The following is a 60,625-nucleotide window of genomic DNA, read 5'->3' as shown; positions in this document are numbered from 1 at the left end:
GTCATCATATTTTTGTATTCTTTATATTTTCCACTACTTTGCATGATATGATTGTTTTGTTTTAACTTAGATCTGAATAATAAATATAAGTATTCACTTGGTTAATCAATTAAGTTAAACAATCTAGTTTTTACAAGGATCTAAAAATTTAACAGTTTCAGCAAAAAAAAAAAAAAAAACTTCAGCAAACTTTAACTTATATTTGTTGCTAAATTATTTCCTTAAGCTTGATTAAATGAAGTTGCTCCATTTTCAAATTTCTACTTCTGGACATCTTAACGTCTCAATCATTATCATCGTCACTATTATCAAATTATAAAACTGAACTATTATTCTCATATAGATGAAGAATAATTTTAGAGACATAATTTTATAATATGTTGACTTATACTAATGCGAATAGTAAATATTTTTTGCCTGTATAGACCTAATATTTTTCGTCGACGACTCATAATCGTGGGAATAAAAATGTCAGTAGCGTTGTTGACAATGAAAGAATTGTTTTAATAGAATCAATACGACCATCAGTCCACACGTGGAGGACTTCTAAACCTGTGGGCAGCTTAATAATACCAACTTGTACCGTTGAGCCATTATATCAAAGGTTTGTTGTCTTCTTATAGATCATATATATAATTTGCACTAGCCCATTTTCTTTTTGGGGGTCAATTATAGCCGACATTATTAGGTACACAAAATATTGAAGATCTAATCACAGAAAAAATAATGGTACAAAAACTTTAATAAGTCTATTATTAAGGATAATAAAATATGTGTGTGTATGCATGAGTGTACTGTATCCTATATTCCTATATACCTAGAGGTTATACGGTCAGTTGCCTATGATATCATTGTCGCTTATTCTTAGAACTCAACTATTGTCGGTGGCAACTCTAATTTCTCACATGAAATGAACATAGCTATTTATTCAAAGAAATATAAAAACAATTATCTCGTTTTATTCTACTTTTAATAATCTCATTGTTTAATTAAGATTGTTGTTTTTTTTTTTCGGGGTGGCTCAGAAACCTTTTATATTATGCATATAATAACCTAAGTTTATTATTTACAATTTTACACGATTGCTTTGAATAAACAATGATATTAGATGGTTGAATTGCCCTTTAGAAAAATTAACGTACATCAGGAAAATTTTAAATTAATGTTTATGGTAGGGCCGTAGGGAGTTGGATTTTGTAATTTGTACTATAGAAGACACTCTAGCGGACAAGAGAAATTGCCAGTCTTTTGAAGTAAACCTAGGAATGCCAAAGGATTCTCTCTCTTTTGTTTTTTTTGTTTTTTTTTTTTTTTTTTTGATAATACAATAACTCGGGAAGGGCATTTAAATCTGGAAAGTTTATGTTAAAACATCTAAAAATATCAGTTGAACTACAAGTCTCTTAACAAATAACTCATATTATAAGCAAAATTATGACAGAAGTTTAATCTACAGGTACTATGTAACTATCTTGGGTCTACCTATAAAAATGGGTAAACAATTAGACATTTTCCTTATTTAAATTGTCTCTCTGGCTTGCTAGCCTGGCTATAGAATATCCAGGTTCTACTTACTATGTTTTCACAACGGGGCATACGCAATTATAGATAGGTCCTTTTCCTTGACTTCAATATCAAAATTAAGAATTTGGCATTAATAAGACACCCAGTTGGTAGCTGTGTGTAATGAGCTCTTCTCAATATAAGCAATTATTATGGTTCATAATTTAAAACACACGCCTCCTAACGCTCAATAGGGAATTTAATTTAGCTAGCTAGGTTCCACACAATATTTTTGTTTAAAATGCTTTTAGGATTAATCACATGTTTCACCAAACTTCGATATTGTCTTACCTCATATAGTATTGACCAAAATTTTTCAATCAAATTTGATCGACGCATTTGAGATCAACTTGATGTTCTTTTTGCTCAAATTTTGCCAAGAGGATCATCATAGTGCAAAGTACAAGGGGGTACCAAAAGTTTACCACAAAAAAAAAAAAAATGAAGACATTTTATAAATATCAAGTTGGTATAAAAAATGAGAACTCATGATAAGAATGACAAATTAAAGTCACTTTGATCGTAGCGTGCCTCTTAATTTTATCCTCAAGCACAAATCATCTTACAGTAAAATGTATCATTGCCTAGAGTCTTGAAGTAAAATAGAGCCAAAAATATTTGTTTATGTTTCCTAATATAGTGGTAATCATGGCAAACTTATCCATTACTCATTTAAAGCGAAATGGAGAATCGGAGACAATAAATTTCACCATTGAGTTGTATTTTCTACATTAACAGTTTATCTTTCTAAAAAAAATATCAATCTATATTTATATATATAATTAAAGCAAAAACTAAGAGAAAATTCAATTAGATTCTAAATTAGACTACATGTCATATCTAAGTTTTTTTTTTGGTTCTTTTTTTTTAGAGATAATTTCAACATGCTGCTAACCCCGTAACTTGAACAATTTCCCTCTTAGACCCCCAAGCACTTTGTGCATGAGAATGTGTCAATCCAGCTACAATGCTTTTAGTTTTTAATTTTTATTCTAGGTAAGTTAATGATGTTTAAAAGACGAAAAATCTAATATAAATAAATCATAAAAAAACTTAATAACAAAAAAATAAATCATGTGTATAACCAAAAAAAATCTAAAACAAAAAGAGAGAGAGAGAGAGAGAGAGAGAGAGAGAGAGAGTAAAACTTATATATGACTTAAAAAATGTGTAACTCTTACACTAGGTATAATTTGAACTCATTTATATGTGTAATTGTAATTGTTTTTAATTTTACTGTGATATATATGAGTTATACATTAGTATGTAATTTGAACACGTGTGTGATTATAATTGTTTTTAATTTTACCGTGACATGCACGAGTTATACACTAGTATGTGTGTGTATAATTTTCTTTTAAAGTCAAAACTCAAAGAAAAACCAATTAGATTTCAATTGGATTTTCAATTTTGCACCACGAGTTCCATTTAATTTTTCTTTTTTAAATTTTTGTGCCAAGCTATTAGTGCAAAACCCTAAAAGTTTATATAAAAATAAATAAATAAACCTATAAAAATGCTATGCAAAATCCAAAGAGTAATAAACTATATATATATATATATATATATATATATATATATATATATATATATTTTGGAATGGACAAATTGGATTGTTACAAAAGCTAAACTCTTTGAATTCTCCTTCTTTAATGGAAACCATGAAATTTTTTATGAATCTTTAGAGCAAAAAATCAAAGAAAGTAATTTTTTTATTACTCGAAGGTTTTAGAGAAGCATGTTGTCTTTACTGCACTATCATTCTCTACCTTAAGTCTCTTCCCTCTCTCTCTCTAAGGAAATAGTTTTTTTTTTTTTTTTTTTCAATTAGTGTCTCTGGATTTTTCTTTTTTATACTCATTAAGGTTCATATTTCTCTCTCTGGAAATTTTCCATTTAGTTTTGATTCTCTTATTTGGAATACAAATGGATATGTGTCAATTTAGGAATTTTGCAACTTCAACAGTTTAATTTTTATGGACTTTCATTCATTTTTATCACCGCTATTTAATGTTCTTATGCATAAGTATGGGTTATAAGTTAATATATAATTAAAGTCAAAATTGATAAAAAATCCGATTAAATTCTAAATTGGATTCCAGTTGTTGTCTAATTTTGAGCCACGTATTCTGTTTAACTTTTTTTTTTTTAATCGTTCTAAGTGAGTTATTATTGGGCAAAAGACTAAAATTTTAATATAAATAAACCATAAAAATCCAATAAAAAAAAGTAAACTCGCGTATATATCCCAAAAAAACAATATATAAAAAAGGAGTAAAACTTATTTATGACTTAAAAAAAAAATTATAACTCTTACACTAAGTATAACTAGCATGTAACTCCACGCAAACACATGGATGCTTTTAAAATTAAACAAAATTTTTATTATAAAACATTAATAATTAGTCAAATTATTATTATTTTTTAAAAACATGTAACACGTGCATTTATGTATACACGTAGTAGATACATTTAAAATTAAACAAAAATTTTATAATAAAATATAGATAATTAGTCAAATTATTTTTTTAAAGTAAATACAATTAGTCACATATTAAAATTCTTACATAGATTTAGTACTACTTATGATCATTTTTTTTTTCTAATTTTTAATAAAATAGAACATGCGGTGATTTTTATTTTATTTGTTTATTGAGAAACATGTGGTAATTTTTATTGAGTATATGTAATTGTTTTTTTTTTTATAAAATTTTATAGTTCATTAGTATTAGATTCTTAGTATTTTGCACTCATTAACTCACTTAACACAAAGATTAAAAAACTTAAGTAGACACATGACACATGCTTAAATGGATAATTATGATGAAGTCCCCACACATAAATTTAGACATGTACAAAATTGGATTATAATTTCAAATTCTAGTTCAACTTTCTCTAAGTTTTACCTATTAATATATATATATATATATATATATAGATGACTTATAAATTTGAATTTTTTTGTAGTTATATGATTATTTTTTTTATGATTTATTATATTGGACTCCTCGCTTTCTACACTAAATTAATTAATTTGGCACAAAAATTTAAAAATATAGATTAGATGAGACACATGACGCAAAATCAAACTCTAACTGAAACTCAATTTTTACACTAAATTAACTCACTTGGCACAAAATTCTAAAATTTAGATTAGATGAGATACGTGGCGCAAAATTAGACTCTAATTGAATTTTAATTTGAAATTTAATTGAATTTTCTCTCTGCTTTACCTATTATATATATTTGAAACTATACTATATATGTGTCTAATTGTGATTATTTTTTATTGTATTGTGCATATGTAAGAATTATACATTAGTTAGTGTTACATATTTTAATTTTTGTTGACATAATATTAAATACAACTTGAAATTCCTATAAAATTAAAAAAAAAATACAACTTGAAATTTTTAATGTTTAATATAAACTACAAAATTCAACCATTTAAAATGGGAAGAATACTATTCCTATTTTGATGAAGGTAAATACAAATTAACATATAAAATGGCATCAAAAAGTCATTCGATCGCATTTATACTCTAGCTTATATCTTCTAAAAAAAAAAATTATTCTAGCATGTAAGTTGCATGCACATGTACATACATACAAATGCATTTAAGTGGTGGGGCAAGTTTGGTATCAAATCTCCCCAAAAGTAAACATTTTATATTATTTTTGATAATATTACGTTACTTAATAATTTTTATTGAATTAATATTTTAAGAATCTCACATTTCGATTACACATTCCTTTTATTCTTAATATGTAAGCACAACGTGGTATAAGAAAATTTGCAAGCATGTAACACATTTAAGTTTTTTTTTTTTTTTTTTGGAAAGATGCATTTAAGTTAATTAGATTCTTCTTCTTAATTTTTTTTTATTAGATTCAGATATTATATACTTTCCAATAATAAACTTATATTTTATATATATATATATTAAAATATAAAAATTCAAGAGTATATTTTCTTCCTACGTTGAATTATAAAGATGTACGGGCCCACGGGGGGTACTGGGAGGGAGATTTATTAAAATTTAAAGGTCCCACATTCACAACTTGATTATGACCCTTTGAAATATCGGGTGATTAAAATAATAATGAAAAATGAACCTTGCCTGCATTACGATATGTTTGTTTCAACAATGATATTTTTTAGAAAATGAGTTATTTTTTTAAAAGCATTTTTTATGAAACTATCTCATTTTCTAATGTTTGGTAGCAACTTTAAATGAGTTAAAAAACAACCTTCTAACTTCCCTTATTTAGCTTGCTGTGAGCTAGTGTTGTTTTCCAAAAAAATTTAATGGAAAACATTCTCTAAAAATAAGTCATACTTTTTATATTGACCAAAGATAGTTTTCCTTTGACTCATCTTTTTTTATGCTACCAAACACTGAAAAACAAGGAAAACTATCTTTACACCAGGTTTTCCATTGAAACAAACAGAATATATTAGAAGACACCAACTCATATGCTTAGCTCTTTTTCTTTCATGAAATAAAAACCAATTGAAAAATGTTATAAAAACGATATGATTGAAAGTAGACAAGTTGTAAATATATATATATATATATATATATATATATATATATATATATATATATATACACACAGTAGCCTTATTGCATGCCCTCTGTGCGTGTATGAGACTCTTTTTTTGGATATAGTCTTTTAATTTTCTATTCATCACTATTTGAAATTTAAGTATATATTTAATTATATTATGCATTTGATTAGGTGAAAAAAAAAAACCAAATTAAACATAGTGAGAATAGGGAGCAAGGAAAACCAAAAATTAAAAAGAAAAAGGTAAGTCTTGATAAAGCGCCAAAAAAAAAAAAAAAAAAAAAAAAAAGAAGAGAGAGAAAGAAGAGTGATTGAAGGAATATAGGAGTTGGAGCATTTCTGAATATTAAATTTGAAAACCAACGGTGAATTGTCCTATTTTGTAGTCTATGTTTTAGGTGGGAGCTAAAATATTGAAGTTTTTAAATTAGCAATTTTATATATATAACCCTATTATTTAAGTTTTACGAACGGTAAATTTGAGAATATTTTGGATATCAAAATTGAGGATCCCAAATAAACAAGAGAAACACCTTAAATAATAGTATAGATATTTATAATATATAAATAATGGAATAAAGTGATTATTTGAGGGTTCTTATTTTTGTCTTATTGACTTTAGAAAACATATTTTATCAATTGAGAGCATGATGCTATTGGTTCATACCTAAAAGGCAAACAAATCTGAAGTTAACATCATCATCATCATCATTCAAAAACAAGTTGCCTTCAATTTCAGAAGTGAATATTTAATGCACTTCAAATTCATTCTGACATCTAGAACCTCAACTATGCCCAAAAATAAGATTTAAAGAAAAGAAAAAGAGGAGTTAATCTATGGTCTCAAATACCTCCTAACCTAACCAATTTATTTTGAAGAGCAACAGAATTTCATAATTTAATTCTGAGATCACCTATTAAGCCCTCAACATCCTGCAATATGATGTTGCTTGAATTTGATGATAAAAATAAAAGGAATTTTCATTTTTCTTTATCTTTCAACCAAATGAAATAACCTTTTATGAATTAGAAAAAATTTAAGCAACCCAAAAGAAATTTTTTTTTTTATAATGGTGCAAGTGACTTATAAATTACAAGTAATTGTTCTCATCAATTTTTTTGTTATTTTCCGGGGACTTGGTTGGTGAGCAATGGTGGTGTCTAGGATCCTAATGACACTATTAATTAAAATGATGCGCCATCAGCCATGACTAGTCTTAAACTAAAATATTGAAAAAAAAAAAAGGAAGATGAGTTGAATGTGATGCTTGTGAGGCTTCTATCTGTCACTTTGTTGATGCCTCTGTTTCTTCTCTTTCCAACATTCTGTTACTCCCCTTCCTGGGTTTGAGCTAGACACTACAACCCACTTCATTCCCCATCTAACACCCTTTCTTATCTTTACTCCCACGTTTTGACCAAAGAGGAATTCCCTTATCATCCTATAAGCTTTTCCATAGACCCCACAATCATAATGCTATAAATCTCTCTCTCTCTCTCTCTCTCTCTCTCTCAAAATAAGGATAATTACACCATACTAAACAGTCAATATGGTCTAAAATTTAGGTTAACCAGTTTTGACAATGCCATTAGTGCCAGATATACTTGGTTCCTCCTGTTTATAAACTGTGAGTAACAATTATTAGCATAACTTTGGCAGTGATATACTTGGTTCATCCTTACCAAATCCAGACTCTACTTGATTCTTTACATAAAATTAACCTTAGTTTGGTTAGTATTAAGTCATTAAATACTGTGTGTAATTTATCAAATTAACTGTAATTTGACTAATTTCAAATAACTTATTTATTTATTTAATAACTTTATTTAATTGATATACCTCGTTTAAATTTGCCTAACGCCTCAAACTTCATAGCCTTGCCAATAGGCTTCGCTAGCTTTTCAAATGTCTGCATAGATGTTCACACAGTCTTGCATAATATTTTCTGTGTGCATGTGTGTTAGCTAAAGCCAATCATGGTTTTGAAGTTTTATTCTTATATGATTAACTTTTAAATTGTTATAAAAAAATAAATTGGTATTGGTACAACGAAAGTAGGCATTCGGCAATCTCCCACTTCAATGGTCATCATAAACAATTATTAACCCTTTTTTTCTCTCGTATCAATCATTTGGTTAATAGATGTCCTACCAACCTTTGGACCCCAAGTTCTCATGGTTCTTTTTGTCTATTTTTGTCACAAATCGAAGACTATAATCTGAAACTTGATTAATTTATGTGTCACCAATGTGTGAGTTCTCTTGCTCCTATTATTAATGGTGGAAGAACATGTGAATCATATGGGCTATGATTGTATGCCATTCTGATTCTGTACGCTTCCAATGAGAGTACTGAATGTGAATCATTTTGTCATGGGAAGGGTTCCTAATTTTGCAGGAACAGCGAATACTTGTCCTGTCCTCCTAACCCTTTTAATAGCTGCAGTTGGGTTGTCATTTTTGGGATTGGTCTATCATGTGAAGATAACATGTTGAGCAGTGGAAGTTACAAAATAATCAACTAAATTAACAGCATTAACGAAACCAAAGCTATCACACAAACAAAATGAGAATTGCACCCTCTCACATCCTTGTATGAATTTCTTCTTGAAACGGAGGGTGTAGCAACAACAACCCAAAAAAAAAAAAAGGAAGAAGAAGAAGAAGAAGAAGTTGATTTAAGAATTATAATTAGCAATTAAATTTAAAATAAATTTCTCTAAGAACCCCCTGATTTTTATGTTATTGCACTAAAATCCCCTTAACTTTTTTCCCTAATTTGGTATTTGAACTTTGATGATGCACTAAATAGACCATTCTATTAGTGTATCCTCCAATTGCTAATAGAGATCACGTGGCATAAAAAAGAAAACAAAAGAAAACATACTACCCTCCCCTCAAGCTCTCTTTCACCTCCACCCTCACTCATAGCTAGGACTCGTGACTTCTTTATCTCTTGACTCTTTGTTAGGATCAAACTTTGTATGTGTTGGCAAATCTGAGTTAAAATGCATTTTTAATGTAATTGAGTTCCTAGTTCCTATATCTCGAGTAGTGTTGAAAGATTACTTTGAAGACACAAGAAAACAACTTAAGAAACTACTCAAGAGCATAGAAGAACTGATGCCTTGACACCAGCCTTGATACCATGTGATTGATCAAGTTTCACTAAGGCTTGACTCCTCACAATCGATCGAGCTTCGGGCCTGCTGATTCTGCTTACCTTTTTAAGCCCATAATGACTTGTTGGCATGGAAATTTGCGCACTAGGTTTCCAATGTATCACAAATTGCAAAAGTGTTCACGCACTCATCGAATATTACACTCACCTACATGCATGAAGGAGAACATTTTTATGATTTGCTTGCTCACTCCTAAGTGCCAAAGATTGTAGCAATATAATTCTCAAAGTACCGAAGTCGGATTACAAGAAGCGGAGTAAATTCAAAGACAATGTAATTAAATAACACTTTTGGTGAAGATGAAAAATAATTTTTGCTTGGTGATTGTTAACAATTAAATAATGATTGGTTTAAATCTATATTTTAATTACCAATGCATCGGGGTTTTTTCCTATATCGATATGAAATTCTTTGTGATCTAAGAAAACATATATTTCATAATTTGTTGTTCTTAGACAATGAAATACATATAATTTAGTTGAACTGAGACAATTCAAAAATGCATGATAACTTAGATTAATAATGTGGTTAGAATTGTTTTCAGAAAAATCTATTTACTTTAAAACATGATTTCTATTTGAAACTATTAGAAATCATCTAAACAAAACATGATTGAACATATTGAAAGTATGGAAGAAAAAATACATCAAAAGAAATCTAATTGAACAATCAAATATGTTGTCAACTCAAAATTTAGAAAGAATCACAATGAATTTTCATACCGTATGGAAGAAACATAACCCTAAGCCCTAGCTAAGAGTTCAGGCTGCCATTAGGTAAAAGAAAATACATGTTTTTGTCTCTCTAAATTTGTTTTCTCCAACCCCCATTCAAAACCCTAGTGTCAAAGTGTTCAAAGTAAATAAAACTTTTGACTACTTAATTTTCATTCTGATTTATGCTTCTTTGATTTCTTCCCTTGATGTGAAGCTTCCAAACATGGTAAACGACCCAAGCATTCTAGTTACACCTCCTTAGACATTTAAGCATAGTCCTTTCACTCCTCTTTAATTCTAGTTTGATCTCCATTCTCCCTTACTTCTCCCACAAACTCTTGTAATATTATTTTTTTCACATGATTTCTTGAAAGTAGAAAATTACACACAAAAAATAACATCTTATTTTAAAAATTATGTAAAGATAAATAATGGGGACTAATGCAAATCATAGATTAATTATACAAATTAAGTATAATAATAAGGAAATAAAACCCAAATAAATATACATTTTAAGGCATTATCATGATCCTAAAATCTATAGATAACTAGTTGAAAGTCTAGTCTACCTCACAGTTACTCAACCATACGTCTCTCAAGCAGCCCACATTGTCAGTCATCTCATGGAAACACTACAATCATTTCATTATGCCATTCATGGAAACACCATAGTCATTTTAGTGACTCCCTCATTTCTTAGCTCAGTTAAAAGCAGATTGTAGTTGCTCATTTTAGTACAAAAGAAAAATATCATTCACTTACAAACACCACATCTAAATTTCTTTGGCTACGTTGGCTCCTACAAGATATAGAGGTTGATTACTCAACTTTAGGATGGGTATATTATGATAATCGAAGTGCCATGCAAATTGCCCACAATAATCTGTTCTATGAGTATACTAAGAATATTGGAATTAATTGTCATTTTGTTCATCATCATCTATTTTAGGGTTCATTATAGCTATGTTTTGTCTCCTCATAGAATTAGGGCTCGCTTGGTAACGTTTTTCTAGTAACGTTATTTAAGTATTATGGAAATACATGTGTGTGGAAAAGTATTATAGAAATACGTGTTATATTATTTAAACAACGAAAACTGTTGTTTAAATAACACTAACAAACTAGCCCTTTCTTAGCAAGCATCTTCACCAAACCTTCTCCACAAGACCACTTCTATGACATCGTCTCCAAACTCAAGTTGTTCTCTCACCACACTACATAAGTTAGAGAGGGCTCTTGAAATGCAAGCCCATTGTATTTTTCTTGTACTATACTCCTATTTACTTTTACATCATTCACATATATGTTAGGCTATATAAAGGCAGTCCTTTATACAATTTTATCGACAATTTAATACATAAACTTCTAGTATTTCTAGTTTAATTCTTAAATGACATATTTATAGATAGTAATTGTTTGCTAGCCACATGGCCACTAATTAACTCAAGTAGCTATCTAATTAATAAGCTACTAGCTGATATCCCATGCAATGCACGGGTACAATATAAATTTATTTTAAAATATTTTATAAAAAACTATATTTTTCCCAATTATCTTTATGCCATGGCTAATACTTATTCTTAATATTGTTGCCTCTACCATAACTTCCAGCCATGAATTATCTTCCTCCTTGGATCGAAGCCTGTCTATAACATATGCTAAGTTTCCCTCTATGATAATATCTCTTACACCTATCTTAATTGTGCGCAAAATCAATAGCCTAGACGGCCGCTGCTAGTTTTGCCTCATCTGAATCCAAATTACTCTGCTTTACAACTCAATACTGCAATGAGCGACCCATTATCATCTCAAAATAAAACTCCTACTCTTGCTTTGTTCTTTAAAAATCGCTCTATCAAAGTTTATCTTGAAAGAAAACTCTTAAAGTGGTTGCTATTTATGCTTGATTGGACAAATGTGTATAAAGTATAAACAAATAATCATATTATCCAATCCATTGAATCTGGCTCTTACAATTTCGCATTGAACTTAGTTCTTCAAAGATAACTATCAATGAGGTTGCTATTTATGCTTGATTGAACAAATGAGTAAAGACAAATAATCATATTACCCAATCCATTGAATTTGATTCTTGCAATTCTGCGTTGAACTTAGCTATTATACAATGTAGAGAAAATTGAAAAGTTATCCATTCAATTTGTCTAAAGCATTTAGAGTAATAAATGCATTATAGTTGTTTGGCTAACTTAAAACATCAGCTCATTGTTTGGAATACAATGGGAAGAAGTTAAGGCATGTTTGGTAAACTGTAATAGGCGCTGTAATGTAATAGTTATTTATATATTTTAGTTATTTTTTAGGGTACACTAAATGTAGATTACATGAGGAATAGTAATCTCTATTATTGGGAATAGAAGACATTGTAATGAAATAACTATTACTATCCATAAATTTGGTTATTACACATAGAAAGCTATTGATACCCATTTTTGTGACACATTTTATATAAGCCCGATTCAATTAAGCTCAACTTCCTTGTGAGCTCAATTCATGTATTATATTTTATTTATTTAAGTGTGGTTTGGAGGATATGGGTCGATTTCTTTCAGACCTTTTGCATGAGTCTAGTCCATGCGTGCTACCAAGTGGGCAAAGGACACTAGTAACACCTTAGGCTCATGAAGAAGGTCTTGTACCCAAAATTTTCACCCTAAAAGAGCTTCTATGCTCTAACTGATTGCGACCCAAAGTTTCTGCCCTAACCTAATTTTGCAACCATATTTTCTTTTCCACCCAAAAAAACACACCTGACCCTAAACTAATTAGCTAGCCTATTGTAGCCAAGCTGTCAAATGCCTACAATGACAAGGAAACAATAGCTAATGCAGTTAGGCACTTTATTTCCAAAATCATGCTAAAAGCATGCTAAACTCTTCCCTAAACAAAAGCAACCCAATCCAAAACACCAAATTAGTATCATGAGAGATAAAAGTCTCTTCCACTACTCAAAAACCAGTCATTAGCAACACCCTAAACTCTATATAAAACTCTCTCTTCAGCTCAAAAATAACCAATTACGTTCTACCCTAGAGCTAAAATTTTAAAGAAAAAGCTCATTCAACCAGCTAACATTCTCACAATTCCAAAGCTTGGGAGTGGAAATATAAGTACAAGGGAACCTTCCCTCTCTTCCGCACAACTTCTTTCAATTTCCTCTTCTCGCTGACTGTGGGTTAAAGTTTCAGACTTGTTATGTTTTTATGTTTTTTCTGCACTTTTGTTATTAGCATTTTGATTCCCACTTGTCAAAACACCATTAGCCTTTTATTCATTATACATTTAGAATTTTGGGCTTGATTCTTCACAATAAACACTTTTAAAAAACCCAAGGGGAGATTTGGGCCGTTCTCGCATTTTAGGCCCTTATTGCAGAAACGTCCCCGTCAAAAGCTTGTAAAAGATGATGTATAAGGAAAATTTATATTTTTGGAAAATATTAATTTAAAATCTATTATATGTTCAATAAGGAATAGTTATAACACCTCCATTTTAAACAGTAATTCATATGTAATGACTAATCCATGTAATAAATATGCTATTACACATAAATAACTATTCTATTACAGAAGTTATTACAACATCCCAAATATACCTTTAGGGTACATTTGGTACACCGAATGGGAATTATGACAGAAATTGTAATTTTTATTACTATGAATAAAATGTGTTGTAATGTAATAACTAAACATATTCATTAGTTTGGTTGTGAGTTATAACATTATAATAAAACTTAACATTTATTTTAGACTCATACAATTATATCTCCTTAAAAATTATTATTTTTAAATTTAAGAGAGATATGTGTTATTTTTTATGATTTTTTATTTTTATAATTTTTAGACGTATATAGAAAATTTGTTTATTTGAAAATATATTAAGTTTTGAAATTATTACATTTACTAAGAAATAGCTAATACAACCTTTTAAAGAGGAATAGTTATTCCTCATTTTGAAGAATAGCTATTCTCAAGGAATGATTATTCCTTATAATAAAAACATAACCAAACTAAAGAATAACTAAATCATAGAAATAACTATTACATTACAACGTCTATTAAAGTCTACCAAACATGCCCTTAGTTTGATTATGTTTTTATTACAGGGAATAATCATTCATTATGAATATCTATTCTTCAAAATGAGGAATAACTATTTCTCTTTAAAATTGATGTAATAGTTATTCCTTAGTATGTGTAATAATTTCTAAAATTAATATAATTTCAAATAAACAAACTTTCTATATACACGTAACAAGTAAAAATTTTTAAAAAAAACCATTAAAATCAACTCATCTCTCTATCAAATTTATAAAAAAAAAAAAAACATTATTTTTAAGGAAATATTTTATTTAGTTCATTATTTTTAAGGAAATATTATTGTATGAATAAGATATTTCCTAAAATAAATCTTAAGTTATATTTTAATGTTACAACTCACAACCAAACTTCTGGCATGTTTGGATGGAGGGGGGAAGGAGGGGGAGTGGAGGGGAGTAGAGTAGAATTGGCTAAAAATAAGCTAATTTTGTGATAAATCTACTCTATGCTACTCCCCCTCCTTCCTCCTCAATCCAAACGGAAAAAAATAAATAAATAAATAAAAACTCACAACCAAACTTATGAATAAGTTTAGTTATTTCATTACAACACATTTTATTCTCAATAATAAATATTACAATTCTTGTCATGATCCTCATCCAGTGTACCAAACGAGTCCTTCATGTAAAAGGTCAAATGTAAAACTACTCTAATAAAGTGTTACATGGTGAACCTCATACTCTCTCGCATAGAATCTTTGTTTATATATATATATATATATATATAGAGAGAGAGAGAGAGAGAGAGAGAGAGAGAGAGAGATTGATTAGGAAGTGATTACAAAAAGTCAACCATTTCGCCTTTATCCATAATTATGAATCTACATTAAAATTCATGACACATTTTATTAACTTTTTTTTCTTTTTTAAAAGTTTTAAAGGTTTAGACACAGGACATCGGCTACATCACTATTACAAAAGTTATTACTGCATCCTAAATATACATTTAGTTTGGTTATATTTTTATTATAAAAAATAGTCATTTCTTATGAATATCTACTCTTTAAAATGAGGAATAATTATTCCTCTTTAAAATGGATGTAATAGTTATTTCTTAATATGTGTAATAATTTCTAAAATTAATATACTTCTGAATAACAAACTTTCCATAAACACGTAACAAGTATTAAAAAAAAAAATCATTAAAATCAACTCATCTTTCTCTCAAATTTAAAAAAAAAAGAAAACATTATTTTTAAGGAAATATATATATATATTTTTTTGAGTTCATTATTTTAAAAAATATATATAATTGTATGAATAAAATATTTTCTAGAATAAATTTTAAGTTATATTTTAATGTTACAATTCATAACCAAACTTATAAACATATTTAATTATTCCATTACAACACATTTTATTCTTAATAATAAATATTACTTTGTTTGTCGTAATCCTCATTCAGTGTACTAAATATGCCCTTAATGTAAAAGGCTAAATGTAAAACTACTCTAATAAAGTGTCACATGGCAAATCTCATACTCTCTCACATTAGCTCTTTGTAATTATGAATCTACATTAAAATCCGTGACACTTTACATTTTATTAACTTTTTTTCTTTTAAAAAGTTTTAAAGGTTTAGACACATGACATCGGCTACATTGTACACGCTACACCATTTTTTCCATGACACACGACATTGTATCTCTCCATTGGAAATGATTTTAAAAATGGAGACATACAATGTACAAAGTCAACCATTGTTCTTTAAAAATTTACTCTCCATTGGAAATACAAAATATATATAAATATATCAATTAAGCTATAAGGTTTTTGAACTTAGAAGGGAAAAAAAAGTTAACGTAGAAGACTAAAAATATCAATTAAGTTAAATATCACTCTTTCTTCTTTTTTTTTTTTTTTTTTTTTTTTTTGAAGTATACCTACTAGCCTCACTCTCAATTTTTTCGTACTTACTAATACTAACAAATGAGAAAGACTAAAGATTTCTTTTTTAGGAAGAGAAAGACTATACGATCAATTGATGTAAGAACGCCGATTTTTTCAAAACCCACTCTCAAGGCAGTCAAAGACCATTGTAACTTAAGAAGATTAGTCATAAAACAATGGTTGAACCAGTAATCATTTCTCTTCCAAGAAGATTATTTTCCAAAATATAAAAGAATAAAAATATTTCCCTATACAATGACCCATAAACTTCCTCTCTTTTATCAATCTTAATTATGAAATTATTAATTATCTAAAACTTCTCATAATGTAGATGGAACAATAGAAAATGATTTGTAGAAATCTATTGCATCATTTTTATTTTTTTATTTTATTTTTTATTTTTCGTATATCAAAATTTAGGATAAACACCAACCTGAAAGGTTAGTTTGTTTTGGAGGTGCACAAAAATTCAACAACCTAATAGGCTTAAATTAAGCTAATGCCAGCTTTGCACCTCAGCAAGACTGAAAATGATAGCTAAACTAGTTCGTGCATAGTTGTTTAATTGTGTAAACCTCCCAACTATTCAATTATAAACATCCAAGTTTAAAAAATTCTGCGTGAATTTGACAGTCATTGCTTGGTTTCGGATCCAAAGTCTATCTTTTTTGACCAAGCGCTTTGCTTTGTAGTTTCTTCTATATATATTTTACAAACACAAACTTTGAGCTTCACCACTGACTCTTATCTCTCTCTAGAAATTGAATAGCAGGCGTAAAAGAGAGGCGCCCAGATACCAGAAGCTAGCTACAAGTTTAACCAAAGCCTGCTTCTCTCTCTTCTCTCTGCAGAAACAGAAAGAAGACAGAAGAGAAGAGAGTCTTCTTTGGTGTCACCTTCTTTTTCTGTGGTACGTAATACCTTGCTTTGAGTGTATTTTTAAATTGGATATAGCTAGCTTCTCTCTCTGCTCTGTTGTGATTATAGAGCCAGTGGGTCTGCTTCTTGAGTAGAAATGATATGATCGAGTCCACTCAGAATCCATCTCTTTACCACATTGCCTTGACGTAACTCAGAAGCAAAAATCACAGCAATTCACCCAAAATAAAGTAAAAGCTTGCTAGCTCATATAAAATAGTAAAACATTCGTGTTCTTTTCGCAAAGCTACACACACACTGACACACACACACAGCCCTTTATAACCCAAGCATACACTGATACACGCATATATATTCACATATATTGCAAGCTTTCATTGCCCATAACCTCATCACTCACAAAGAAGTAGGCTAATATGGAGAGGCTCTCAACCACGACCATGCTCCCCGACACGTTCCAAGGTACTCGTGATGACATTGCAGGACAAATTGGGTTGATTTGGCAACAAGCCAAAGCACCATTGATTGTGCCACTGTTGAAATTGCTGGTGGTTGTGTGCTTGGGCATGTCATTAATGCTTTTCATGGAGCGAGTGTACATGGGCATTGTCATAGTTTTTATCAAGTTGTTTGGGCGAAAGCCAGAGAAGAGTTACAAATGCGACTCCATGAGGGACGATTTGGAGCTTGGTCATTCAGCTTACCCCATGGTTCTAGTGCAAATCCCCATGTACAATGAGAAAGAGGTAAGAAAATTTAGATTTCAGTCATATCACCAACATTTAAACAAATTTTATTAACATGACTCTATGATAGGGTTATTATATTGATCATGTGACACAGTTTAAACCACTCAAATATAATATACACACACAACTTTTAATCATTAGCTCTTATAATTGATTTATTAATTTATAAGTTTTTCTCTCTGTCTTAAATTAAATTTTTTAAGGATGTGATATAAAACATAAGTTTTACGTCCTCTAATCCTAGCATGTCACTTCAGGTCTGTTTGAATATCGCTTATTTTGCTGAAACTGAAACTTATTACTGAAAATACCATAAATAAAAGCAAAAGTTAATTGAAATAGTACAGTGGGGCTCATGAATAGTGCCAAAAAATGCGGTGGGCTCATAAATAATAGCAAAAATAAGCTGAACAGTAAAATAATTTATAATTTTAATCCACATCCAAACGCACACTTCATCTTATCACACATTAAAAAATTTAAGCACAATCATACTCAATCAAATCTAATATATATCTGAAAATCCAACCAAATTGAAAGTTTATTGTGATCTTATTAAGTGTAACAAGATGTATTAAATTCTAAGTTAAAAACTGATGCGATAACCTCTTATTAGATAGTGTAAAAATTGAGTTTTACACTTCATCCTTACTAAATTCAAACTCTTTACTTTATAGTACAATGAAATTTGCTTAGAGCACGTCTAGTTATGTGTTATCAATCATAAAAGAATTTAAGAGCTTCAAAAACTCTTTTTGAAAAAATGGGGAAAAGTTATTTTAAAGGATCCTTAAAATTGTCAAAAGTTGAAGCTTTTCAATCATAAAAGAATTTAAAGCTTCAAAAACTCTTTTTGAAAAAATGGGGAAAAGTTATTTTAAGGGATCCTTAAAATTGTCAAAAGTTGAAGCTTTTATGAAAAAGTTCAATTATTATTCATACTTCATAAATTTAAAACTTTAAAGCATTGTTCATTGTAATCTACCAAAATATTCAAAATATTAAATAGTTTTCCACCTAAAATTCAATATCACCAAACTCTATGGTTACAAGCTTTGTTTTCTACTGCAATATAACATGGACGCTAAATCTTTCATGCGACTGTTCTATGCTACGCAGGTGTATCAGCTATCCATTGGAGCTGCATGTGGGCTTTCATGGCCGTCTGATCGGATAATAATTCAAGTTCTTGATGATTCAACTGACCCAGCTATCAAGGTTCTTGTTTCAATCCTATCTCATTTCAAACACGATTTAGATACATGTTTGAAATTGGTTATGTACCTACATCATGTCCGGTCCATTGCATTATGTATACATACATTTATTTATTTGAGCTTTCATTTACTTAAAAATAATATACTATTTTTTTATAAGCAAATAATAAACTATTTTAAAGCAGTTGTTCTTTTTGTCCCATATATAATTTGGGTTTCGAAGCAGGTTCCTAGGATTTACCAACTATGACCAAATCTTTTTGGTAACAAATATTAAAATTAATCCAACCAACAACCATAAATCACACCCAAAAAAAAAACTTTGTAAGAAAATAACACCCTACCTACTTTGAATTGATTGTTGGATGATAGAGTTCCAAAAGTTTATTTTTGGATAGTTTCCTTATTTGTTACAGTCAAATAGAGATATTATCCTGTATGACCATGAGCACCATTACCATTCACCAACATGAAATAGTTCAGTTCATAATTTCATAGACAAAATCTACATTTTTTTTTTATGTGGGTCTGTGTGATTCATGGTCTAATAAACAAAAGTACAACAGGAACTGGTGGAACTCGAATGCCAAAGATGGGCAAGCAAAGGCATAAACATAAAGTACGAGATCAGAGACAACAGGAATGGGTACAAAGCAGGTGCTCTCAAAGAAGGCATGAAACACAGCTACGTCAAACTGTGTGACTATGTGGCAATCTTTGATGCTGATTTCCAACCTGAGCCTGATTTTCTATGGCGCACCATACCTTTTCTTGTTCACAACCCCGAAATTGCTCTTGTCCAAGCTCGCTGGAAATTTGGTATGTGGCAGTCTTTACTAAATGTAACACCTTTGCTACTAAACTTGGTTCAAGCCTCTTTTTTTAATGACTGAGTTTATAATCTAGCATAACGGGCCAACCAAGATAGAAAATGACATATAAAAATAAAAAACTTGGTTGTCATGACATGTTAAATCTTACTATAAAAAAAAATAAAAAAATAAAAACTTAAACTGACATGTCATGATTTGATTAGTATCACTTCAAAATATAATACGTAAGTGTTTAAATGAATTATTGTGATTGGTAACACATTGGTTTTAAAGATTATGTATAAAATTTTATAACATCCTTAGCATCAATCTATATTAAATCATGTAAAAGAACATGTCTTGTTCTAGTTTTGAAGAATTGTCACGTATAGTGGACATGAAAGAGCTACATTTTTTGCTAGGAGTCTTGCAGCTTAGTAGCATTGCTTGTTCTCCTATATAAGGAAAACTAGGATTCGAATCACCCCCCTCCCCCCCCCCCCCAGTTGTTGTCTATCAAATTATCATTAAAAGATAAATATTAAGTTTTCGTCTTGATCTGTAAAAGTAGTGTTAATGGATTTTATTAGTCATTGAATGGAAAATGCTCCTCTTCCCAGTCTTCTATTGAAAGTCCCTCCAGGGCACATTTCACAGGGTGAATAGGATAAGTTCCTACATGCATCTCTTTTGTCAAATAAAAGCAATTTCGTGCTTCTTTTTTAATACTAATTTGACTAGAAAAGAGCTCCTTTCATTTGGTTTTCATGGATGGTAGTTTTGCTCTCTGAGCAAGCAACCTAGCATCAACAGAAAGGATGACTCTTACTTTGCCAAAAAAAAAGGTATGAATCTTGAGCATATTAGCTTGGACAATACTTAGTCAAGATCTTGTCATGAAATCTGCATATATCAATTTGATGCAAGCCTGAATATGACCTTTGTATATTGATTGTCATTAGAAGGTATTAGGCAAGCTCATTAAGTCAAACTCAAGTTAATTGGCAGGGCTTCCATTTCAACTTTATACTTTGTGCAGAACAATTTCTATAATTAAAATACAAGAGAAACGCACTTACTATGTAGCAAAAAGTCTGAAAAGTATAGAGTTATTATACACTATAGAATGACTGGAAAAGTACTTACCAAAGAAGATGAGGAGGAGTGATGGTACTTTATCGGATGTTATTGCAGTTAATGCTGACGAATGCTTAATGACAAGGATGCAAGAGATGTCACTGGATTACCATTTCACAGTGGAGCAAGAAGTGGGGTCTGCAACTTACAACTTCTTTGGTTTCAATGGTAAGCCATATTCTCAAAATTTCTGATAGTATTAGTACAAAATCCAATCATATGACAGTAGAGAATTTAATGCAGGGACAGCCGGTGTATGGAGAATTTCAGCAATCAATGAGGCTGGAGGATGGAAGGACCGCACCACAGTGGAGGATATGGATTTGGCAGTCAGAGCAAGTCTCAAAGGCTGGAAATTTGTATATGTTGGTGACATCAAGGTATTAACAACAAAACTAGTAGAACTAGGTATAATTTGATAAAGTAAATTGTTGACTAGTGAAGTATTCATTATTGTCCAGTGGGATTTTCATTAAACATTTCAGGGAGATCTTCATTTAAATGAATTATTATACTACTACCCTTGTTGGCTGTCTATCCTCTTAAAATTGGCCTCCCTTAGACCTTCTTTCCCCCTTTTTATTGATCTTACACACACACACACACACCTAGTAGGCTTGAACCCATGACTTCACCTCCCCTTGCTTCTACAAGGGGCGGAGGTGCCATTTTTAGCTTAAAGCTTATTGCCCTTCTCTTAGACCATTTCTTGCTCCCACCTACTAGTACACTGTCTAGTGTCTACAGCTTATGGCTGAAAAAGTAGTGGAAAAAAATACTTGAGCCAGACAGACAAAAGCATCAAGCTTAATATCACAGTTGTCTCACAATGTCATAAATTTTGTAATTGAAACCTTTGCACTTAGTTTCTACTTCTGCTAATTGTATGCAGCCTGTTTTGGCTATATGTGTTATTAATTAATAAAAGGATCAGTATCCATTTGTGTAATTGCTTAGAATACATATAACTTCCCATATATTGAAAGGTATGCTTCTTCTTAGCTTCTCTTAGATGTCCATGCAAATAAAATTGTCTCAAAATATTTTAATATGCATATTTGATTCTAATCATTTGAACACATTCTACTAAGCAAACCCATTGGTCCATGTAAGCCTTCCTTAAATTAGAAAGTCTATATAATTTAAGAAGCAAGCACCATTTCCGTAAAAGTGATATGATTCTGGAATTGTCCTGTACTAAGTTTTTACTGATTCCCTTTTCAAAGTTGATATAATTCTAATTTATATATATATATATATATATATATATATATATATATATATATATATTTCAGGTGAAAAATGAATTACCTAGTACTTTCAAAGCCTTCCGTTATCAGCAGCACCGATGGTCTTGTGGCCCTGCTAATCTCTTCCGAAAAATGGCCATGGAGATTGTGAGAAACAAGGTATGCTTCTTCTTAGCTTCTCTTAGATGTTTCTGCTCTGTCTAAAGTGATAATCAAGAATGTAGAAACATAAGGCCAATTTGTACTTTTTCCCCCTCTTAATCCAATTTTTTTTCTTTGTCTATATCTCTACTCACTATTTATTTTATATTGCAGAGAGTCTCACTGTGGAAGAAGTTATACGTGGTCTACAGCTTTTTCTTTGTTCGGAAGGTCATAGCTCATACTGTCACATTTTTCTTTTACTGTGTTGTTTTGCCGGCAACAGTCTTGGTTCCTGAAGTGGAAGTTCCCAAGTGGGGTTCTGTGTACATCCCATCTATAATTACTCTCCTCAATGCAGTTGGAACTCCAAGGTCTTTCTCTCCCCTTCAACATTCTCTCTTTTGGCAAGCAAGTTTTCATGATGTCCTGTTATAGATTGCATTAGTACTGGCCAGGCCTTCTGACCTGTCCAAATTCACCAATAGTGTGGTTCTTTTGGGGTATGGATTGGTTGTCCTTACTTTGCAGGATTGTGCTATGTCCAAACCTGATTGAAATATTAATTTTCTAGCAATCCTGGAGATACTTCTAGCTTTATAAAAAGGATAATGCAATAATGCTTTCGTCTTAGTTTGACTTGTTATACTCATTTCTAATACCTTCGACTGTATGTTACGTCACAGATCATTCCACCTATTGATGTTCTGGATACTCTTTGAGAATGTCATGTCTTTGCATCGAACTAAGGCAACATTTATAGGTCTGCTCGAGGCAGGGAGAGTAAATGAATGGGTTGTCACTGAGAAATTGGGAGATGCCCTCAAGATGAAATCAGGTGCAAAAGCTCCCAGGAAACCTCGATTCAGGGTTGGAGAAAGGTAATATTACTTGTATTTGGAATCATTTTTACAATGTGTACATTATGCAGTTACAATTGTCATAGCATTTGATCTGTGTCAAAAGGAGTCTTCAACATAACAATGGCATTGCAACACTTGATAAAAATAGAAGTAATCTTAATACTGTGAAACTAGAGTGCTCGTATACTATAATGGTCAAACTGTGTTTTGTTTATGCAGAAGACAGTGGGAAGCAAAATGTAGTCGATATATTTCTTATACTTGGAACTGGAACAGTTGTTCTAAAGCGCCAATACCTTCTCCAATTTTTCAATATGCTCTGCAATAAGTAGAGCATTAAGATTCAAACTTTCAATCATTGAATTGTTGTTCCAGAAAAATGTGTCACCTCCATTTTTAATGTTTACCTAGACAATGTTATAAAATAATTTAATGAACTGTATCTAGTATGAAAAGTAAGAATCTGAAGTTTACATCTTTTGCTTCTTAAACAGGCTTCATCTGCTAGAGCTCGTTGTTGGGGCCTATCTCTTCTTCTGCGGGTGCTATGATCTCAACTTTGGAAGGAACCGTTACTTCATATACCTCTTTCTCCAGTCCTTTGCCTTCTTCATTGCAGGGGTTGGTTATGTTGGTACCTTTGTCCCCAACTTTTAATGGAACGTGATTGGTGAAATATGATCTCAAGAATAGCATTCAACATCTCTTTTATTGTCACCAACAGAAAATGAAAATACGGTTCTTTTTGAAGATTCATTCATCCAGATAGAGATAGTTCTCTTTTCTGTTCTTTAGATTTGTCAAAACAAACACTGGTCATTCTTTTCTTGTGTGAAATGATTCAATATAAATTATTTTCTTGTGGATATAGGCAAGGAAAATGTAAAGATTAAATCAAAAGCGCAATATGTTGCAACAGGCAAGCATTGTTTAGATAGGGTTGTTTACATTTTGTAAGTGACTTTGAGATTTTATATGGGAATAAAGAATACGAGGATGCTGAAGTTGGAAACAAAAATTTTAAGAATAATATTCTGCAACAAAAGATTAAGTTTTTCCACTATGAGTACCAAGCACCTTTTTTTTGTTGAGTATCTTGAATAATTCAGCTTGCTATATAGTTCAAAATTGGGTGGCTTGTATTATGGGTTCTTTTAGAATGGCTTATGCTTGGGTTTCTTAAGCTCATTGAGCTGCTCTTAGGCTTGATGAACTTACCCCTATCTAAGTTAAAAAAATAAGCTTGTCTAAAAAAAAATTATCAACTAGTGCCCAGCGGTAAATATACTCATGAATCAAGTAGTATCATAAGCTCATCCAAAAATATCCAATAACATTATACTGAATCATGTGGTATCATTTTGTTGAGGTAAAATATGTAAGCTGATAGAAATATATTAATTAATAATTATCCATTGATGTCCCAAAAAAAAAAAAACAAAAAAACAAAATGCTGGCTATGGGGTTCGAACCCATGCGCACTTATGTGCAGAAGATCTTAAGTCTTCCCCCTTAACCTCTCGGGCAAACCAGCTTCTCTGAACTCTAGTTGTACAGTTTATAATTTTAACATCAATCTAATGTGTTTCAACTTCCATTTACCTCTAGCAAAGCGCACAGTTTTTAATTATTCTTTTAATTTTTTTGTAAATATATTATTAAAATTGGCATAGTTTGCTGTTCTTTATTAAAAGAACCAAGATTTAATATGAACAAAAATTTTCAATATTTAATATTAAAAAATGTAAATAAAACAAAATCTAAAAAATAATTGTTTTTCTTTATACATCTTCATTCAATCACATGCAAAGAAGAACCTGTGTTTAAAAAAAAAATTAAAAAAACACTTGAAAATCATATGACTGATTCTACATTAAATTTTGTTTTAATTGCCCTTCCAGTGTACATAATTTAAGAATTTGTTAAATAATCATTTTTCATTTAGTTGTGAACCCTAACTTTGACAAGATTTATAAGCAAAAATGTCAAATTTTATACTTCGACTTCCTCATTATCTATCAATCCAAAAAGAAAATGTATATATTATGTCTATTATTTGTCCACTAATTTGCTAACAAAAATCTCTCTCTCTCTCTCTCTCTCTCTCTCTCTCTCTCTCTCTCTCCACACAAAAAAAAAAAGTTTGAAATTACTAGGCTTAAGTTGATCAACATTATGTTCTATAAAAATTTCCAATATTCTTCTTATGTGCCGCAAAGTTAACAAAAATAAATAAAACAAATCATACCCACAAAGTTTAGGTAGAGCTAGATAGTAGCAAAAACCCACCTCTCAAAAGTTCCAACTTTTAATTTTTGGTAAGCAAACAACCAAAATGTCAAACAAATAGTCATTTGAATTTTATTTTATTTTTAAAAAAATGAAGAAGAAGAAGAAGAAGAAGAAAGCCAAACACACAGTTGTTTTAATTTTAAAATTTGTAAGGGGGTCAAGTTTAGAAATGGTATTACAGGTATCTACCCTCTTACATAGAAGTGGATCCCACACAGCTTGTGAAACCCAATCCTATGTGAGAGGCAGTGTGGAACCCACTCTCATATGAGAGGATGAATATATATATATATATATATATATATATATATATATATATATATATATATATATATCTACACACACGTGTGTGTGTGTGTGATGTCCCATTTTGATTGATAGTGTGTGTTATATGGGTGTGTGATAAGTCTCACATCGGATATTTACTACGCAAATTTGAGCTTTATTAACAACTACAATGATCTTTAATTGTAACTAATCTTTATAAGGTATAGTGCAGATGAATGGACTCTAACAAAAATGTTAGAGATTTAAGTAAAGAAGATTGTGATTCTCCAATTTAAATGATTGTGTGTGTTGTGTAAATCGAGCATTTACTAGTATAGTGAAAATGAGGCTAACATTTTTCCTTAGGTCATTTTCATATGAATTTTTCCATGTTCCCTCTGATCTAAACATAGTTTCGTCCTTGTTTAATACTCAATTAAATATCAAGAAATGAACACACTATTATCTTGAATTTGCACATGCAAACCAATAAGACACAGTCATCGTGAATTTGCACACGCAAATATTTTTTTTCCCTTTCAAAAAACGTGCATTGAAATTTATAATGGATCATTTACTATTTCTTAACGTGTACTCTTTTAACACTCATTAATTCCCTAGTGGTGTTAGGTTACGAATAGGCAAACTGAAGGCAGGTACACTTGTTTAATAGCATTCTCATCAACCATTGTAAAAATTTTAGCATTTACAATTTCAAAACACTATTTTTACAATTTTAACACCTTATTTTATAATATACAAACCATCAAACATTCTATATTTTTTACAACTTCATTTAAATATTCTTTCTTTAATTTTTTTATTCATTTTTTAATTATTTCTCACTCTTCCTAAGAAAAGAAAGTGGGCCTCATCTAAATAAAAAAATAATATAAGTTTTACAATTTGTGAACAGTGCAGTCTCAAATTTGAGATTGCACTGTTCATCAATGCCATATATTATGGCATTTAAAACATTTTATGAAAGTGATTTTTTAGAGTTTGGTGTGTCAAATGTCAAATATTTGACATTTGACACGCTTGATGGGAATGTTCTAATGACTTAAACCTGATATTTGATTGAACGATTCATTTACGATTTCATCATTTTGTAAGCAAAACTTCTTGTGTGAATTGGTTGTCTAGTCTAACATTTTTTTTTAGAATGAGTGATGTAGAACAGACAGCATAGGCCTTTTTAGAACAGCAAGTCGGGGCAGCACCAAAAACTTATTTAAAATTTTATATATATCTACCCTTGAAAAAAAAATATTGGGAACACCTTGAATTTTTTTTTTTATACCAATAAAATTAAATTTTGGTCCATAATTTGAGCAACTTAACAATCTATTAGGGTCTTTCAAGCAAAAAAAATCATATGCTTTCGTATTCTTTTAAGCCTGTACTACAGCTTTACTTTTAGTTTTTGCTTTACCTAACACACTGTCATTGTACGACTACTTTTCCTCAAAAACATTATAATATATATTATACAACTAATTGGTCAAAGTCACGTAAATTTAGCTTTTTTCATTGTACAACTACTTTTCTTTTTTCTTTTTCCGATAATTTTGATTAGAAAAAAATTGTAGTTTTAGTTAATTAAGTGAATAAACATAAAAAAGTTACTTAATTTTTATACAACATCAATTAATTCATTATATATATATATATATATAATAAACTTTTTATTTTTATGATTATAATTAAACATGTGATTATCCATTCTAAGGAAATTTGATTAAATTTACACGAAAAGTGTCACTAAATATTATATTTTTACATTTTGCTATCATATTATTAGTAATAAACTTATTATTTTTTTATTTATATAATTTAAAATTTTATTAATTATATTATTTATGACATCACTGGTTCAACCATTGGTCGAATCTCGGTCTAATCAAAAAACCAATAAACAGTCCCTTTTTCGATTCTTTCACCATACTGGTCTATAAAACCATAGAAAAAAAAAAAACCCAAAAAAAAAAATTTTTGAATGAATATTTGGGAAAAAAATTATAATAAAACCACTAACAAAGCCCAAACCAAATGCCAATGGAAAAGCCCAGTACAAGATCAATCACATCTCAAACTAAGACTATCACTACTCCAACATCAACACGATTACGTTTTTTATTCAACAAAATTTTTTTTTTAAAATCCCCATTGCCTCAATGCCTCGCGGATTCACAATTCATTAAACAATTTAAACTAAAACTAAATCAAACCTAAAGGTTAAAAGGAAATAAAAAACTCACTTACTCTCCCCAGCTATCGTTGTCCATCCCTATTTAGCAACACTAACAACAACCACAACTGAACTCCATAAGTTTTATGTTGTAAAATTTTATGTATTTGCGTTTTTTTTATTTATTGTTTTTGGTGTTGTTGTCGTTGTCAATATATAAATTTTTCTTTTTATTAGATTGTATAATTTATGCTTCTTGAGGAACACCCTGGAAAACATTCCTAGAGTTGCCACTGACAACAAGGGCATTGAAAGTCAGACACAAGATCAAGGGGGATACTAGTAGAGGCCATCGGGGTGACAATGTTGGAATTGTACAAAATTTGGTAGGATAAAGGGAAACGATGTTTTGATCCAGACTTGTCTTGAGCGTCGCCTAAATTTAGGCAAATTTCTTCATTAAAACCCTGAAAACAGTGTTTTTGCTATTTATAGTAATATTTGTTTTTCCTTAATAACTTTTAGTTTTAAAGTCAGAATAAGGTCCTGTTTATTTTGAGACGTCTCTTAGAAACATTATTTTCAATTTTCACAATTATTTAAATTTTCTATTTTTGGCAAAAATTATTATTTTGCCACCTAATTACGTGATTAGTGCAAATTAGGGTTTCTGGGCATTTTCCTAGCCGCCCTAGAGTTTCTTTTACTATTTAAACATATTGTAGCCTCCAAGGCAGTTTAGTTTTCAAATTTATAAATATTAAAAAATAATAATAATAACAGACTTTGTCTATGTTTCTCTAGTGGATTCCAAAACCCTATCATTTTGTGGATTCAAGGGACTACTCGTGGATTCAAGGTTTTCATTCAGAAAAGTTAACATATTTAGTTTCATTTTCCATTCAGAAAGCAACATGTGTGTTTTCTTGCGGCTTCCTGCTTGCTCACTCCCAAGTGCAGGAGATCATACCAATATAATTTTCGGAGAACCGAGATCGAACCACAAGGAGCAGGGTAAATTCAAAGACAATATAATTAAACCACAATTTGGGTAAAGAACAAAAATACTTTTGCTTGATGATTGTTAGCAACAATAATAACAAAAACTTATTTAAATCAATAATGTAAATACCAGGGCATTGGGGTGTTTCCCTATATCGATATGAAATTCTTTGTGATCTAAGAAAATATAAATATTTCATATTGATTGTTCTTAAACAAATAAAAACCTATGATTCAGTTAAACTAAGACTATTCAAGAACGCATGATAACCTAGATTAATAATGCAATTAAAATAGTTTTCAAAAAAACCCATTCACTTTAAAACCTAATTTCTATTTGAAACTATTAAAAATTCATTTAAATAATAAGAAAAACATGATTGAACTTATTGAAACTATAGAAGAACTGATACATCAAAAGAAATCTAATTAAAAAATCAAATATCTCATTGTCTAAAATCATTGAAAGAATCACATTAAAGATTCATACTGTATAAAAGAAACATAACCTTGAGCCTTAGCAAAGAGTTTAGGCTGTCATTAGAGAAAAGAAAATACAAGTTTTTTCTTTGCCAAATTCATTCTCCACAGCCTCCATTCAAAACCCTAACGTAGAAGTGTACAAAGAAAATAAATCTTTTACTATTTAATTTTCGTCCAAATTTTCAGCAACTACCTGTGAGTTAATTTTGGCCTTCAAAAATTGTGAATTTCAAAAAACTCAAAACTAGAAAGTTGTAGATATTTAAGTCACAGTTCCAGCCCATCTAGCCTTAAGTCAATTGGATTTTTGAGGAGAGAGATACACCCAAAATATTGATTAGTGATCGAATCTTTCCTTTTCAGATTCTGCCTCTTTGATTTATTTCCTTTTTTGAAGCTTCCAAACATGGTAAACGACCCAAGCACTCTAATTGCATCTCCTTAGACATTTAAGCATGGTCCTTTAGCTCCTCTGTAATTCTAGTTTGGCCTCCATTCTCTCACGAACTCTTGTAAACTCATTTTTTTACATGATATTCTGAAAGTAAAAAATTACACACAATGAAGGACATCTAATTCAATAAATTATGTAAAGATAAATAATAGGGACTAATGCAAATCATGACTTAATTATAAAAATTAAGCATAGTAATAAGGAGATAACTCCCACATAAATATATAACAAGTATACATTTTAAGGCGTTACCACTTTCACGACATCAAGAAGCTATAATCTTTATTAAGCAGTAGCCAAACCAGCTTGGATTACAACATAAAGGTGTAGTGGGACATCTTCCATCCACACTTGAAAACCTGTAACATGAATAGTATGTCTAGCAAGGTTATGAAATACAGAGTTTCCCTCTCAATGAACATGAGAAAATCTAAGACAGTAGAAAGACTCTGCAAAAACTTTAACATCCTATATTAAGAGACCAAAAGAGGCATCAGATGGAGAACCCTCTTTCAAAGAATTTGTAAGTGCACAATCGCACCTGGACCCAAATACAATATTATGGGCTCAGGCCCAATAAGCCTTAAACAATGAAATTTGTAGAGTGTGGGCTTGAAATCTACTTTAGAGGTACTGAGAACTTAACAACAGGCTATGGTGTAAAGATAATTGTAAATAGAAGATGATAATGACAAATGGACCTCCTCGGACGTAAGCCGAGGACCACTTCTGTATTATTCCTCTTTCTTTCTTAAAGGTTACAATTCTTAATTTCTTTCTTAAAGGTTACAATTCTTAATTTCTTTCTTGATTACTGACTGATCCCCCTTTTCTTTGACCTTCACCCCCTTTAAATACTTCTTCCCTTGATGCTTTATCCACGTGTTGCCCCCATTTCCTCCTCCCTAGATATTTCTTCTCTTAATGCTTTGAATAGTAACCAGAAGTTTTGGTTCTACTGTTCAGGCGTCACTTCCCCATCAATGCGGCCAGGGAGGTAGGTGCAGAGCCTTTAATGCGGAGGTGACAGCCTTTGCCCTAGATATTTTCTTTAACACTGGTGCATCTAGAAGGTTCAAGGTGTCCCCCTTTAACCATTAGTCTTTCCAGAGTTGTGCCTTGACCTTCATAATGAAGTCTTGAGTTCTCTGAGATCTGTCCGAGGAGAAGCTCGCCCTCGGCTGTACCCTCGGATCCTCGGCGTATGGGCCAATTCGTATAGTTTAATTCTGGAGCGGGTCGGCCCTCCATGCTACAGTCCAAAGGCCCATATGCCCATTTGGGTCCTTTTACTCCCCACAATAGCCCCTCAAAACTCTATTTTTCATCATCCGAGGAGAAAAATAGGGTTTTGATCCAACGAAAACTTTCCCCACACGTTCTGTAAATAACTACACGTGTGAAGACCGTTTCGCGTTCCAGAGGATGCCACTTGGCGGTTTTATTTTCAAAAACGCGCGCATTTATTACCGTAAGTTATACCTTGTCCCCCACGTTCAACGATGAGATGAGCATCCAACGGTCCTTGTTACTCCATCAAAATTTGGGCGGGACAAATATAATTTCGAGGCCGCTTCCCGCACGTCGTGACGCTTCGGAAACCTGCGCCTTCATTTATTTCTCTAGAGGCTAATCCCATCAAAACATCAGCAATCACCTTTTGTCCGTAGAAATCTGTGGAAATTTGCACAACTTGAAATTTGTAAGTTCTCATTTCTTTTCTCTTAACCCTTTCTCCTCGGACACTGTCCTCGGCTCCCCTCATAACAGTTCTCCCTCTTAGAACTTAGTTTTTCGTTCCTTTCTGATGAGAAAGTTTAAATGTCTAGTTGATACCGCCGCTGGGATGGAAGGCTTTAGAGCCAAGTATCGTATTCCCAGCGGCGTAGGTTTAGAATACTGCCCGGCGGAAGCCATGGCCGGTTCTAGGAAGGCTGGAGAGGTTATCATCCCAATGGTAGCCTTCGTAGAAGGTGGGATGACCCTCCCAATGAAGCCTGTAACAAGGGAGTACCTCCGCAACCACCGGTTGTGTCCCAATCAGTGCGCCCCAAACGTTTTTAGAGTTTTAGGTAGCGTTGACGCTCTAAACGAGCAAATGGGTCTGAACCTCACCTGGCATGATGTCGTCTTTATGTACGAATGCCACAAACTCACTGGAGTAGGTTACTACATCAAATCCCGCTCTAGTGTAGTTAGGTCGATCTCCTGTTTGCCCAAATCCAATAAAGGCATGAAGGATGACTACCTCATCGTCTCTGGCAACTGGCACGACGGCCCCCACTGCCCAGTTGAGTGGGGAGATCCAGGTGCGACACCTTTAGGATTTAACTTCCCATCCCATAACTCCCTAAATCATCTAGGAATGTGCATTCGCATTTACTTGAGCGTTTACCTTTAATTTATTATATGTTCTACGCATCTGACCGTGTTTGTTTATCTGGATGTTTTTCTCTGTAGATAAGCAAAACGTACGCCCACGCTTGAGCCACTGCAACGTTGCAGATTTGAATAGAGTGCTACGTTCCGAGGTGTTCGTCAGCATAGACTTACAACTTAGGGCGGCCCACTTGATTCTGGGATACGATCTCGTCTCCTCGGACTTCCAGGAGATCGAGAACGCAATAATCACGGGTGACCGAAGGCGTAGGAGAATCAACGTAGCCAGACCTCACTTTTTGGCCAATCACGACATCCCTAACGCCCCTCACACCGTATTGTACACACAGCCCATCGCGGCCATCCCACTCGCCGTGCACTCTCAGCCAATTGCTGTCCCAGAGGAGCGAGTGTCTTCTTCGAACACATTGGACGAGGAGATAGACCAGTTTCGGCTCGAGGACTCCCCACGACCTCGCGGAAACCCGTTTGTTATCCTTTCTGACGAGGAAGAAGAAGAAGCTGAGGCCTCTAGGATCGCAGGTCTAGTGATAGCGCGTCCAGACGACAGTTCCATTGAAGAAGAGATGGACAAGCTAAAGGACCTTATGACCGATAGAGGCGCCTGAGTGGCAAAGAAAGGAGCAAGAAGGTCCCAAGCTCCCCCTGCCTTGCCACCACCCCCTCCTCCAGCCGAGCCAAAACCTCCCACTGACGATTTTAAGAAGAAAAGAAAAGTGGATGCCGAGGGGGCTGGCGGTGAGAAGCCAAAGAAGTTGAAATAGCAGCCACCGCCGGCCCAGCAGCAGAAGCTGGATAAGGGCAAAGGGCGCGCCCGCTCAGTTGAAAGCGGGGAGATCAGGGATGTGGCCGAGGTGCACCGAGCACCAGCCTCCTGGTCTCTTGACTTGAGGCTGGACGGCGCCCTAATTCCCTGCCACTCCAGCATTAGGGCAATCCAACAAGGCCACACCCACCACCTAGCCGAGGTGTTGGAGCGTCCTCTTCTGCTGCCCAAGGATATGGAATCCTTGGAAAAGATGGGCCAGCCACAGCTATTCCTTTCGTTAAAAAGGGGTTTAGCTTTGGTAAGTTCCATCTTACACTTATATTCTATATTTATTTGTAAACACTTCACTACATTTAACCTCCTAATATTTTTGCAGTCCATCCAAGAGGTTTTCGCGGCCGAGAAGTTCGTGGAGGATTCTCGGAAGCGCGCTGGGATGGAGCAAGAGCTAAGACAAGAGGCAGAAAGGTCCCTAGACCAGGCCCTAGCAGAGAACGGGAGGATCACGTCACAGCTGGCCGACTTGAAAAGAGAAAGAGATGGTGACAAGGCCAGCTTGAAGACGATGGAGAGCCAGGTGGAGGGGCAGCGTAAGCTTCTCCGCCAAAAGGATGACGAGCTTGCCCAAGTCCAACAGGCACGCTCTGACTTGGAAAAGGAGCCTACGCGGGCGAAGGAGGAAGCTCGCGCCCACAAGCACACCTTGGAGGCCGCGAAGAAGGCCAGTTATCAGGAGGGGGTGACTAGAACGCAAGAAGAGCTGACAGAGGCTTTTGCGGCCTTGTGCCGAGAGTACTGTTAGCAGGTCTGGGGAGAGGCCATGAATGCAGCAGGGGTTCCTCAAGCTTCTGAGCTGAGAAAGCCCGAGAACATTTGGCTTCCCCTAGACATACAGGAAATTGAAGACCCTCCTGTTGCTGCCTCTCCTGCCCTTCCTCCTGTGGTGCAAGAGCTTGTTCCTGCTCCTACAGAACCTGAAGGTTCCCATAAAGAGAAGGACGAGTGCGGTGGTGCCGAGAAGGAGCAGATCCAAAGCGTGGAGCCCCCCATTCCTTCAACAGACAAAGGGAAACAAGCCTTGTCCACCTTTGAGCTGGAATTGAAGAGTATTGAGGCTGGCAGCAGCTCCCTTCAAGACCCCCCTTCCCTAGTTTAGGGCCTAGTATAGGAACTTTCTGTACTCCCCTTCTTTGTATATAATTAATGAAGAACATTTTTATTCGGCTTTCGTTAATGTTGTCTTTGTTTTACTTTATTCTTTTTGTGCTTGCCATGAAAGTTTTCACTAACAAAGAGTTAAAGGGAAACAGAATAAATAAGTATAACTCCACCATGCAAACCACTATGACTTAATTTAGATATTAAATAATGTCACAATTAGACAACTCACATGACAGTTAAACCTTTGTAATCTGACATGTTGCTTTCAGTAGGATGTAAGGTCCGAAGACCATTCCTTACAAAAATTTGTTTAACACTTAAAAATGAAGGATTTGAGATCCAAATTAATAAATGGTGAGATAATGATTTCCATAAAACGTGTGATAAGAACAAAAATAGTGACAAGATATTAAGAACAGTGACAAGGTTTGTGGTCCGAGGACTACACTTAACCAAGTTTCTGTTTGACTCTTAAGGATGATAACTTCAAATGTTAATTTTCCCAAAGTAGGAGGTCCGAGGACTCGGCATCTGTTTAACAAATGATAAGATATCAATTTCCACAAGGTTTGTGGTCCGAGGACTACACTTAACCAAGTTTCTGTTTGATTCTTAAAAATGATAACTTCAAATGTTAATTTTCCCAAAGTAGGAGGTCCGAGGACCCGGCATAACTAAGGTTCTGTTTAACAAATGATAAGATATCAATTTCCACAAGGTTTGTGGTCCGAGGACTACACTTAACCAAGTTTCTGTTTGATTCTTAAAAATAGTAACTTCAAGTGTTAATTTCCCCAAAGTAGGAGGTCCGAGGACCCGGCATAACTAAGGTTCTGTTTAACAAATTATAAGATATCAATTTTCAGAAGGTTTGTGGTCCGAGGACTACACTTAACCAAGTTTCTATTTGATTCTTAAGAATAGTAACTTCAAGTGTTAATTTTCCCAAAGTAGGAGGTCCGAGGACCCGACATAACTAAAGTTCTATTTAACAAATGATAAGATATCAATTTCCACAAGGTTTGTGGTCCAAGGACTACACTTAACCAAGTTTCTGTTTGATTCTTGAAAATAGTAACTTCAAGTGTTAATTTCCCCCAAGTAGGAGGTCCGAGGACCCGGCATAACTAAGGTTCTGTTTAACAAATGATAAGATATCAATTTCCACAAGGTTTGTGGTCCGAGGACTACACTTAACCAAGTTTCTGTTTGATTCTTGAAAATAGTAACTTCAAGCGTCAGAGGTACTTATAACTTTGAAATGTTAACTGACAAAAACACATTTTATTAATAATAATACCTTCTAAGATTATTTACATTCCATGGGCGTGGTACAATTCTTTCATCTAGGTCTGCTAGTCGATACGACCCTATGCCTGCTACTGAAACAATGCGATAGGGGCCTTCCCAGTTTGGTCCTAGCTTACCCCAAGCTGGGTTCCTAGAAGTGCCCACAACTTTTCTTAGTACAAGATCACCAGGCGCAAGCGGCCTTAGCTTCACGTGAGCATCATATCCCCGTTTTAGCTTTTGTTGGTAATAAGCCATTTGGACCATAGCTGCCTCGCGTCGTTCCTCAATTAAATCAAGACCTTTCTCCAAGAGTCCCTCGTTATTCTCCGGGCTAAAAGAACTCGTCTTGAGAATGGGAAAACCAGATTCTAGAGGTATCACTGCCTCGGCTCTATAAGTCATAGAGAACGGCGTTTCTCCCGTGGACCTGCGCGGTGTGGTCCGATACGTCCACAGAACATGTGGGAGCTCTTCTACCCATCTGCCTTTCGCATCGTCCAACCTTTTCCTGAGCCCACTGAATATGACCTTGTTAACGGCCTCGGCTTGCCCATTTCCCTGAGGATAAGCTGGGGTGGAGTATCTATTTATGATGCCCATATCACCACAATACTTCCTAAAAGCCTTGCTGTCGAATTAGACGTCATTGTCTGAGATAAGTGTGTGTGGAATACCGAATCTAGTGACGATATTTTTCCAGATGAATTTCTTGGAATCAACGTCCCTGATATTTGCCAAGGGCTCGGCCTCAACCCATTTAGTGAAATAGTCTGTCCCCACAAGAAGCCATCTTTTATTTCCTACAGCCCTCGAAAACGGCCCCACTATGTCCAATCCCCACTGTGCAAAAGGCCAAGGACTGGAGAGAGGGTTTAGAGCCCCTCCAGGTTGATGAATATTAGGGGCGAACTCTGGCATTGATCACATTTTCAAGCATAATCCTGAGCCTCTCTCTGCATATTGGGCCACCAATAACCTTGAGTCAGGGCCCTATGGGCTAAGGACCTTCCCCCAGTGTGGCTTCCACAAATCCCTTCATGCAGTTCCTCCAGAAGTGCTTCCGTTGATTCAGGGTGCACACACAACAAGTACGGTCCTGAGAAGGATCGTTTGTACAGTTTCTGGTCCTCAGAAAACCAAAAACGTGGCGCCTTTCGACGTATCTTATCTGCTTTAGACTTGTCTTCAGGAAGGATATCATTCCTAAGAAAAGATATGACCAGGTCAATCCAACTAGGTCCAGGCCTTATTAGATGGATGCGGGCTGCCTTGGCGGGGGTAAGAGTTGGCTCTAGCAAATCCTCCACAAGGATAATCCTGGGCAAACCCTGAGCCAAGGACATTGCTAACGTAGCCAAAGAATCAGCATGGGTGTTTCCACTTCTAGAGATGTGAGCTAAGACGAAGGAATCAAATTCTGCTTGCTGACGCTTGACCCGGGCCAAGTATTCCTGCATTCTTGGGTCTCTAGCCTCTATGGTCCCCGTGACCTGGCCGACCACTAACTGAGAGTCCGAGAAAGCATGGACTTCCTTTCCACCCATCTTATGTAACATGTTCATGCCCACCAAGACTGCTTCATACTCGGCTTCATTATTAGTAGCCGAGAATGACAGCCTTAGAGATTTTTCGAAGATAATTCCCTCAGGGGATATCAGAACAAGTCCGACACCAGACCCTCTCTGATTAGCTGCCCCATCCACATACAATTTCCAAGTCGAAGGCACTGCGGCTGTGATCACACCAACTGATTTTCCATCCATGTGTGCTTCTTTTAGAGTTTCTTCTAGCAATGGTTCAGTAAACTCTGCCACCAAGTCAGCGAGGACCTGGCCCTTCACCGAGGTGCGAGGCTTGTATTTAACGTCAAAAGCTCCTAAAATGGTTCCCCACTTTGCCACCCTACCAGAGTAATCAGCGCTGCGTAACACCGCCTTGAGAGGCAATTGGGTCAGAACCACTACAGTGTGAGACTGGAAATAATGAGGAAGCTTGCGCGTGGCGTGAACTATGGCCAGAAGCGCTTTCTCCAAGAGCAGATAGCGCATCTCGGCCTCATTCAAAGACTTACTAACGTAGTAGACCGGTCTTTGCACCCCGCTTTCATTCCTTATAAGGACCAGGCTGACCGCGTAGACAGCCACTGCCAGATAAGCAAACAAGACCTCGTCCGCCTCGGGGCAAGACAAGATGGGTGGCCGAGAAAGATATTGGTTAAGCTGCTGGAAAGCTAACACGCAGTCCTCGGTCCATTGAAACCCTTTCCATTTATTCAACAATTGGAAGAAAGGACGGCATCGGTCAGCTAACCGAGAGATAAACCTATTCAATGCAGCAATCATTTCGGTCAATTTCTGGATCTCTTTTGGGTTCTGAGGCGGCTGCAAATCCTGAATAGCCTTGACTTGCGCTGGGTTCACCTCTATGCCTCTGTGAGTAATCATATATCCCAAGAACTTTCCAGACCCCACGCCAAAAGAGCACTTTGAGGCGTTAAGGCGCAGCTTATACTTTCTTAACATCTGGAAGGTGTCGGCCAGATCTTTCAATAGTCTTCCCCAGTTGCTGTTCGAACATCCTGGTCATCATTCTTTGGTAAGTAGCCCCAGCATTTTTCAACCCAAATGGCATAACCTTATAGTGGTAGTTCCCCGTTGGAGTAATGAAAGCAGTCTTATCTTAATCCTCCAACGCCAAGGGAATCTGATGGTAATCCTGGAAGGCGTCCAAAAAACTCATCCGAGGATGTCCGACAGTGGCATCCACCAGTTGATCAATACGCGGCATTGGGAACGAATCCTTGGGGCAGGCCTTGTTCAAATCTCTGAAGTCCACACATACTCTCCACGTTCCGTTCTTCTTTTTAACCACAACAGTATGCGCTAACCATTCGGGGTAAAAAACTTCTTTAATAGCCCCAGCCCTCTTGAGTTTGAACACCTCTTGCTTCACGGCCTCGGAATGTTCTTTGGAAGAACGCCGAGGTGGCTGCCTTCTCGGCACAATGGCAGGATTGACGTTTAAATGATAACAAATGAAGCTCGGATCTACGCCTGGAGCCTCATAAGGGTCCCACGCAAAAACATTTATATTGTTCTTCAGAAATTCCAACAACTCCATCTTCTCTTGGTGTGGCAAACGTATGCCAACTTGAAAGAACCTCTCTGGGTCATCTGCTATTACAAACTTCTCTAACTCCTCACAAACAGCCTCATCTCCTGTTATCGCTCCAGGTACATTCGGAGCTGTTAATTGCTATGACTCTTGGATGGGCAAAGCTGATAACTCAGCTTCTGATTGACGAAGCACTGCGGCCGATATGCATTGCCTGGCCACTGATTGGCTGCCGAGGATTTCCTCAACATACTCCCCCGAGGGGAACTTAACCTTAACGTGCAAGGTAGAGGAGACAGCTCCCAGAGCGTGCAGCCATGGCCTGGCGAGGATGGCTGTATATGGGGAGTACGCGTCGATCACAATGAAATCCACCTCAACCGTCTCTGAGCCAGATTGGATGGGCAAACGAATTTGTCCCTTCGGCACAACGGCCCTTCCTTCAAAGCTTATGAGTGGCGAGTCATAAGGAGTAAGATCTTCCAACGTCAGCCTTAGCCCCTTAAATAAATCAGGGTACATGATATCTGCACCGCTGCCCTGATCAATCATCACTCTCTTCACATCATAACTCCCTATCCTAAGAGTGACCACAAGAGCATCGTCATGAGGTTGAATGGTACCAACCTTGTCTTCCTCCGAAAATTCCAAGACGGGTAAGGTCACTTTCAACCTCTTCGGCCTGCAGCCTGGTTCCTCGGCCTGAGGATGTGAAACTGCCATCACTCTGGTAGGACCCGAGCCGGTCCTGCCAAGTGCAGCAAAAATAACATTGATTGTTCCTAACGCCGGCCGAGATGAACCGTTCCTCTAATTATTTGAGCCAGATTGACTGCCCTGTCCACCAGGTTGACACAAGTGCTGTTTCAATTTTCCTTCACTGACAAGCTGCTCCAAGTGGTTCCAAAGGGTCCGACAATTCTCGGTAGTGTGGCCCACATCCTGATGGTACTGACAAAAGAGGTTCTGATTCCTCATCGCAGGGTCTCCTGCCATTTTACCCTGCCATTTTAAGAAGGGCTCCTTACGAACTTTCTCCAGCAACTGATGTACTGGTTCTCGGAACACAGTGTTCATGGACTGAGGCGCTGCCGAGCCGGACTGCCCAGCGTAATCTCTCCTCGGCTTGTTATTGTGGTACTTGTCCGACCTGAAATCCCTTCTCTCCTGCGGGATAACCTTCTCCTTACCCTTTCCTTGTTGTTGGTCTTCCTCCACTCTCTTGTACTCGTCAATACGGTCCATGAGGTGACGTACGCTACAGACGGGCCTTTTAGTCAAAGACTTTCTCAGGTCGTGATTAGTAGGAAGACCTACCTTAAAGGTATTAAGCGCCACCCCATCAAAATCGCCATCTATTTCATTAAACGTCTCCCAGTAACGGTCGGAGTATGCTTTCAACGTCTCCCCTTCCCTCATGGTCATGGATAACAGCGAGTCCAATGGCCGAGGTACTCTGCTACACGTAATGAACCGCGAAGCGAATGCTCTAGTAAGCTCCCCAAACGAACCTATAGACCCCGATTTAAGGCCGTTAAACCACCTCATAGCAACAGGTCCCAAGCTAAAGGGGAAAACTTTACACATCAGGGTCTCGTTGTGAGAGTGCACCGCCATCCTCTGGTTAAAGTGACTCACGTGCTCCACCGGATCAGTCCGGCCATTGTAGATGGTGAAGGTAGGCTGGGTGAATCTCCTGGGAAGCTTCCCTTTCTCAATCCTCCGTGAAAACGGAGATTTGGAGAGTTGGTGCAACGCTCGACTCATAGCATCGTTCCCTAAGCCCCTTGAAGGAAGCTTCTTGCGTCTGCGAGCTGGCTGGCCGTCCTCCTCACCAGAGGACATTGCACTAGGGGGTGAGCATGACCTTGAGCTGTAGCTACCTCCCCATACCTCCTCTGAGGAAGGATTAGATGAGGACGGCGAAGACCTGCGTCTGGCGCGGCGTAACTTTCTCTTCAAACGATTAATCTCCTTCTGCATGGCTTTAGCACCATCCTCATGGGTAGTGCTACCCCCACCATGAGTATGGCTAGCACCAGGGTATTCTGTATGGACACTTCCCTCACGATCCCTTCGACGCTCAAGACGCTCGAAAAGATCCTCCGGTTGTGATCCTTGTGACTCTGCATGGTGAGAACCCAGGCCTGCCATGGTATCCCAACTCCTTCTAGACTAGATTCCCACAGACGGCGCCAATTGTAAGTGCACAATCACACCTGGACCCAAATACAATATTATGGGCTCAGGCCCAATGAGCCTTAAACAATGAAATTTGTAGAGTGTGGGCTTGAAATCTACTTTAGAGGTACTGAGAACTTAACAACAGGCTATGGTGTAAAGATAATTGTAAATAGAAGATGATAATGACAAATGGACCTCCTCGGACCTAAGCCGAGGACCACTTCTGTATTATTTCTCTTTCTTTCTTAAAGGTTACAATTCTTAATTTCTTTCTTGATTACTGACTGATCCCCCTTTTTCTTTGACCTTCACCCCCTTTAAATACTTCTTCCCTTGATGCTTTATCCACGTGTTTCCCCCATTTCCTCCTCCCTAGATATTTCTTCTCTTAATGCTTTGAATAGTAACCAGAAGTTTTGGTTCTACTGTTCATGGGTCACTTCCCCATCAATGCGGCCAGGGAGGTAGGTGCAGAGCCTTTAATGCGGAGGTGGCAGCCTTTGCCCTAGATATTTTCTTTAACACTGGTGCATCTAGAAGGTTCAGGGTGTCCCCCTTTAACCATTAGTCTTTCCAGAGTTGTGCCTTGACCTTCATAATGAAGTCTTGAGTTCTCTGGGATCTGTCCGAGGAGAAGCTCGCCCTCGGCTGTACCCTCGGATCCTCGGCGTATAATTTAATTCTGGAGCAGGTCGGCCCTCCATGCTACAGTCCAAAGGCCCATATGCCTATTTGGGTCCTTCTACTCCCCACAGAATTAATAACCAATTCGAAGTCCCCAGGGACGGACCCACTAAGGGGCTAAGGGGGGCCATGCCCCCCCGCCCCCATCCCCCATTTTTTGAAAAAATTAAATAGTATATAGGATGAAAAAAAAAAATCCCTAATTCACCAATATCATAATTCAATAATTCATAACGAAAAAAATCTCATAGAAAAAAAAAATTCCCTTACGGGGTTCACAACAATTTATATGACTTTTTAAATTGATTTATAAACTATGGGAAAATGAATTACAATATTTATATTTTTTTCAAAAGAGAAAATGCCAAAATTCTTTTAGAAGCCAATATTGATAACTTAGCATTGCCAACTCTTAATATTGATATCCCAATTTTTTAAAATCCTCAAACAAAGTTTTGAAAAACCTCATTAGTGTGATTTTCAGTTGCATCCAAAAGTATGTGATAATCATATTGATGAGTTAGTCAACATGATAAAATCAACATATTAATTTCATTTACCCAAAATCTGGAGATCTGAAGTCCTCTTCTTCTTTTTTTCTTCTTCGAAAAAGGTCAGAATATCATGTTGTAACTTTCAACTTTTTTGGTTCATATCATATCCTTCTTGACTTAAATATTTTGGTGATAAAGTGCAATTTTTCGTCTACTATGAATTTTTTTGGTTCATGCTTTGGCCCCCTTTAGGTTCAAATCCTGGTTTCGTCCCTGAGAGTCCCCTTCTAGAATAGTTGAATCAATGCCTAGCTCACAAGCAAAATCTAAAGCTCTCACTGCTACCATGGCTTCAACTTCGACAGCAAAGTGAGGGAGAGCAATATTTTGAGAGAGTGAAGCAATAACCAAACCCCCATGGCCTTTGATTACCACCACAATCCTGGCCCTATCTTTATTTTTAAAATCTGCTCCATCAAAGTTTATTTTCAAGCTATTCGCCGAAGGCAAATTCCATTGATCTCTCGGTTTAAGATAAATCTATGTATTTCTAGTGCAATTGATGTTTAACCCTTTACTTGGTTCAAGAATGTGGATATCCTCTTAGTAAGAGTGTTCAGAGAAAAAGTGAATTTTTGAATGGAGGAAGAATAGAGGGAAGTAAAATAAAGTTAGTCGGAAACTAAATTGGGTGGAAATTCAATATAGAAAATTGGGGATGAGAGATATTTTATACAATTATGGATAATATTAATTCTTTTTTAGTAAATGGAGAAGATTAATTAAGGAGAAGATTATTCACATTCTTTAATAATCGTTTGGCAGCACATGAAAAACGGTAACAATTTGCTCCATATTGACATATCAACTTATCAAGGGTGCCTTCTACTCAAAAAAAAAAAAAAACACTTATCAAGGTTGCCTAACTAATCTGGATAATTTTTCCCCCAAAAAAAAAATCTAATATGGATAATTAAGTAGAGTTTGCCTTCTTAAGGTTGCATGGATACTTGAAGACTTTAATTTAATTTGTAAAAGTTTTCATTCTTTTTCTTTGGTTAGTGTGCCTTTGAAATGTAATAGAGTTGTTCTAACTCTTGCTAGTGTTGCCAAAAAGAAAGAGGAAGCTTATTCTTAATTTGAATAATCCATCTCTTTTCTCTTCCCAATTGTACACAGTGATATTTAATCAATAAAGTCTACTATCAATTCCTCCTTCAAAAAAAAAAAAAAAAGAATAATATAAGTTTCTCAATATATCTAATAGGGAAAATTTTGGCAAACAAGTCTTCCCCAAATTATCTATATTCTCTTGATCAAATCATGGAGAAAGTTTACACTAGAACCTATGTGTTGTAAGAGGGAAGTTACATGTAGCTGGTACATAGTATAATAGACTAGCTATAGGTGGGAAGTTTGTTAAAAGACTCTGGTACTAGTTCTATAATTTTTTTTTTTCTTAAGGATAAAATCTAGACATTGCTACTTTTTTTTTTTTTTTAAGACAAAGCTACTTATAATTTCTCTTATTAAATTCGGCTTAAAAAAATTTCCCTTGTTAAATTTAAATGCATGACTAAAAGATGAATAAGGGTTATGCAACACAAATAAATTTTTTTTTTTCAAAAGACAATAAAATTCAACGAGAACCATATATTTGAATTTAATTAGAGATTTGAGGAAAGACATCTAAGAAATTGTACTAAGTTTTACTTTTTCCCTTCTTAAACCTTACTCTCTCTTCTTCTTTTTTTCCTTTTTTTTTTTTTTGTAAATTACAGTAACATACAATAATATCTCTTATGATTTATGAAAATAATATTCTTCCCATTTAAGATTTCTATAATTGCAATAGATAAGTTTATGCTATCTCAAAGATGTTACTTCCCTAACATAATTTTTTTAAGAAAGACAGACTCTTACTCATTTGAATAGATTTCAAGGGGACAATATCATTTATACAAATCTCAAATAAGGAGAATGCTATTTTGTCCATAATTTGGATATAAATATTTAAAAATATATATTCTGTTAGAAAATACCTAGACTTCTCTTTTTCATATGTGCATTTATAAAAACCTCAAAGAATAGTCATTTATTTACTTTTAAGGAGAGTGTAAAAGTAGAGTCTACAGCTAAACCTTTCCAAAAAAAAAAAAATAGAGTCTACAGCTAAACTTACACGCAAAAGTTAGATAAAAAAATAAAAAATAAAAACTTTATGACCATTCTAGACATAAAATCCATATAAAAATTAAAAAGTAGGACTGGTTATGGGTTAGGTCAGTTTCAAGCATGACCTGCATCTCAACCTGATAAAACCGAAATCCGCCTATTTTTAATCTACTCAAAATTTCGGTTTAGTGGGCGGGTCTATCTTTCTCTTTTTTTCTTTTTTCTTTTTTTAGGGGGCTATTTTGGGCTTTGGATTATTTCCTTATAAAAATAGACCTGAAATTATGAAAGAAATTTTATTCAAACATCAAATACAAAATTACAAGAATATTTGACCCACAATACTTGGGAATTATTGTAAGCATTATTTCTTTGGATTGTAAAAGAAAACAAAATTAATTAATTCAATGCCAATCAAACAGAAACAAAATTCAAGTAATAGAAGCATTGAAACAGTAATTTGGTTGGTACAACAATTACATCCCTATTAAGATAAGTTTAAATTCCTTCTAAAAGAAATGGATAAGTTTAAATTTATTCATGAGAAAATCATTTGGCATTAATGACCCAACTCATTATACAAGATGCAATTTGAATTTATTCCCCTCTTGAATTATTTTTTTTTTCCTTCCAAAGCATAGTTTAAATTTCAATTTCTAAAGTTGTAGAGTTTTTTTTTTAATTATTATTATTATTATAAAAATTCTACTCTAGCTTAATCTAAGTGTATATGTGTATGAACTTCCTTATGAAAACTTGAACCCCGACCCTTGTTCCCCACACCCCACAAACACTTATACTCGTAAAGTAATCATTACACCAAGAGTGTGCAATAATAAAGTTATAGAGTTAATGTCTTAAAGTTATAGAGTTAATGTCTTAAAGTTATGCCATTTGACTAAACTAAATACAAATATGGAGTAAATAATACATATAAAGAAAAAAAAAAATATATATATATATATATATATCGTTACTAATATAGAAATCAAGCTATTATACCACTAATTACGTCATTTACTAACACCCTAGTTAAGAAAATTTTCTTTTATGCGCAAATTCTTAGAACCCAGTTAATGTGTAATAATGGAAAATATAATTTGAAACTTGAGGGACCAATTGTGCTTATTTTTTAAACTTAAGGGACCATTAGCACTTATTTCAAATTTGAGAGACCAATAGCGCTCAATAGGTAAACTTCAGGGACCAAAAATGTATTTTTGCCAAACATTTTCTTCTTTATTTTCATTTTTTTTTATCCTTTTTCTTTTATAATTTTTGAACTTTAAGAAACATTGATAAAATAGAAAGTTTTTATTTTAATTTTTTTAATGATGTTTGAGTCATTTGACATGTGCAAAAGATGCATTAAAAAACAATAATTATGAGCATTTAATACTGGAGTGCAAGACTTGGAGATTGTGTTAAAAGGAGAGAGGAAAAAAAAAAAAAAAAAAGGAAACATATGACAACTTATCCCATGAATTAGGAATTAATTTCAAAATGAAAAATATTGAATACTCTAAGAGTACCATCAATATATATTCTCCCCTCTTACATGAATTGTAGGTCCTCTCATAAATGTAATTAGTGAAATTCATAGTTATGTAAGAGGAGGGAATACATATTTATTTTTTAGCCATTTCAATAAAAGGGAGAAAGGGGGGTTTTGGAAATTAATTATTTTAACCAAATTCCTAATCTAAAATTAAAATGGAATTTTAATTTGGACAAAGTTTAGCTACAAAATTAGTTGTAGCCTAAAACTACAACTTTACTCAATATCTTTTTATTGGAGGTGAATTTTGACAAATCCACCATAAGATTACATCTTCTTCTTATATCCTCCATGATTACAAAATTTCTAGAAAATTAAAGATCAATAACTATGTCATCAATAAATTGTTTAAATTGCAAGTTTTTGTAGTTTAAAATTATGCATAAAATATAAGTTTATAGATCATATAATAAATAATATCAAATTAATACAAAATTTGACATGTGTATTAAGACCGTAAAGAACATGCAATTCAATGGTTATATTTTCAAAATATGTAGTAATGTTTATTTTATTGAATAAGGTTGTAGCCTTAGCCTACAAACAATTTTGTAGCTAAACTTTGTTCTTTTAATTTGGAATTAAGGTTTAATGGAAGAAGAAATGACTTAAAGGAAACTTTAATTTTCAAAAGATCTGCATCAACTAATACACTCACTCCCGAAGTTTTCAAAAGATTTGCAACGTTTGTGGGTTTTGATAGCGTTTTGAGATGCTACTTCACGACATTGCAATATAAGGGGGAGGGGGATTGTATTGATTCGAGAAAAGTGCTAGTCACATCCACATTGCAATAAAGGATTAGTTAATTTGCAATTGAGGCTTCTCAAAAACAAATATAAACCTAAGATTCACCTAATGTAATACGCAACACATGCCCACACATCACACACTCAAACAATCCAATCTAATCTAGTCAAATTCACACAATTTGAGTAATATTGCGCCTATATGTAACTAGTGATATCTAGATCTATCATTTGAAAAATTTAGGAAAGTAACATGTTTTTCATATGTTAGACATAAATTTAAGATCAAACACCAGCGTATGCATGAACATGTGAAGAACATCTAAGAACGTATGAAGGACACTCAAAAACATTCAAACATATTTAAGTAAGTTAACAACCAACTGGCATACTTTGATCCTAGATTAACATTAAAATTTTTAAACTAAATAAATAAAAACAATTTAGGAGAAAGAAAGTATACATGCATGCAAGATCTACATGGAGGAGGAGAAGGCTTTTAGTGGTTCCTAAGGGTGGGTAGAACCATGTTTACTCAAATCCCGAATCTCAGTAAGACCTAGATGACAAACACTTGCCTTAGCTCCTTAAGATTAAGGAGGGAATGAAGAACTAGAGGTCCTAAGAGGGATACAGCTTTGATCACTCATAACTTGAATCTTAGTTGTTAGGGTCATATTTTATGTGTAATTTGCTAATCTTTTGACAAAACACATTTTACTTATAAATTGGGTAGATCTAAGTTGGGTTTGATACATATCAAATGGTTGTATTAAAGATACAAAGATTGATTCAAGAAACAAGTGAAGAAAAGCTAGTTTACTAAAACTCGATAGAAAGCTTCCATCGAGATTTACTGGGCAGCTTGACACCAGCTCGACACTATCTCGATCTATTTAGCTTTATGAATTCAGAAATTCCAGATCTAAATTTTGGCCCATGTTGATGTATTTGTTTAGGGTTTCTTTTCTCACAACCCTAGACATATATAAAGCTTATTTTAAGAGCCGCCACATACAGATACAGAGATAAAGAGTTTATTTTCTCCTGTGAAAAGCTACCGCATTTGTACGCCATAGGGTTTTGTAACCAAGTGCTTCCTAATCTTCATCGTTCATGAAGTGAAGAACTTTGCAGCCAACAACAATTATTTAAGTTGCTGAAATTAGTCACATACTAGGATCCGTGCAAAAGGGTTAGCCATAGATTGAAAATTTGTGCATCAAAGGAAAGAATGCTACTACAAGATCAAGTCTAATTGAGTATTAGAGCGAAGGTTCAACTGTAAGTTGGTATTTTGGGATAAGCCAGGACAGTAGTAAGATTTCTTATACTTGTAACTGTTTAATTATTGATTAGTACATTCTTGGAAGTGGTGACTTTAAATTCACCCGGTGGGGTTTTTACCTTGCGAAGGATTTCCCCATTTGTCAACAAATTACCGTATCAATTTAATTTCCGCTGCATTTAAATTATTTGGAGATTTGTTGGTGCCTCCAATATTTGCATGTAATTGGACCTAATTAATCAACTTGGGTAATTGAATTAATTAACTGAAATCAAGCTATCTTAACACAACCTCAGTAAGACAAGAAAATGGCAAACACTAGAGCTACTTCACTAGATCTCTAAGAGATGGAGAAGAGTTTTTTTTTTTTTGGTGTTTTTTGGAATAGGTTAGGAGGGACCTTATTATAGTGGGGGAGAGAAGATTCTTGAGGAGAGTAACTTTTAATTGATAGTTGACATTGATGCATTAATTTCGTGGTTGGTGAGAGTGGAGAGCAAGCAAAAAGTTGAAAATCCCAGTTCTTTCCATAGCTTCCCATAACAGCTAGTATAACCAACTTCAAAAAAAATCATATCTCACTCATTTCTAATTGAAATTGCTTCATTCTTGTGCTTAAGTGAAACTCCAGATGTCTATTTTCCAACTAAAATAACCTTATTAAAAAATCATAGTGGTATGAGAAAGATATTTATGAAATAGTGAACAATATCATTTCTTGAAAATATTTTTCAACACAATTATCATTAATAAGCCTCCAATTAACTCCCTCTCGGAATTAATAAACCCCAAATAATGATCTAGTTAATCCAATTAAAAAGATAATTGTACCCATTATTCATAGATAATTAATGTTTGACCATCTAATTAATCAAGTGTGTGCAATCTAATTACTAATTTTAGTCCAAACTAATTGGATCATGATACTTCATTGATTTCAAGTTGAATTCTCATTAGACCAAGTAAAATCAATTGGTTATAATCACATGTGATTTGACTCTACTATGTTGATGCATCATAACCATTATTGAAGGTAAAAAATAGTCAATTCAAGATGACTAATGTCTTGAACTTGAGAGAGAAATAAATATTTTTGTTTAATTTTCTCCTTGCTTCTCATTAAGCTTGTTTGTCATTAAACATAGAAATCAATTAAATAGAAACAAATAACAATACTAATATACTATTAATTCAAATAACAATTTATCCTGCACGTCATCTACGGTCATAACACCATCTAAGATATTTTAACAAACTTGCTCCATCCTAATCCTTTCTGTATATATAGAAGGGCAAGGCAAGCCACTACTTTTAAGTTTTAACACGAACATAGACACAAAGAGTAAAGGCCATGGATTTGCCATTGCTTCTTCTCAAGGTTACGTTCACAATTGCGTTGGTGGGCTTCGTTAGCAAGTTAATACAGATATGTGATACTCTAATATTGAAGCCAGAAAGGCTTCGATCAAAACTGCGAAGGCAAGGGATCAGATCAGAGGCCCTCCACCCTCGTTTTTGCTCGGAAACATTAATGACATGAAGATGATGAAGTCCAATTCCTCAAAAACTCCAAGAGGAGAGCAAGCAATAACCCGCAGTTGCTCTTCTGCGCTATTTCCATTCTTTGAGTTATGGAGCAAAGAATATGGTAAGAACATCAATCTTATTAGTACTTAGATTTTTTAGCTTCAAATTCTCACATGGTTGAAGTTATTTATTTATTTTTTAACTACTTATGCTATTCTAATTTTGACAGGTTCTACATTTATGTTCTCACTTGGCAACATACAAATATTGCACATGAACCATCCTGATGTGGTAAAGGAAATAAACATATGCACTTCCTTAGACTTGGGAAAACCTTCCTATCAACACAAAGAGCGAGGTCCTCTGCTTGGCCAAGGGATTCTGACTTCAAATGGAGCAACATGGGCTCACCAAAGGAAAATCCTTGCTCCAGAACTATACATGGAAAAGGTCAAGGTATGCTTCTAATCAATTATACATCTTTTTAGTATAAGAATCAACCTTTCCAAACATAACAAGGGGATAAGACTTTCTTTCAATTACCTCCCTAAAACCCCACAAACTGCTTATGACATTTGTTCAGTCAAGATATAAGTTTTGTTCATACATATTGCCTTAATAATAGTCCTTTTAATCCCAGCTTTCTTATTAGTAAAATGCATATAGTGATTGGATACTGGTGCAATTTGTAGGATATGATGAACTTAATGGTGGAGTCCTCAATTACACTAGTGAACTCATGGACTAATCTGATTGAGAGTGAGGGTGGAGTTGCAGTTGTTCACGTTGATGAATATATGAGAAGCTTTTCTGGAGATGTGATCTCAAGAGCTTGTTTTGGCAGCAATTACTCCAAAGGGGAAGAGATATTTTTAAAGCTCAGAGAACTTCAAGAGAAAATGTCAAAAAAAGTTTTATTTAGTGGCATTCCTGTACTAAAGTTTTTTTTTTTTTGGGTCCTACATAAGAATAGCGTCAGTTATTATTACTTTACAAATTATTAAACAAAAGTGGGTTCTAGGAAAATTTCTTATCTTTGAATAAAAATCTCAAATTTAGGTTTCAAATCACACTTATATCATCATTTTATTTGTATCTTAACATGTTGAAATTCTATCGTATTTAAAAAAAAATTATCGAACAAAGAGCGATTTCGAGTCACAATTTTCAGATATCTTCCAACTAAGAGCAACAGGGAAAAATGGAGGCTATAAAAAGAGGTCCGCTCTTTGATTATGAAGGTAGTGAAGGAAAGAAAGGAAGGAGCATCAGAGAATGATTTGCTGCAAATGATAATTGAAGGTGCAACCAATAGTGATTTTGGTCAAGATGAGACTGACAGATTCATTGTTGACAATTGCAAGAACATATACTTAGCAGGGTATGAGACAACTGCAGTATCTGCAGCATGGATCTTGATGTTGTTGGCCTCAAATCCAGAGTGGCAACAAAGAGTTCGTTCTGAGGTTCTCGAAATTTGTGCTGACCAAATGCCTAATGCTGACATGGTTCGCAAGATGAAGACGGTGAGTACTATATATTTCAGAAAGAAAAAGAAAATAATGAGTAAATTACTTTTCAAAATCTTAGAGCTTTTCATAAATTTCATTTTAACCTTAAACTTTTCAAGTGTTTCATTTAGATATTATGTCACTCTTTGTTTTTTTGTTTTTTTTAAACCATTAAAACATGACTGCTAATTGGTTTAAATGAAATTTATTTCAAACACCAAGATTTAAAATAAATTTATCCAAAAAGGTTTATATAAAACCATATGAAGCTACAAGGTTTAAATGATATATTTTTGGAACATTAAGGTTTAACCAAAACATTTTAAAATTGTATGGCTTAAATGAGGGATACCAAAAACTCTAAGATTTAAAAGGTAACAAAGAAAAAGTATTATATAATTTCTTTCTATGCATGCTCCATGATAATTCATCCTTTATCATTACTTCAAAACATTAATTGATTTTTTATATAGACAAAATTCAAACTCAGGTCCCTTATTTGAGAGCAAAAGATATTATCAAAGCTAGAAACTTAAACTTGTGCGTTAAAATGGTATCTAGCATATAAGTGCAATCGGTGACATAGGATGCCAATAAGATTTATTGCCTAGATTGCCATGTTCATTACCATAATCATTTGATACATACCTAAGATGGAGAATTCTAAATTCTATCCAGCACTTGTGACTTGTGCATTCAAACTATCAACCCCACACAATCCAATCCAATGTGTCTCAGATCGGTTTTTCGTGGATCAATGTGGATTATATTGGGTTCTAAATTAATTTTGAAACTTGGTTTGGGTAGGATTTGGGTTGACAAAATTTTCAACCTAATAAGTAACCCAAGCTATTAATAGCTTAAAAAAAATGTGTAATTTAAAATTTTTATTTTGGTTTATTTTATAGTTTGGGATTTAGTTTAAATTTGTTAGTTTAGGTTTTCTTCGACTTAAATTTGATGAAAATGGAATATTAATTAGACTTAATTTTGTAAATTATAATTACTTATTAAATAATGAACTCAAATAGTTGAATGAATCTTTTTTCCCCCCTTCTAAAACAAATCTATTTTTTTATTGGGCTTGACAAAATAACCCAAACCTAACACCGCCGAACACAACCCAATCTAAGAAATGAGGTTATCTTGGGGAATTTTTAAAGTTACCAGGGTTAGGTTGAGTTGGAGATTTCTCTAACTTATTAAGGTCCGGTTAGATTAAAAAAAAACTCCAAAACCTAACTAGACACCCATGCAAACTTCCATTGGTACCCATGTCATTATAAAATTTTCCCCCTTCATAAAATTTAGGCGAAACTAATGAAAATTATGGGGTAATTTATTAAAGGCCTCAACTTTTTTAATATTCATTGAAGAATAAAGGTGTTCACTAAATTTTTTAATTTTGTTACGTTGGGAGACCACAATTTGACTCCCTAGAATCACTCTAAAGACAAGTCTGCGTGGCATGATGTCGAATGTCATAAAAGATTTAAGTACGTTTTCATTACCAACAATTGGTTTTTGGGTGGAATAACACAGCTCACGGTCCAACAAATAGTATCAAAGTCAAGGTCATAGATTAGAATCACGAGTTACGAGAGTGTCATTGTGAGAGAGATTATTAGGGGACTACAATTTGACTCTCTACAACTACTCTAAAAATATGTTCATGTGGGGGGTGATGTCAAATGTCATAAAAAATTTGAATGTGTCATCTTTATCACCAATTCATTTTGAGATGATAGGAAATTGTAGTGATTTGGGTTATGATCAGCCACCCACCATTGTGTCAACTACTGACCAATTTTTGCATGGTTTAATGGATATGACAGTTGACTATGGTAATTCAAGAATCATTGCGCCTTTATCCTCCAGTGCCAGTGGTGTCCAGGGAGGCATTTCGAGACATGAAATTTGGAGACATAAACGTACCTAAAGGTGTAAATGTGTGGACCTTAATGGTGTCCTTACACCAAGACCCTGATATTTGGGGACCTGATGCCAACATCTTCAACCCCGAAAGGTTTGCCAATGGAGTCAGTGGTGCATGCAAGCTCCCTTACGTGTACATGCCATTTAGGGTTGGTCCTCGTACCTGTTTAGGGCAAAACTTTGCCATGGCAGAGCTCAAAATTCTTCTTGCTTTTATTGTGTCCGACTTCTCCTTTTCCTTGTCACCCAAATACAGGCACACCCCGGCATTGAAGTTAACTATAGAGCCTGAAGATGGTGTCAATCTCCATATTAAGCTGTGAAGTATGAGCCAACTATTATTAGTATTATATAGTACTACTACTATAGTTGGTATTGCAGAAAGTTTTGTTAATTGGTGCTTAAACTTGGATTATTACAAGATCAATGAACATATATAAGCACTAGGACCTACATGGTATCTTGTGACAAGACCCATTTCTTATTGCAACAGCAGTTTTTGTTTTGGTTCCCTTTTTCAACGGTTGAATTATATTGATATCTTATGCCATTTACCAATCCTGATTCATGTGTGACAGACATATGCCCCTATAGCATGTGTTTTGTTTAGACTGCATTGCACATTATTTAGCGATAACCAAAATTAGGTATACGGACAAATAATGCGGGGTGCCTACAGGGCCGGCCCAACAAAATTTGGGGCATAAGGCGAAAATTTTATATGAGGCTTTTTTATATGTAAACATTAATTAAATAAATATATATATATATAATACAAATTAAATTAAGACTAATTTGATGTAAATACAGAAATTGATGAATAATAATAATTAAACTAAGGTTAATTTCATACAAAGGATTGAATATCATAGTTAAACCATAAATTTAAACAAAGAGAACTAGAAAAAATATTATTTTTTTAAAAAAGAAACTTACTATAACTTGGATATATAACTATGCATAGTCAAGTACAGTTGTAACCTAAATTTTAATTTATATATTCTTTTTAAGAGAAAGAGATAGATAAATATTATTTGGTGCGTGGTTTTGTAAGATATTAGTTTACAAAAATTAAGATCACAAACTATTAGAGAAGATTAGTCATCATTGATGTTCTATCACATTTGCAGCATTTTTTTTGAAACATTTTAGGGTTTCAATTGGTTTTAATTTCTATTGGTCTCCTATTTTGGAAGCCTTGTTAGAAATGAACAATTGGTTTTAAAAATGTTCACAATATAATGTGATAATGACTGTAATTGATAAAATTCAACAACTTAATTTATTTGTATTTGAATTAATTTTTTATGTGATTGGTGACATGTTAGTTAAATTTAAACTTAAACCTATAGTAAAATTTGTAGTATCTTTAACATCACTTTTAAAAAAAGTACTAATTATTTAAAAAATGTTATATTTTTATAAAATTTTGGGCATTTACAAATGGAAATGGGGCCTTTTTTAGTAGGGAATTTTTTTTTTGGTTGTGGGGCCTTAGGCCTAGGCCTAAGTTGCCTAGGCCTTGAGCCGGCACTGGGTGCCTAATACTTTTTTCACGTGTAACCAAACAATCAAATCTATGTTTTTGGTTTGAGAGACTACTAGACATTGGAAAAGCTAGCTTCAAATTCTAGTGACTAATCATACTTTTTCTTTTTATTGGTAAGTTATACACATATTTTATAGCATTGAAAGCATGATTTTACCCTCCAACTAAAACTTGAAAGTGGAGGAAGTGTCAATTGAGCTATATCTCATTAGTAAGAGCATTCACATCAAAGATCTTAAAATTTTTTAGCTTTTGGCAACTCAAAACACTACTTTATCTATTTTAACAACTCACTTTACAATTCATCCAACATAAAAGGTTCTATTTTTTTTACCACTTCATTTAAATATTATTTTTTTATCCTCTATGTTTTTTTTTTGTCTCCCTTCCTATCTATATCTCCCTCTTCCCTGAAGCAATCCAAACTCACCTCTTTCTTCTCAACGCTCATCCGAGAAAACCTACACCCACACCCACACCCACACCCACAGCTAGCCGCCACCAACCATCACCACCTAAAACAAACAAACAAACAAACAAACAAACAAACAAAAAATCAGCCACCACAAAACCCACTTAACTACCAGCCAACATTGAAAAAAAAACAGTCGCCACCCATAACCCACCACAACCCACTAACTACAAACCCCACTCAATTGCTAGCCACTCAACCACCACCACAACCACAACAATTGCCATAAATCCGATTAAAAAACCCACACCGTAAATCCAACCAGAACCCAACAAAAACAACCATAAACAAAAACAACCCAACAAACCCACACCGTAAATCCGATCACAACCCACACGCACTGCCACCAACCCCCAACAACCTATAACCAGTGTAGTCGATACCGTACCGGCCGATATATACCGTACCAGTACGTATACCGGTATCGAAACACCAACATTTCGTACCGGTTTAAATACCGGGTGTATCGGCTAGAACCAAAAAAAAAACCTTTTTTTTAGTTTTTAATTTTTGAATTTTTGTAAAGGCTGAATAAAAACTTATTTACATTAAATTATTAGTATTATTTGTTTTCTTAGTATGCAATGAATAATTAAGCTTTTTATTTTTTATATTGTGTTTTTTTTTCTTCTTTTAATTGATGCTAAAGTCTAAAACCATGAATAATTTGTTCTGAATTGAGGTAATGTTTTATTGCAAACTTTTATATTTATTATAATATATACACACACACACACACACATATATATTTATAAATATAAAATATTACGGTAAACTTGAAATGGTACACCGGTATTAACCGATATTGAACTATATCGTTCCACTAGTCAAACCGATACAGCCTTTAGTATAAGATTGACTCTCTTGCCTATAACGAGCCATTACCAACCACCACCACAAAAGGGAAAAAAAAAAACCAAAAAACCAAAAAACTTCAGCCACTGTGACCTATTCCAAAATCAACCAAAACACAAACCATGAACCCACCATCCCCCGTAACCATGGTTAAACCACCGAGACCCACAACTAGAACCACCATAACCCATAGCACTACTGAGAGAGTGAGAGACGAGAGAAAATCTGAGAGAGAAAAATCTAAGAGTATAGAGAAAATATGAAAGTGAGAAGAGAGAAAATTTGAAAATCTGAGAGTGAGAGAAGAGAGAGAAAGAGGAGAGTTGGGCTCGGCGAAGGGGAGAGAGGGACAACTAGGATGATTGGGCAAAGGGGAGAGAGGATAGGCCTAAGAGAAGAGCTTCAATGTGGGTGAGAGAAGGCATGAGAGAAAATTAGGGAAGAAAGAGAAGGCAAGGCATGCGTATGGCTTGTATAAAAAATTGATTTTTTAGTTTGAGTTTCAGCTGCAGTGAGCTACTAGAGATGGAAGTTCACTATAACTAAAACTCAAAATGCAATGCCTTATTTGATGTAGTGGGTGTTTTTAGGGTGTTGACTACTAAATTAATAAGTCAATTTAGCAACCTTGTTGTGAATGCTCTAAATGACCAATTATACCCTAAGAAATCTTGTGACAATTCCATACACTCTACATAGTTCCAACACACCATCTTAACACCATGAGTACAAGTAGTGTAAGTGATAAATTCTCACACATGGAGAGGGAAAATTAGGTCAGGTTGGGCTAGGCTTGACAATTGACATATCCAATAGTATAGAACACTATCATTGGAATGAGTTTGTGAAGTATGTTCAATTTCTTGAACTTTGTAATGTATAGAACATTGTTTATGCATAGATATAGGTACTATTAGAAATTTATGGAAAATTATACAAATTATTGAATTTTTTGTAAATAAATTGGTACAAATTGTTTGATAAAAGATAAAGCTAATTATATTTTTCTTGTGCCTAACCAAGAGCCTTGTAAAATTATTATATTCAACTAATCCCTCCATATTGTTAGGCCTGTATTTCAAAATGAAGTTCTTTTTGAAAAGTGAAAAATAAATTTCTTCCATTACCCATCACTTGATTTAAAAATTTAATACCCCTATTTCTTTAAAGTTTAAATTAAGAATGTTAGTTTTGGAAACTTGTATATTTTTATATAATAATGATGTTCCCTTAAAAAGTTAAATTTTCTAAACAAACCTAACAAAATTGGGATGGAGTATATGGTCAAAATGCAAAAACACCCCTCAAGGTTTAGGTCAATTGCAAAAACATCCCCTAAGATTTCAATTCTACCTTATAACTAGGGGTGTACACGGTTCAGTTCGGTCGGTTTTACAGAGGTTTTTCGCACCACACCTATAGGGTGCGGTTTCACCCAATTCTTAACCGCACCTCACTTTTGGAAGATAAAACCCGGTCTACACAAGGTGCGGTTAATTTTTGCGGCTCAGTGCGGTTCGTTCGATTATATGGGCTGGATTTTTAAAAATTACTATTCTAAGCTTTGGGCTTTTAGGCCTTTAAAAAATAGCATTTTGAGCCCATTTCGACTTCTTTTTAACCGATTTCTTTCTAACTAAGCCTTTCTTTATCAAGTTTCAACTACCAGAAGACAACTCCAAACCTGTCACCAGACTCATAACATTCCAAATCCAATACACATTTATAGAGTATCAAGAAAATAAGCCTTTGAGATTTATTCTTTTACTAGGCTGAAGCTGAATCTCTTAAATTACCCCTGAAATTACAAGAAAATAACTAAAAAAAATTAGAATCAACAACAAATATTTAGTGACCGTAAAATAAAACTAAAACAAAGTATGGTTTAGGGTTACCAAAGATAGAACTACATGGATGAAAAGAAGATTGACTGACTTAGGTATTAGGAATTTCGTGAGACCTTGAGAAGAAAGTCTTTCTTTGTGAGAGGGTGAGACTGGAAATTAGAAATGAGTCTTGAGAGTGAAACTAAAAGCTTGTGTTCTTAAATAATGGGAGGTTAGGTCAGAGCCTAAGATTGAGAATTTGAGAGGGAAAAACTAATGTTTGTTCGGCGGGATTAGGATATGGAAAAAAAATTATGTGGTTGAGTGCAATAGAGAAGAGAAAAATGGTTGGTGGGAGCCTGAAAATTTGAGATTAAAAGGGAAACACTACTAATTGTTCGGCGAGATTAGGGTTTGGAAGAAACATTACGTGGCTGAGAGCAAAAAAGAAGAGAAAAATGGTTAGGTGAGAGCCTGAGATTTTGAGGTTGAAGGGGAAAAACTAATTTTTGTTCGGCGGGATTAAGGTTTGGAAGAGAAATGAAGGTAGCTGATGACTGAATTCTAAGTTCTGACTTCTAAGTCTGAGAGGCGAGAGTGTGAGACACTGAGACTTGAGAGAAGCAGAAGTCTAAAGAGTGAAAGCTGAAGAGGAGAAATGAGAGTAAAGAGGAGAAATGACTAATGAGAATAGCTGAGCTGTGTGGGAAACAACTAAAGGGAAAAGACATGTGTGGCTGAGATCAAAAGCTCAAACAATGACAAGCATCATTATTTTTATTTTTTTTCAAAAAACGCAAGTGGGAAGTGGCAAAGAATGACTAACCTACGCGCATTTTTTTAAAATTTTTTTTTTTCCAAAAAACTCAAGTGGCAATTGTGGCATGTCTCTACCCCCACTAACCCATTCGGCCATAAATCATTTTTTATATTTTTTAATTTTTTTTTTCAACAAATGCAAGTGGGAGAGACTAGATTTGCTTAGACAAGACCACTCAGAGTCAAACTATAAGCATTCCTCCTGACACGTTTTTGGACTAAGCCTCACACGTAAACTTCCTTTTTAATTCAATTTTCTTTTATAAGGACGTTAGGCCTGCATAGTGTACACTCATGGATAAGAAATCAAAATTATATATATATATATATATATATATATATATATATATATATATATATATATATATATATAACATGCTCGGTTCGGTTCGGTCTTCGTTGGTGTGCACATCTTGGCGTCGATGGCCGCACCAGTTCGATGTCGACACTAAAGATCTGCCGCCAACCACCGTGCCGAAAACCTTTGGCCGAGCCCTGAGCGAGGCAGGGCGGAGCGGTCAGACCAATTTTGTCAGTGTCGATATATCCTTGAACAGGCCTACTTATAACTCTCTAAGGTTCCTAGATCTGCTAATTTGACCCCTAAGACTAAATTAGCTCTTATGAACAAAAAACTCACATAACCATGTGTTGAGGGGAAAATTTTGATGTTCCCAAATAGAATATGGGGTAGCCAAGCCAAAACTTGACGATGGGCCCTTGAAATAGAGCCCAAAGGCTTTCAGTATTGTGGAAGTCCGCCCAAGTAAGAGATAGAGGCTGCACCCTAACAAAAAGACAATAATAAAGCCCAATAAACACGTTACTATTGTTAGTTTGTTATATTATTAGTCATAGTTCAAATCAGTCCTCCAGTGGTAAAGGTGAAATTACACTTAAAAGTCCAGAAGTTAATGATTAAATAAATTTATGAAGGTATTCAGTCCTGGGGGTCCTTGTGTGTCTTGGTTAGGGGAATTTATAGTACTTCCAGTCATTATTACATCAATGTGAGGGAAAAATTCAATTGTTACAAATACATTATATCCTTCATCATAATAATAATAAACAAGGATTAAAGGCTCTATCGTTACAAATAAAAGAGGAAAAATAGGATGGAGTGAAGGGAGAGAAAGATCCCCAGCTCAGTGCAACAAATATTAAACCAAGATTTTGGTGAGTGTATAATTATAAGGCATGAATGAGGTAGATTTGGGATATTTTGAGTGAGTGAGGTGGGATTAACACCAAGATCAAGGCTTTTTGTGAGTGGTCTGTTTATGACTAGTTGAGAGACATTTATGGGCTGTGTTTAAGTGAAAAGGGGAAGAGAACATCTGAGATTAGATGAGTGTGGGCTGAGGATGATGAGTGGTGAGCTTGGGGGAAGCTAAACCACGAGCAAAGTAGTAAACAAACCAAGAGTTTCAGAGAGGGTAGCTGTCCTATTTGTGGGCTGAGGTGCTTATGCTTTTATAATGGAATTTAGAGAAGTATTAATTAACAAGAATCCAAAAAAATGTAGGCCTGATTCAGGGGAGCAAGACAGCTGAAGTAATAACTTGGATTTGGCCTAAAAATGAGATATTTGTTTTTGGGGCTGTTTTGCTTCTTTGGGCAATGTCACACATGGGTAGTATTTTGGGTAATCTTGTAGTAAATGCTAAGCTTGCTGAGATTGTGTTCAGCCAATGGGATTAAGTCAAGTATTAAGGAATAATCCTAGTGTTACAACTGAGATTTGGACTCTAGGAAGTAGGATTCAACACCCCAAGCCAGGTGTTAAAGTTTAAGTCCACTTCAGAGGGTTCCACTAGAGATCCCTTTATGCCCTCCAAACCACTTGTTCCCAAATTTTGCCCTTTAGGATTCATGGGCTTGGCACATGAATCATGTCTTGAATGTTTTTGACATTTATAACATCAATTTGTTGAAGTTTGGATAACTTGGCTTCAGCTCCCCTTCCACTGGAAGTACAGCTTTGAGGAAGATGATGGAGTTTGATCACCCTTTAGACTTCAGCTGATATGACAGCTTTCTGGCACTGTTCACGTCAGGCAGAGGATGGCAAAAAACTAATGGGACGTCCTATAGTTCATCCTTAAAGGCTTGGTTCTCTTGTTGGGGTCTCTAGTTGTTTTTTGGTTAGAGATGAACAAGGGCTGGTTGCCCTCTCTCAAGCCTCCTTCTAGGGACTTTTTGGGGCTGGAACTTTGTTCCATTTCAGCATTTTTAGTTGGGCCAGATGGCCCTTTCTTTGCTTGGGCTTGGTCCTACAAAATGGGCATTAAAGACATGCTTTGCCATGGGTTTTTTACTCCTCATGGGCTTTAATTGCTAGTAAAAATAAAATGAATCCATGAGCTTTAATAAATATTTATGATATATTTTGGGTATTAATTCTCATGAGCTTTAAATAACAACCTGTTTAGTTTCTCATAATTTTTACTATGGATTACTTTGTAAATGATATTTTCTTTGGGGC

At 34.2% G+C, this 60,625-nt stretch overlaps 1 protein-coding gene, 1 non-coding gene and 1 pseudogene across 2 annotated transcripts; 2 read left to right on the top strand and 1 right to left on the bottom strand.

The window, feature by feature from the left end:
- Window positions 1–17,199: 17,199 nt before the first annotated feature.
- LOC142617310 (glucomannan 4-beta-mannosyltransferase 9-like) lies at window positions 17,200–24,133 on the top strand. The gene is made up of 9 exons (XM_075790097.1): window positions 17,200–17,665; window positions 18,788–18,886; window positions 19,452–19,704; window positions 20,892–21,002; window positions 21,078–21,214; window positions 22,130–22,243; window positions 22,400–22,599; window positions 22,912–23,106; window positions 23,583–24,133. The coding sequence occupies exons 1-9, from the start codon at window positions 17,336–17,338 to the stop codon at window positions 23,743–23,745; spliced, it is 1,602 nt and encodes a 533-aa protein (XP_075646212.1). The 5' UTR covers window positions 17,200–17,335; the 3' UTR covers window positions 23,746–24,133.
- A 406-nt stretch (window positions 24,134–24,539) lies between these two features.
- TRNAL-UAA (transfer RNA leucine (anticodon UAA)) lies at window positions 24,540–24,622 on the bottom strand. Its single transcript has one exon. It is a non-coding gene; the product is annotated as a tRNA-Leu (tRNA).
- A 24,375-nt stretch (window positions 24,623–48,997) lies between these two features.
- On the top strand, window positions 48,998–52,942 carry LOC142614769 (cytochrome P450 714C2-like; annotated as a pseudogene).
- The last annotated feature ends 7,683 nt before the right edge of the window (window positions 52,943–60,625 follow it).

The sequence above is a fragment of the Castanea sativa genome, chromosome 11 (assembly GCF_040712315.1).
Source record: "Castanea sativa cultivar Marrone di Chiusa Pesio chromosome 11, ASM4071231v1".
Classification (NCBI taxonomy): domain Eukaryota; kingdom Viridiplantae; phylum Streptophyta; class Magnoliopsida; order Fagales; family Fagaceae; genus Castanea; species Castanea sativa.
The sequence above is the reverse complement of the archived record's forward strand: the minus strand, read 5'-3'. Positions and strand labels throughout refer to the sequence as shown.

Coding starts and splice junctions, on each gene's coding strand:
- LOC142617310 (XM_075790097.1), top strand. CDS start 17,336: ATGGAGAGGCTCTCAACCACGACCATGCTCCCCGACACGTTCCAAGGT. Junction 21,215..22,129: donor TATATGTTGGTGACATCAAG/GTATTAACAACA, acceptor TATATATTTCAG/GTGAAAAATGAATTACCTAG. Junction 22,600..22,911: donor AATGCAGTTGGAACTCCAAG/GTCTTTCTCTCC, acceptor GTTACGTCACAG/ATCATTCCACCTATTGATGT.